General features: G+C 46.0%; 2 protein-coding genes and 1 long non-coding RNA gene across 5 annotated transcripts; all 3 read left to right on the top strand.

Annotated features, from left to right (window-relative positions):
* On the top strand, window positions 457-24939 carry LOC110394273 (cystine/glutamate transporter-like). 3 transcript variants are annotated; one of them, XM_021388077.1, is made up of 16 exons: window positions 457-1038; window positions 2584-2754; window positions 4377-7791; window positions 8744-8848; window positions 10706-10978; window positions 12263-12389; window positions 13113-13228; window positions 13448-13573; window positions 15703-15802; window positions 15885-15929; window positions 16127-16250; window positions 17014-17117; window positions 18913-19009; window positions 19791-19940; window positions 22482-22656; window positions 23363-24939. In XM_021388077.1, exons 5-16 carry the CDS (start codon window positions 10783-10785, stop codon window positions 23425-23427), a joined length of 1425 nt encoding a protein of 474 aa, XP_021243752.1. In that variant the 5' UTR covers window positions 457-1038; window positions 2584-2754; window positions 4377-7791; window positions 8744-8848; window positions 10706-10782; the 3' UTR covers window positions 23428-24939. The 3 variants fall into 3 exon arrangements, with proteins under 3 accessions (XP_021243752.1, XP_021243741.1, XP_021243747.1); XM_021388066.1 differs by lacking the exons at window positions 457-1038; window positions 2584-2754; window positions 4377-7791 and adding an exon at window positions 7804-8106; XM_021388072.1 differs by lacking the exons at window positions 457-1038; window positions 2584-2754; window positions 4377-7791 and adding an exon at window positions 7804-8237.
* Window positions 26746-35848, top strand: LOC110394293 (poly [ADP-ribose] polymerase 12-like). The gene is made up of 8 exons (XM_021388082.1): window positions 26746-27016; window positions 29068-29203; window positions 29663-29783; window positions 30827-30917; window positions 32121-32196; window positions 32901-33031; window positions 34718-34869; window positions 35493-35848. Exons 2-8 carry the CDS (start codon window positions 29144-29146, stop codon window positions 35771-35773), a joined length of 912 nt encoding a protein of 303 aa, XP_021243757.1. The 5' UTR covers window positions 26746-27016; window positions 29068-29143; the 3' UTR covers window positions 35774-35848.
* Window positions 45312-54985, top strand: LOC110392470. Its single transcript, XR_002434402.1, has 5 exons — window positions 45312-45393; window positions 47714-47862; window positions 48219-48485; window positions 53749-53879; window positions 54821-54985. It is a non-coding gene; the product is annotated as an uncharacterized LOC110392470 (long non-coding RNA).

Raw genomic sequence — 55151 nt, 5'->3', positions numbered from 1 at the left:
TGGCCATAGGGCATGCTGCACCTGCAGAGCTTTCCATCGTGCTGAGCTTCTTCTTCTCTTGTTTCGGGTACTTTAGTACTGAAGATGTGCCTCAATCTGACCACTCTGAAAGTTGTAATCTCTTTAGGAAAGAAAATGAATCAGCTGCAATCGGACTTCTTTCTGGCTTGTCCTGTTTAAACAAACATACTGTGGGGGCTATGCTATGGGTGCTTAACCCACTGCTCATTTGTTCCTGAGAACTTCTGCCAAGACTTCCAGTGAGGAACCTGGCATGTTGTTGGTTTTGCTCCCACCCCATCTATAATACACAATTATCCCCCAAACCGCAGCCCAGAAGAGACGTGCTGTTGCTCTCTGCCACAAATAATGCCTTGCTTCAGGCAACGAAAGGAGCTGACTGCACCCCCAGATCTCCTGCTTGGTAGTCTGGCTGCTGGCTCCAGCTGCTGCAGTTCTAGGAAAGAGGCCGCAGCTATTGACCCCGAGCTGTTATTTGCCTATTGAAATACAGGGAACTGGGGGCTGGGCGTGGGGAGCCGCAGCTTGCTGCCTTTCCCCCCTCTCCATCCATCCCTGGGAGAATTTTGCCCATGCCAGCAGTGACTTCTGGGTAGCATGGGCTCTTTTTTCTGTCAGAAAACCCAACTAGATGTTGGGCAGATCGCAAGGGAAACACTGTCTGCCTCATTATGGAGCTGCAATCTGTTCCTTCTCCACCCCTCCCCCCGCCTATATTCTTCTCCGGGGAATTACCGTTCCTTTTCAATCTGATGGTTTAATCTCTCACAGCTCTGTCTGTGCCCCCTCATTTCCCTTTCCAGAGCCGCTGCTCTTGCTTTTCCCTCTCCTTGCAGCTGGCATGAGGCACTTCCATGGCACTGTGCTCAGAGATGTATTTGCCCACCTCAGGCCCACTGCTGCTGGAGGAGAGGAGAGGCCTTACCAACACATGGGAGATGCAAATGCTGCCACAAGGCTGCACACCTCCTTCCCTTCCGTGGTGCTCTGTGAAGCTGGAGCCCATGGCTTGGACAGGTACACTCTTTGCTGGGTAAAAAACTGGCTGGAGGGCTGGGCACAGAGAGTGGTGGTGAATAGAATTAAATCCAGCTGGAAACCAGTCATAAGTAGTGTTCCGCAGGGGTCGGTACTGGGGCCCGTCCTGTTCAGTATCTTTATTGATGACATGGATAAAGGATTTGAGTGCACCCTCAGTAAGTTTGCAGAAGACACCAAGCTGGCAGGAAGTGTCGATCTGCCTGGGGGTAGCAAGGCCCTACAGAGGGATCTGGACAGGCTGGATCTCTGGGTTGAAGCCAATGGGATGAGGTTCAACAAGACCGAGTGCCGGGTCCTGCACTTCAGTCAGAACAGCCCCAGGCAACGCTGTGGGCTTGGGGCAGAGTGGCTGGCAAGCAGCATGGAGGAAAGTGATCTGGGCATGTTAGCTGACAGCCGGCTGAACATGAGCCAGCAATGTGCCCAGGTGGCCAAGAAGGCCAATGGCATCCTGGCTTGTATCAAAAATAGTGTTGCCAGCTGGGAGGTGATTGTCCCCCTGTACTCAGCACTGGTGAGGCTGCACCTCAAGTAATGTGTTCAGTTTTGGGCCCCTCACTACAGGAAAGACACTGAGGCCCTGGAGTATGTCCAGAAATGGGCAATGTCTGGAGCACAAGTCTTATGGGGAGCGGCTGAGGGAACTAGGGCTGTTCAGTCTGGAGAAGAGGAGGCTCAGGGGTGACCTCATTGCTTTCTACAACAACCTGAAAGGAGGTTGCGGCGAAGTGGGGGTTGGCCTCTTCTGCCATGTAACAGCAGTAGGACAAGAGGTAATGGCCTCAAGCTGCACCAGGGGAGGTTCAGGTTGGATATTAGGAAATATTTCTTCTCAGAAAGAGTGGTGCTGCACTGGTACAGGCTGCCCAGGGAGGTGGAGTCACCATCCTTGGAGGTGTTCAAGAACCGTGTGGATGTGGCACTGAGGGACATGGTCAGTGGGCATGGTGGGAATTGGCTGGTGGTTGGACTAGGTGATCTTAGAGGTCTTTTCTAAGCTTAATGATTGTGTGATTACAAAACCCAAAGCAGCATAAGCTCTCCTTGTAGGAAGATAATGCACTAAGCCTGTGGGTGCCGGCTCTGGATTTTTAGAAGACAACAGAGCCTGGGGACCATGTCTGTGTCTGCCCATGGGCCTGTGCAAGACAACATTTCACAGCTAAGCAGAGGGATGCTTTAACCCTGAGCTTTGGTAAGCGCAGAGTCCCAGTCTGTGGCTGGAGGCCTCGTGTCCCTAAAGCCCATCTGTGCGTGGCAGGGTGGCCCAGGGGGTTCACCAACGTTGTGACAGGGAGTGAGGGCTTGGCCCTGGCAGCTCAGCCTCTCCCTTTGGAAGTGTTTTTCTGCCTCTAGAAACAGCGCTCAGCTGGTGCAGATCGTGCTGGTTCCAGTGACATGTGGAGACTGTTGTGTGCTTACATCAAGCACAGCATGCTAGTTTATTTTCTTTGTACTTAGCTGTTTTGCAATGCCTTCGCAATTCAATTGCTAATATTTTTCACAATTACATTTGAGCAGATGCATCAGTATGGAATTCATACAGAGGCCCGGAGTTTTGCAACACTCTCCCGCATGCAGGACCCCTCTGGGAAACCACCCGCACTGCAGGGAGGATCCTGCCGGCACCACTGGCAATGCCAGGGCAGCCATCTGCTGGAGGCAAGAACCCTCCTCTGCCACCCCTCCCAGGTGAGCTCTGATCTCCTTCTTCTCTCCCTCCTGTAAAGAGGGCTGGGGGTGTTTTGGTCAGTATGGTTTTGAGGCACCCAGGAGAGATGCTGACCTCAGGTCTTCTATGTTCAGCGGAATCACAGCAGCATCCCTTCCTTTGGGCAGCAGGCACTCAGAGCCTTGCTGGGCTGTGCTGACCCAGTGTTCAGTGTTGTGCACAAAGGAAATATCCTCCTGAGCCTCCCCACCGTGCTCAGATCTGCTCCTGAAGCAGGAGATGTAGTGATCTTGACTTCAACATGGATGATTACAATTGTAGTTCCTGCCCCTCCAGTGATGCAGGTCTTTATTCAACCTGACTGGGGTCTGTAACCTCTGCTGGCTGCAAGTGCTTTCAGCCACCGGGCCTGCGTGCTGTGTGAAGTGCTGTTTGTTTTTCCTTCTATTCCTGCTAATGTTACCTGCAGTGGATGATGCAACCATGCTGACAACCTGCTGTGGATGATGCAATCAGGCTGACAAGCAGAGATCACAGAGAGGTTCTAAGTCCAGGATGGAAAAAGGAGGGAAAACATAGAACAACAACAAAACTGAATAGTGCACCCTAAAAACAGAGTTTCTGAGGCAGAAGCTTGTTTGGATATGGAGCTCAGGGGAATAGGCAGGGGGGCACCAGAGATAGGCTACCCGTGCTCCCCATGCTGGGGAACATCCACTTGGCACCTTTCTCTAGGCTGTAGCTCTCTGTGCTTCAGCCGTATCAGCCCATGGTTCTGCTGAGTCCAAGGGCTACAGGGAAATGTGGAGGAGTGAGTTTCTGGGGCTGGTTTGACAAGGAATGGCAAGAAGCAACACCAAAGACAAGTATATCTGTGCAGGAAGATGTGAAGCTGGGCTGCTGCTGGTGCCAGTAGCGGCAGATTGATGTGGCTGTGGATGATGGGTGGCTTGGGAGGTTCAGAGTGGACACTGGGAGAGGCTTATTCCAGGAAGGTGGTGCAGCACTGCACCTGGAACAATCAGGGACTCTCCATCCTTGGGGTTTTTTTAAACCCAGCTAGAGAAATCCATGGCTGATCTGAGTTAGAGCTGGCAACAGCCTGTGCCATGGGGCACGGGACCAGTGGTATTCAGAGATCTGTTCCAGCTGACACTTCTGTGACTGTACTTACATTAAAACTGAATAAACATGGCCAGATGTTGACTTAACCTTCCCAGTGAGCATGTTGATCTGGTTTTATTGACATGCTTCTTCCTAGAATCTGACTCTCGCTAAAAATGAGCGAAAATGGGAGATGTCCTACATGTTACCTGGAAAGGCACGAGTTGGGTTTTTGGTTCCATCACTCAGGCTGTGGGAAAGCTGGCAAAGGCAGCGCACTCATTCCTAAGATGACACTGTGCAAAATACCACCCCTTACCAAGCTCTGTAGGTGCAATTACTGGGATAAGGTTTTCCAGAGAACGAAGTTTCCTTGCAGTCATTATCTGAATGGCTCTTCAGCACGTGTGTCTGGTGTGCCTTTGCACTTCAGCGTCTGCTTTAGCAGGCTACGGTTAGTGAATGCTCAGGGAGTCTGGTGCCAGATGTTCATTCCCTAAACCATGAGATGTAATAACACATTTCTGCTTCTCTGCAGGCACAAAGCAGGACCTCTGTGTGCGCAGCCTGGGAGACTCCTTCCAGACCTGGGGTTAAAACTCTGCCTGAGCTGCTTCCTGCTGTTCTCCTGTCCCTTCTGGTAACCACCACCCTTAACAAATTCTCTCCCACCCCTTGCTCCCTGTTACCTGGGATGGACCGTCAGAAACTAAAGATGTGCATTCCTGTGTTGTTTTGTGGGGGATGAGGTAGTGTTTCTGATCGGAGAAACCCTTCTCATGCTCCTCCCCTCCATCAGAGGCACAGGGAATGGTGAGCAATTAATCTGAAACTCTGAGCAGTAAAACGCAAATCTCCATAGCTTGAGAAATTCTGGATGAAAGCCAGAAAACTTTAACAAGGAAACATGTTCCCTCCAGCGTAATTGTGTGTTTGGCTTCTATTTTAATAAATGAGCAACAGCTGAACAGAGGCCAAAAGGAGAGTCCCCCCATCCTGAGGTATGTTCGATGCAGAGTCTGGGCTATGCATGCTTCAGGTACTGCAGTGGGACACTTAGCACAAAATACTGAGGATTAACCGTCAGTTAGACAGCTACATCAAAGGTGAATAGCAATCATGAGTGAGTGGATAATGCCAGTGTGAAGGGTTTTCTTCTTTTTATGTTTAAATTTTCTTTTGAATTCCCTCAAGACAGGAAGAGAAAAAAGAAAGCCAGGCGCTGTGATAGAGCCTTAGGGGGGCTGGAGGCCTGGGGTGATAAATCAGCAGCGTTTCAGTGAGATTAAGGGGGAACCTAGCATAATATATGAGGCAATATGGAAAGAGGCATTTTATTGCAGTCAGTCCTGGAAGGATTCCGTTCCAGATGGTTGAAGTGGGGTTAGGTCAGTAACCTCCGTCAGATGGGGCTTGCCGTCCAACAACGTGCAGCATAGCAGGAGCAGGGGAAGGTTTCCTCTGCACTAACAAAACATCTTGTCTGGGGAGAGCTGTCTCCATGGGTGGATAAAACAGCTTGCATTAGTAGGGAATGTCCTCTTTGTACAGATGGCAATGAGTGGGGCCACTTTGGCATTTCCTAAGATGTGTCCTGTTCTTGCAGAACATTTCTACGAAGATTTTGTGGTTGGTTTGTCATCCAAAAGCAGATGCAGTGGATGATGGGGCTGTTGTCCTAGCACTGATGGGGATGTTGGCCTTGATCAACTGGCCCCCTGTAGCAGCTCCACACACCAAAATCCTGGGCTGGGCAGCAGCCATAGAATAGGATCATAGACTCATTAAGATTAGAGGAGACCACAAAGATCATCTAGTCCAACCATCAACCCATCACCACCATGCCCACCAAACCATGTCCCTCAGTGCCAGTCAGCACCTCTAACCCTGATGGGGACCTGTTTCCCCAGGGAACAGCCTGCAGCTTGTTTCTGGCAAATCACTGAGCGGTAGTAGGAAGCAAGAGCTTTTATAGCTCCCAGCTAGGGCAAGAGGTAAAACAAAGACTTGGTTAATGGAGGAATTTCTCCTTCAAGAGCTAGGGCTAGCTCCATGTCAAAGGCAGAACAGAACTCAGACCACAGCACTGATGAAGCACAACAAATCATCAGGAAGAGCAGGAATATTGCTTTATTTCAGGATTTTATTATTATTATTTTGAACGATTAAAAGGAATTCTCATTTTGGGAAGAATTGGCCGTACTTTGCTACGGCATTAGACTTTTCTGTTGGATCTCTTCTACTAGATAGAAAAGTTCAGATTTATTTTTGTTTGTGTTCTGTCTTATGCAGCTAAGAAAACAATTTCAAATAGGACAAATTGTCTTGTTCCAGGGAGGAGGTCTGATCTGGAGAGTGAAAACAGCTTGCTACTTGGAGTGCAGTCTGCAAAAGAACAAAGCTCTAAGGACCGTTCCCTATGCTGTGCCCCACAAGAGAGGTTATTGAGCCAAGACGCTGGCCTCACAAAGCATCCTGCTATGCTAGACAGTTTCCATGTGAAATACTTTTTTTTTTCCTGTGCCTCAGAGCCTGGTTTTCTGGGTGCTGGTCCTTTGGGAAAGATGGGAAGTGAGACAAGTGCCTGGGGTGTTTGCTTCTCCTATTTGCAACGGGGATTGTGTTCGTTCTTTTCACAGGGATGCTGGTACATCCTTCTGATAGTCTTTAATAGCTGCTGCTGTGGCATAAGAGTAGAGCCTGTTTTAATCAGGTGCATGTCAGTCCTGTATTTATGTTTTGCATATGTCACAGGTGACATGAAAGGAAGAAATCCTCATGAGCCAACGTTCCTGCGTGACTTTCATGGAAAATGAGTTCTGGCTGCACAGAAGCGTGTTTCTCGTGGCAGCTGAATGAAAAGTTACACTCAGATGCTCAGAAAAGTGGGATGACATCATGTAATCTGTACATCTTGTGAAGATAAATCAATGCTGCTATTTATTAAAATATATGCACTTGCAATGACTTCTTTGGCAGACTGACTGTAATAAATAATTTTAAACTAAGTGCAGGTCAAAAATTCTGGTAGGAAGGAGCTCCAAAACAACACAAACGTTGCTGCTTGAAAACCAGGCTCAGTTGGTCCAATTTCTAGCAAAAGAGTGGAAGTGTGGATTCAGCATTTTTAGGTTCTCAATTAAAAGATGATCATCGCATCAGCAGTGTGTCAGACTCATCGGTCTGTTTTCCAGAAAATGTCACTCTTGTCGAAAGGATGGCAGGGAGCCCCTAAATAATATGACAGAGGTGGTGTGACCCAGGCCAAGAACCATTTTCCTGTTGAAGCTTAACAAAATATTTTTAAGAAAGAAGCGTGAGGACATTGCAGTCTTCTTGGAGATAACTCTCAAGACTAAATTTGTGAAACTCTGTATGAAGAGGAGGCATTGGAAATGATCCTTATGTGTACACCTATAGCAATCCCCCTGGATTTATTACTACAGCTCAGGCTGCAAGAATGACTTGATTTATTAACTGCTGTCCCTTTGGATTTCTAATCCAGGGTGGTAGAACAGCTGTAGAAAGCTGAAAAGAAATGGAGGCGCACATCTTGTCTTTTCAGCCAGTTTCTTGTGTTCATTATGGTCTATAAACAAGCATCTCTCAGGTCTCCTAAATAGATTTTCTGATCGTGTTCCCAGAACAGACCACCACCAGCCTCATTAAAGCTTATTTGTGCTACTTTCATGCATGAATAAAAAAAACTCCCGCTCACTGCTGATTTTATTTAGTTAGATCCTGTGCCTTGTGGCAGACACTGAATTGGAGTGACATTTGTTGGCTCAAAAAAACCAGTGGGACCGCGGCGAACAGTTTGACACCTCCATCGTTCGTGATGTGAAAAGGAAGGGGTTAACCTGTTCTTGGCTGTATTGTATTGATTGAGGCCCACGCAAAGAAAATACAGCTGTAAACAGTTAGGAGTATTCCCTGGTAGGGGCGTTTTTTTGGTAAGTCATTGAACTGGGACTTTGGAGGTATGCTCTGTTGTTTCCCAGGGATGCCACCCGCTTCCTGCGTGATAGGAGAGGAGGGAGGTCACTGCTTGCTCTAGGTCCCAGCTGGGGATGGTGCTTTCTCTCTCTGACTTTTCTCGCTTGCTTGTTTGTGTGGATGGCTTTCCAGCAGAGTGACATCTCTCTGTGTGCTCATGGCGATGGGTCCTTCTTTCGGCTGGGGCCTCTAGGCACCGCTCCAGATAGCAAACACGGCTTCCCCTTCACGTTGGTCTCCTTCATCTCCATCCAGGCTGCAATGTCTGCAAGGTAAGATTAATGGCTTGGAAAGAGAAAGACCGATAAAAACGAAGAACAGCGGAGCAAACATGCAGCAGGTGGGAAGCTGTGAGATGGGGCTGTTTTCCTCCAGTCCCTCTGGCTGCTGATCTCCAGCAAAGGTATTTTTGCACAAGAAGGATGTGAGCCTGTATTTTAAGTCAAAGGGTGAACAAAAAGCAGCTTTGTGCGTTACTTTGGGCTAAGTGCATTGTGAATATTCTTAAGCATCGCAACCAGGATTAACATCTCTGCATGCTAATGTGCCTGGAATTCAGTGAGAAGCAGAGCAGGAGCACGGGCTCCCTGGGCACACTGCTAGGTGTCTCTTTGAACCGCTGTTAAATAGCTTTCTATTACTCTTGCTTCCTTTCCCCCCTCCTCCCCCCTTTTTTTTTCTTTCCTTCAACAGCTTCTCGAAGAAATCCCAATAGATTCCACCTTTCTGAAATTTACTGTGCTGTTTTATCTCCAAATACCCCCACGTGGCAATAGTATGTATATAATGAAAATCTCCATGTGGACGGAAGTATGGAGTTTGTTACTGACAGTGGATCATTAACCTGGTGTGCAAATTTGACTTGATCTCTCCTTTTTTTTATCCTCCCCCCTCTCTGTGGAATTTCAGAGCCCGTGAGGAGCTGCTGCCTTTTGCTGCCCCGGAATCCCAGCAAGGAATGGGAATCTGACGGATTGCAAAAGATCCTGCTTGGTTTAACCCCCAGCCAACCAGATAAGTGCCCTTTTAATTTTCTCACAGTTGTGCTTTAGCCATATCTGTGCACAAAACATCTCTCTTCACTCTGATTTCAATTCGCCCTTACAAATGAATGCTCTGCACTTCTCTCTTCCGCTCAGAAATCCCAATTGCCAACAGCGGTGTTCGGTGTGTGCTATTAATTGCCAGGAGCTGCTGCAGCTCGGGGTTCAGGGAGCTGTAGTCGGTGCCAGCCCCAGCCTCGGGCAGCCCCGTAATGTTGTGGGCAGCAGTTCCATGGTGCTGCTGCTGCAAACCATCAGCCCGTGCAGTCCTCTGGGGCTCATTAGGGGCTTAATAACCAGACTTGGCTGGCTTGATAGGGAAGATGCTCATGCAGGCTTGGCGTGATCTCAGAGAAAGCAGCTAAAGCCACTGGAAGGAGAGGGCTTTGTGCATGTGCCGTTCATCTGTGTGATAGGGGAGAAGTGATAGCCCCACTCCTTCTAGCCGGGAGATGAGCAAGGATGTGGGGCAGAAGCCCTCAGTTACACTGGGATTGTATGGGGTGTGCAGAGTGGTGTGGGTGAGCAGCAGCAGGAAATAGCCCCTCAGAACTGCAGGAACAGAGAATGCAGTCTGTCAGGAAAATAACTTTGGGCTTTTAGACGTGCTTCTGTATGTGACTGCTGCCTGCTCACAAACACACCAATATGATTATTAAATAAGTTAAGAAATCGAGAAGATGCAGTTCTCTTGTACAGTCTCTCTTTGCAATAGCACACAGTCATGAGGCTGGGACAAAAGTTTGCCGTACCTGTGACTGACAGCGTTAGGATAAAAAAAACACAGAGGCAGAGCGTGTCAGTGTGGAGTGGATGAGTGGCAGGCAGGAAAAAAGACCCAAATCACCCCACGTCTGTTTTGTCTGCTCTAGCAGGGTTGATTAGCATCGTAAAAAGCCCACCTTGCTGTTAGGGTAACTACAAACATGTTTGCTACAGCAAATTAGGCTGTGCTACCTGATGCGAATTTGCCTTACCTACTACCTAAGTGGATGGAGAGTTTCCTGGTGAAGGCATCAGCTCAGAACTGAGGGAAAGCGGAGAACAATTCCCCACCACAAACTGACCCTGAGCACAGCCTGTGGCCTCTGTGTCCTGTCAATGACTGCCTGGAAATGAGGCTCGTAACACTGCTGTCCTGGCAGCCAAGGGCCACCGAGTCACGAGGGGGACAAGGGCTGGAGTGGTGGAGTGGGAGTTCACCGCAGCATGAGAGCTAGATGGAGGTCAGCCTACTTGATCCCCAGAGTGTCTGAAGTTCTCTCTGTTCATGGAAAAGCTTCTTGTTCGTGCTGTTGTTAACCAGAAAGGTTTTCATAATAATGGTACAAAAAGCATCTCTGGTATCAGTGACTGACTGTCCTCTGTCTTACAATTGACAGCAGTAGTTATCCTTGGCTCTTCAGTGATCTGATAATAAAAGGACTTGACATTATATTAAGAAACGCTGTTGAAACAAAGCCTTTGTGGTAAAGATGCAGTTAGGGTTTTTTCATTCATTAAGTATGGATAGGAAATTGAAACAAATCATTCGTGTACCTCAATTAACAGGGCTGTTTGCTCCACTGAAAAAGAAGTAATAATATAAAAAAGTAACATCAGTTGCTTTCAAGGTCTTGATTACTAAGTCTATGTCTTGAAATGTCCTTTCTGCCGCCGTGCCGGTATCGATGCTCATCCAAATTTGGCCCCATTAAGTTAACCTGCAGTTTGTTTACTGGGTGGATCTCGAGGCACAGGAGGACTCCACAGATCTTGACAGATTGCTGCAAAAAAATCTTGTCCTGAGCAGTAGACTCCCAGGTCCCAAACTCTTTCCTTGTCTTACAGGTGAACCTTGAAGACGGCTGAGACGCTCCGTATCTCCTAAATGCATGCCCTTCCCCTGGGGTTAGAAGAGCAGCCATGGGGAAAGACAAGAAAAAAGAGGAGGCTGTCTTTCTGAGGAAAAAGATAACTTTGCTGAGGGCTTTCTCGCTTCTCATCGGCAGCATGGTTGGCAGCGGCATCTTCATCTCCCCCAAAGGAGTGCTGAAAAACTCCGGCACTGTGGGGTTCTCCCTGGTGGTGTGGTTTGCCTGTGGGCTCCTCTCCATGTTTGGTGAGTGGGAAGCTGGGTCAGCCTTTGCTTGAGCACCTGGCAGGTGAGGGGAGCCAACAAAACTGGAAGTGTGAAAAGTTAGGAGTAAAATAGAGCGACATTTCCCTGTTCTGAATGCCACAGAAGTAAAGGCTTGATAAGGCTGGGGGTCACCAGCACCTTTGCTGGGGCAGGTGGATATCTGTCTGTCCAAAATGTTTTGGGTGTGCCAGGTGCTACCTCAGAGCCAGGAGATGGAGCAGATATCAGTGCTTTCTGTTTGCTCTGATGTTGGCTTTTCATGTTGGTCTTGTCTCACAGAGAATTGACTTTTTGGTGACATTTTAATTTCATTTCCTCTGAAATAATGTAACTCTTACAGTTACCATGCAAAAAAGCCATGGCTTTCAGTTTTCTTCATTAACTGTATGCAAGCACCTTCTCAGCAGTCCTCCCAATATGCTGCTGGGAGAAGTGCAATATCTCACAGCTCTAGGGAGAAAGCTGATATTTATTTCAATGAGGAACTTAGAGTTCTTCCTCTTTCACCACTTGAAAAAACAAAAACAAAAGAAGAAAGGAGAAATACTCCATGTGGGCAAAACACCTTGGAATCAGACATTTCTAAATGTGGCATTCATAAATCAAGATGTTCAATTATTGATCTGGGAGTGACTGTGGTTCTTGCTCTTTGCTGTGCCTACCAGTATTTCAAGTTGCATGTGCTGCTGAGCATAAGTTGCCTTTACTGCATACGTGGGATACAGCTTGTGTGTGGTTGACTGGGGAAAGATCTATTTTTGCCTGAAGAAAAATCACAGATTCTCTTTTAACTGAGCCGAACAGAAAGCGATCAGGTATGCACTGGTCACATAGCTCAACCCCTGCATGAGGAGGCATCATTCGCTCTTCTCTTCTGGCCTGGCTGCCTCTTTGTCAAGTTGTTGTATTTAGTAGCTACATTTGTTGTTTTGTTCTTCAACTTCAGCAAAACAGTGTCAAAAGAGGTCTCTCCTAGTTCAGTGCAGTGGCTCTTTCTCACACCTTTCCACATGACTTCACTGGACAAAATGTATCATTAACCAAAAAGCAGAAAATTGCCTTCCTTCTGACAGAAGAGTGAACTTTCTTCTAAACACCATAACACACAAAAATATGGAAAGGAATGGTTCTGCTAAAAACTGTTTTTCTTTCTCTGCTTCACTACTTATTTTAAGCAGACTCCTTCAAGCCCTGAAAGTCATAGAGAAAAGAGGAAATCCAAAGGATGATTTACTCAGCTCATTTATACTCTAACTTTGCCAGGTGCCTTGTGTTACGCAGAGCTTGGAACAAGGATCACCAAGTCTGGAGGACATTACATCTATATTTTGGAGACCCTGGGGCCTCTGCCAAGTTTCTTGTTTCTTTGGGCAGAGTTTTTTGCTATCAGGTAAGAGATTTTGTTTGTTTGACTTTTGCTGGGTGCTCTGCAGTTTGCTGCTGTGTTTTTTTTTGTTTTGGTGTTTAGTTATGGTGCCAGGTAACAGTCTAAGCAGTTTGTAAATGAAACAGGAAAAAAAACCTGGATAAATTTCAAGGACTGTCAGTGATAAAAGGAAGAAGACAGAGCGAGCAAATAGTTGCATGTGTTCATTGTGATCTGCGCTTGAGGAATCTCTTTCTTCTCCCCTGGCAGCTGGTATCCTTCAAGAGCTGTGGTGTTTTTTGGCAACTGAGAGCAAATGACAAGTTAGTTTCTGATTTTCTGCTTCCATCGTGAAGCTTCTCACATTCTTCTGCGGAAAAAAACCCACTTTCTGGCTTAGTCCCAAGTTAAATAATAAGTTAGAAACTTGTAAATTACTTTTTTTTTTTCCACCTGAAAAAGCAAATCCTCCCCTCCCAACGGCCTGTCCTCCATGTGTGCTGAGATGAAGCAGGACACATGAACCGCGCAGCATTGCCGTGTGTGATTAATCTCAACTTTTGTTTTTGAGTTAAGTATTAATCTTCTTGCATCATGTGCCTCTTCACCTATTTACTGAGAAAACCTGTGAAAAAGATGCCAGGATCCGTGTGGCTAACCGTTGTGAGGAAGCTTTGCTCCCTCTGTCCCGCCATGTTGCGGCTATCCACAAAGAAAAGTGTGACCCTGCCTGGTTTCCCTCCCCAGGCCCGCCAACAGTGCTGTGGTCTCTCTGGCATTCGGCCGCTACCTGCTGGAGCCGTTTTTTGCCCCCTGTGCAGCCCCCGTCCCTGCCGTGAAGCTCGTCTCTCTCATGGGCTACTGTAAGTACGACCCTCCATGCCACATCTCGGGGCCTCCGTGCCCCAGGGTGCCCACGGGCTGTTATCTTCTGGGATCGGGGCCCTAGACCTGAAGGCATCCTGTCTGCTGCTCTTGCTCTGAACACCCTCTCTGGGAGGATGCACTCTCGTCCCCGCCACCCTCAAGGCATTTCTTCCTGCGTGTGTCGAGTGTGGGCTGCAGCATGGTCTCCTCTCCAGATGCAGTCCTCACCCTCAATTCCTGGAGTGTCACCTGGAGCGCACGGCTGCAGACAGCCCTCTCTGTCGTCAAGCTGCTGGCCCTCGCGCTCATCATCGTGCCGGGGATGATGCTGCTGGCCCAGGGTAGGTGGTAGCTGGATGTACCCAGCTCAGGGCTGAGTGTGGGGTAGGTGGCTTCAAGCTGTGTCATGTTCGTGGGGCTGGTGTTCCTGGCTCAGCCTTCTCCACAGCTTTTTGGGAATTAGTGGGGCTGTGTGAAGTGGGGTGACAGAGGCACGCTCCTCTGCTGACCCCTTCCTTTGAGGTACCCGCTGTCAGTGTGGCTCAAAGCCCTTCCAAAGCAGTGCAGATGCCATGGATGTCAGGGACATGTGACAGCATCCCCTGGTGTCCTGAGCCTGTCACAGCCCTGCAAGGAGTTACCAGCCCCCAGCTGAGCCCTGGTAACTGCATCTCTATCCTCCCTGTGGCTTCAGCTGATGCTTTTTTACCCCCTAATGGAAATAGGCAGTAATGTAGTGAACTTACAATGGACTCATGCAGGATCTCATGCTCATATCCAGAGGAAAAAAAATAAAAGATAAAACCTACCAGTGATATCTTCTGGGATTGATACAAGAGTACTGGCTTTAATCCAAGCCTCAGTTTATAGAAAAGCCCATGGCATTCACACTCAGGGGATGAAGGCTGCTCTGTCTTCACGCTATTTCCTTCCTCTGCTGAGGAAACAACAAAGGCAGGAGGATCAACATTCATGTTTCTTTCTGATGTCTGGAGCTGGCTCCTTTGAATGCGCAAAAACCCCCTCAGGCAGGCAGCACTTCTGAACTGAAGGACTGCCCTGCAGCTAGAAATTCGGAGCTGTTATTGTTAGGGATGCCTTCAAATGGCAATCTGGAGCCCTGGCACCGGTCTTCCAGCGAGGAGGATAAGTGCCAGTGACATCTGGAGAGAGAATCCACCGAGAGACCCCGGGATGACAGGTTGTGTTTAATGCGACTCATGGGGGACTCTAAATCACTCATTAATACATTGCAGACAATAAATCCTTTTTATGTGCCATCACTTATAAGCAGTCGCTTTAGTGTATAAAAAGACTACCCCAATAGGCCCATTCCATTTTCTAGTTTAGTTTTCTTCAAATCCGTCTTTTTTCTCAACTTCATTTTTGTGCCTGTTTTTAAATGAATCTGCCTTGCTCCCCAGCCTCTCCCTGCTCCCTGTGGTTACAGTCTTCTCCTTCCCCCTGCCACTTTCCCTTTCCCTTGCCTGGCATTTGTTTCAAAGCCTTGCTGGACCGCTGCTCCACAGCCCATGCCCAACTGAGGTGCCTCATTGGGAGAAACGACCACACAAACTCTGTGCCTCTTTCTTTTAAAGACATTTTGAAATGGAAACCCAAATACAAATGTGGAACCCAAACTTTGGGCCACTTGGATTTGAAAATGTTGGAAATACAACTCCTTTTGACTGTGCTCTTGTTGCTCTTCCTTCAGATAAGAGGCTGCTTCGTGTTCCTGCCTGCCTCTCCTTGTTTCTCTGAGATCTGATAAAATATGCCCCATAACCAAAATCCTGACTTTGATCTCTATGTTTTCTTTCCTTTTTGAAGAAGAATTGCTTTGTAAAACTGACCATTTCTCTTCTACTTCTCGGTGCTGGCCCAGATTTATTTCAAGCAGAGCACTCTTAGGAAAACTGGAGGAGCTGGTAAAATGCACTTTGATCCAAGCACCTCTACTTTTTATTACTGCGTTTGTTTTGCCCCCTGTGTCCCCACTTCCCCTCCCGCAGGGCCGTTCCCACGCCGGTAGCCCCTCCACCCGGTTCCCATGCTCTGCACAGCAAGGGGCCGGGGGAGCTGCATTAGCTGCCTTGCTGGCTGCACAACATCAAACAGAGCCAGCATCCGGCTGTGGGCAGACAGGGAGAGGGGTCAGCCCGGGGAACTGGAATTGGGCTGTAAGAAAGGACAGGAGAACTCAGGTCTTCTCCTCTCCTTGATCTCCCATTTCCAGGCAGTGCCTTTCCTGACATTTCTTTTGTAGCTGGATAGGAGATGATAGATTTGTTCTGTCACTGTCTATGTAGCTCACATGCCAACACAGCACTGCAAATTAAAGCAGTGCAACAAATCTGAATACTTGGCTCTTGAGAAGTCACAAACACTTCTCCCAGGTTTGGGCAGGTGGTACACAGCCCACGGGACGGATGTCTATCTCTGACGCATCCGTTGTTTGTCTCCTCTGTAGGCCACACCAAAAACTTCCAGGATGCTTTTGACAGGCAGTCGCTGGTTCCAGACAAGCTGCCCTTGGCTTTTTATGCAGGCATGTTCGCGTATTCAGGCTGGTAGGTGTGATGGGAGGGCAACTCACTGACTGCGCGTCGCAGTCCGAGAGCTGCTTCAAAGCCTCTCCTTGTGTCTGCACAGGTTCCAGACCAGCTTTGTGCGTGAGGAGGTGGTCAGACCCGAACGGTAAGGCTGGAGAAGCAGACGGCTTTTTTGCCTCAGCCCTGAGCTTCCACGTCTTCCCCAAACACTAGCAAACAGAACAGGAGGAAATAAGTCTGTGGGTTCACCTAACCAACAGCAGCTGTAGTCTGCAGTAATGTGATGAAACACGAAGAGATAACAGCTTTTTCACTGCGTGTCTCTCTTCCCCTTTCTTATAGAAACATCCCCCTGGCAGTCATTGTGTCTGTGATCACTGTCATTGTGGGGTATATGCTCACCAACATCTCCTATTACACTGCCCTGGGAACACAAGATGTTCTGGCTTCTCCAGCTGTCGCTGTGGTGAGTTGTCACCCTACTGACAGCTGTCTTTAGTGTGGTCTGCTTATACTGGAGGGGGTGGTCTTGACAAGGGTTCAGGCAATAGTTTTCCTCATAAAAGGCTTTTTTCTTTTTTTGCTTTGTTGTTTCTCTGGACTATTGGACAACATTAACTTCTTGTATTTCCTAAAAGATAATGAAAAAGATCCTGCAGATAAAAAAAGGGCTGGAGGGCTGGATTACCTCTCTTAGGAAGAAAGGTTGAGGGAGCTGGGCTTGTTCAGCCTGGAGAGCAGAAAGCTCCAGGACACCTCACTGAGGCCTTCTAGTACTTGAAAGGAGCTTATAAGCAGGAGAGGGGCTGACTTCTTACATAGTCTAATAATGATAGGACAAGGGAGGATGGCTTTAAACTGAAAGAGGGGAGATTTATGTTAGATGTTAGGAAAAAATTCTTTACTCAGAGGGCGGAGAGGCACTGGCACAGGCTGCCCAGAGAAGCTGTGGGTGCTCCATCCCTCAAGGTGTCCAAGGCCAGGTTGGATGGGGCCCTGGGCAGCCTGAGCTGGTGGGCAGCAGCTGTGCCCATGGCACAGGGGGAAGGGACTGTATGGGCTTTAAGGTCCCTTCCAACCTAAGCCATTCTATGAAGAGACAACAGTAGAAAAGGCAAGATTTCTGAGTTGTATTTTACTCCTTCATTGGAGGAAGCTTTTTCTTCTTGAATCTGATGTTATCTAGAGATCACTACGTGTTCCTGCAGTCACATTTGCTCTTCTTCCAGAGTTTTGTGCAGCAAGCGTGCACAAACCTTATCTCAGTGGTCCCTGTCCTTGTTGCGCTGTCCTGCTTTGGCACCATGAATGGAGGAATCCTCACATTTTCAAGGTCAGATCCCTCAAAATGTATTGCATTTTGCCCAGAGGGAAGCACCAATAACCTGTGCACTTGACAGTCATTTGGATAGCATTTTGTGGGAAAATCAATGCCTTTGACTCCCAGTACAGAAGCTGCAGGACACTGCTGTCTGTCTAAAGGTATCCTCCTCCCTTTCCTGGCCAGGTTAAAAATCTCTCTCTGGCTGGCGAGAAAACCAAGATTTATACCTGCACCGTCAGTTTATAATCCAAATATAAAGTAAAATATCAACGTTTTTGGCGAACTACAAACTTTATTGACATGGCGGCTGCTCAGTGAAGTGGAGCCATTGTCTGCTGGCTTCACCTGCCTTTGCTGCAGGGCATGAGTCCCTGTGTTATGAGGACCTCTGGCTAAAACAAGTGCTCTCTGGAGGACTTTGCTTTGAGTTTGGTGAAACATTATCAGTGCCAGGTCATTCCCAAAGCAATAGCTGAGGCTCAACAAGCCTTGTTGGAACAATAATAAGAACTTTGTTCCATGGAAAAGTTATCTTGCCAACTCCACTGGCGACTATACTGTGTCCTTGGGGGGGGCCTTGAAATTGGAGAGGAGGGCAGAGCTCATGGAAATGCGCGTCCTCCTGGTCCTGAGGAGCTGAGCAAACTCTCTGGAGCCAGCTCCATTTCACAGCTTTGATTGCAAAAGGAAAGATCGTTTGATATGAAAGGGATGTTTCAAAGGGCAAGAGCTAATGAGTTATTTGATCTGCTACCCTCAAGTCCTGCATTAAATGTGGTGGGGAGAATCCCCCCGCTTAACTTCCCTAGCTAGCAATTTTCTTTGAGGACGGGAAGTCCCTGGAGAGCACAGAGGTTCTACATGTCTCTGTCATCCTTCTCTCTCCCCCTTCCTGGCGTCATTAACATAATCACTGCAGAAGGGCCATATAAACAGTGATGGGGCCTCCCTGGCTGCTGGCCAGCCACACCCCAGCAAAACCACAGAGACAGCAATAAAACCAGTTACACACTCGTGCCCCAGCTGCTTTGGGCTCTGCTCCAGCCCAGCTGATGCTCTGGCATGGTGTGTTTGTGGATATTAAGTTTATAAAATTGGATGCAATGCCTTCTCCTTAATTACCCTTTCACGATTCAGAGGAGGAATGGAGGCTCTCTGCTGTTGTTTTGTAGCTGGCCCCGTGTGTAGCTGTCATCTCTGTAATACACAAAACTACTTTCCAACAACTGGCAAGAGAATTCCTCTGCTCTTTGAGGAAATTGTGCTTTATTTATATCTCTGTATAGTTTATGTATATCTCTGTGTAGTTTTTATATTTATAGACAGAGACATATATATTATCCCTGGTGCGTAGCTGCTGCTGTGGCACAGCCTAGCAGGCTTTCCTTGATCTTAAGCCCAGTCTCCTGTTGGGATGGGCATCGGGACTGACAACTCCTCTTCATGAACTCACTAACCTCTCTTCGAAAGCCTTGAGGTTTGTGATCCTTCACTTCCTACTGGCTTGTTTCTGCTTCCAAGCTCAATTCATTCATGTTCATGCTGCGCTCAACTAAAGGTCACTACTAACTAGTTACCCACGGGGACTCTACCAGTGGTGGACTCTTCACCATGCCGAGATAACTGGTCCTTAAAGAAATCTTTGGAGATTTTTTTTTCCAAATCCACTAAAAAGTGATGCTAAACTCATAACTGTGTCCTTAAATAGCAGACCTATGCTGATGGGATCAGTCCAGCTACTGATTTTTTCATTTCTAGTGCAGATGTGGGATGCTGATGCAAAGAGCTCCCTGTCTTTTCCTAGGACACTGTTTGTGGCCTCCAGAGAAGGGCAGTGGCCTCCTCTCTTCTCCATGATCCACATTCGAAGACATACACCCCTTCCTGCTGTCATGCTAATGGTAAGGAGATCTGCCTATGTGACACTCCCTCTTCTTGCATTCTTGGCTTTCTTGTTTTACGTAGCAATCTGCAGAGCCTGGAGAAGCTGAGAAGTTTTAAAGGGTGTTGAGACACTGTCAGCTTGCAAAAAAAGACAAGTCCCCTTGTGCCAGTAGTAGAATTCAAACCCACTGTCTCAGAATTCCCACCTTGTTGCCTTGAACGTATTCTTTCAACGTACTGTCCCTACCATCTGCTGTAGTTGCTGCTTGATATTTCCTATGGTATTCTCTGCCAACCTTCGGCTACTTGAAAAACTGGAATTCCTAGGTTCAGTGGAAATGCAGGAAATGCACATTTGTGGAGAGGCTCTCAGATTTGGGTTGTTCCTCCCTCCCCTTCATCTTTTTTTCCCAGCAGTGGTCCATCATAACACTACTACAGTGCCTCTTGCATCTCGGTTGACCTGCTAAAAGCTTAGCAAATACTTCACCACGTGTAGGCTTTGTACCACCAGTGTAAGCTTTTGGGTCATGCATTTTTTAATTGCCCTGCCTAGGACATAGAGCATCAACGATGCTGTTGGTCTCCATCCTTTCCATGGTATCGTAATTTTGTACGCCAGCGCTCTTCAGTCTGTGAGAGTGCTTTGTGATGTGTTTGCGACCTCTGAAATGCTGGGTCTGTGAAGTAGCTACCTGTGATTGCAGGGGGGCTGGGGGAAATGATCCATATTACCCTTCCCTCTCTGAGGACCACAGCAAGGTTTGATTGACTGTATTTCATCTTTACAATGCTCAGTTCCCTTTGGTTACTGCCATGGTGTGTATTGGAGATATCTACCATCTACTGAACTTCTTCAGCTTTTCCCGATGGCTCTTCATAGGATTAGCCACCCTTGGGCTCATTGTCCATCGCTACCGTCACCCGGAACTGCAAAGCCCATTCAAGGTAATCCATGGCTTGTATCTAACAGCCTGTCATTTTTCTCTCTCTTTATGTATCCTTTTCAAAGAATTGGAGCATTATGTGTCTGTGATTGCCTTTAGGCTCTGAGAGCTCTAAATCCCTATTTCTCTGTAAGGCATGTGGGGAAATCCCAAGGTTGACTGATGTGCCTGAACAACCAGATGTGGTAAATTCTATTAAAACCAGTTCTACGTGGGGTCACCAGTTGCAGCTGAAGAGTGGCAGGTCGCTCCAGGGGACAAGGTATCAGGCCGGGAACTGCAGAAAGCATTTTTCATGCTCTCCCCTCTGAGGCTGTAGGGGGGTACCTTTGCCTGGACATGATGTCAGTATCAGGTATGTCTTAGCCCCAGCGAGGAGCAGAAGGGTGTCATGGGGAAAAGAGCATTGCCAGGCAGAACCTGGGAGCAAACCTTGCTTATGGGAAATCATCTCCTGGCACAAAAGTATCATAGTGTTAAACAGCTTGAGCGCAGCTTGCTGAGCCCCCTGCCACACACAACCTCCATGGGATGTTGACTGAACTACAAGTACAGGCAGCCTGAGGGGTTTGAGGAGCTGCCTCATGCATGGTGCATCCATGTGCAGAGCTCCAGCATGTTTGGAATGCATGGGACCTGTGACCATAAGCAATGAAAAGCTTTAAAAGTGGACAGTGGAAAGCGAGGAGACAAGGGAGTTCTGTTCTTGACTCTTCAAGGGGAAGCTGGAGGACGTCCTGTCCCCTTTCTCCATTCCTGGACCTCTTTGCTGACGCTGGGGTCCTGCTCGTGGGGAGTGCTCAGTCCCCAAAGCTGGCATGGCTTTTAGAGCCCCTGCTTGAGGCACCTCTCCCACTGTCAGATCATCTGCAGGCGGCATTTGGCTGGGGCTGTGCACAATGTGTTCCCCTCTCCAGTCACGCCTGCATGCTGCCTCCAGCCAGTTCCTGCGGAGGAGAGGAGACCTCTGAGGCCACAGGCACTGGGCAGCTGATCAGCCAGAAACTCAGGGGAAAGAAGAACTTTCCGCCACTCCCAGGCTTCCTCCCCGAGCTGAGTGAGGCCTGATGCAGAATTTGGGGTAATTTTTCTTCTTGGTGTTTGCTGGAGACAGCATATTTAGCAGAGACCTTGAGGCTTCCCAGCTTGCTGGCTGGCTGGCTCACGCAGTCACCCAGACTCCGATTTTTAATAAGTTTGATTTTTTTCTTTTAAACTAGTATTCTTGGGACAAACGTATTGCTGAGCAGCACTGGTAACATTTTCACTTTCTGAGAATCTGTTTGAGATAGAGATTTAGGTTTTTAATAATTCCTCAGAACAGGAGTGAGGAAAATGATGGCATTTTGGTCAGCTTTGGTGGTCTCTTCCCCTCTCTCCCCGTTTTTTAGACCCATCTCAAACCTGAAGTACGGTTATCTGCAAGAGCGAGGAACAGTGCGAACGCGATGTGTGCGTGTGCTGCTCTCCAGTGGTCAGAAATATTTCCTCCTTCCAACAGCAGTTTGCTTACAGAGAACAAATAATAAGATAAATATGAGACTGTGCTGGTACTTTTCTCCTGTAACATTTTTAGTCGAAAATGGTAAGAAAACACCAGCAAGAGGAGAGAGCAGTCCCCTCACACATCTCTCAGACAGATGTGCTGCGTGAATATGTGCACGTAGGAGACACTGGCAAAGGATGCTCTGGCTGGAAAGGCAGTGAGAGCATGCAAGTTTGGTGGCTGGACAGCTGCCATCACTAGAGCAACTGATCTCCCCCAGCTCGGTATGGTCAGCATCCAAAATATGATCTCCGTTACCAGAAAAGAGACCCTCACCCTAGGTGAGGTCAGCAGCTCCTTCACTCTATCAGCTGTGGTGAGGAGTAATTTGGCTGAGGTCGGATCTAAAGAAGAAGCCTTTTATTCCAGCTTTTTATTTATTACGGTCTTCAGCTTTACCCTCCAAATAACACAGATGAATTGACTCACCCAAAAGAATGAGGCTGAAGTGCTGAGTGCTGTTTTGGTCTTTCAGCAGTGTCACTGAAAACCGCATTCTTGGCGCAGGTGCTGCAGAGCTGGTGTCTGGTTTATCCTGTTTTGGTTGCCGTAGGTCTCAGGCAGGCTGGAGGCAGCTCAATGTGAGTCACGAGCGTTATGACCAAAGATTGGCTTGTTTCAAAGGGATTTTGCTCTTGGCTTCAGATTTTCCACCAGGAGTTGCCACAGGTGACAAGTTTAGGGATGTGTGTGCACATGCACACATGCTGTACATAGAGTGAGCTGCTGCAGTTGACTTCTCCCCAGCACGGCATCTGGTTGCAAGCGAGGTGAGCTTTCTGTTTGTGCACATGGAGGGAGGCATGCACCTTGCAGGGCACTCTGGGTTCCAAGGGTGGCATGAGAACATTTTTGTTCTCTGCATCCTACTTGTTCACAATGGATTGTACGGAAATAGTGTGCAGGACAGATTTTTCTCCTCTTCTTTAAAATGGATATGTGACTGTAGCTTGTGCTGGCAAGTGTGACCAGTTTTGCCTGTGCTCTTTTCCCCAGGTCCCCCTGTTTGTTCCAGTCTCATTTACCATCATCTGCCTCTTCACAGTGGCAATGTCTATCTACTCAGACCCTGTAAACATTAGCATTGGATGCACCATGGTTTTAAGTGGCTTTCCAGTCTACTACCTCGTAATCCATAGGAAAATGTCAAACCGCTGCCACAGACTGCTCTGTAAGTATACTCTTGGGTTTCAGTGTTCTGGACCTAAGCACGCTCAGGGGTAGGGTAGTTGCCTGTGAATGTACTAATAATCCAGCCTAATCTTTTTAGAAAATATAGGGTTGAGATCTACAAACGGGAGGAACCAAGCAGATTGCTTCCACTGTCGTATCTTCATCGTATCTGAGGGATCAGTATTTCTGTCAAATCTGGATGAAACTGAACAAAAAATCAAAAGCTGATATGGAGAGAGTGAGGGGCAGGCACTGTAACCCCACGCACAAACATTTCCTGAACGACTGGGGAAGGGGAGTGGTAGGAAAAGATGGTACAGGCTGCTTGGTGGAGGAGCCACATGTTTAACAGTATGGGTTTGGGTGTAGATGTGGGTGTGTAAATGAAGTACATCTCCTCCCCATGCAATGCATGGCACAGGTTTACCTTAGGTGTAGCTCTGGTGGCAGTACAGTAATTTATTCTGAAACAAGAGCCAAACTTCTAATTTCAATTATGAATCTTGAATTCTTTTGATTTGATGTTGGGCTGAGATGTATTGGTAACCAGTGAACACAAAAAAGCATACAGCAAGAAAGAAAACAGATACAGTGATCTGCTAACATAAAATGCTCCATCCATCCTGTGCCAATGTTCTGATTTTCAACCGTAGTGTAGGATATTGTCCAGATTAAACTTTCTTTGTTTTTTTTTCCCCCTCCAGATTATCTTACACACAAACTGCAGCTACTGCTGGAAGTAGTCCAACAAGAAATCAAGACATACTGAGGAAACAATCAGAACTTACAGGAGAAGATACAGTCTACTTGCTACACGTCTGATGCCTTTGATCCTTCCAAACACAAGCCATGCTCTTATTCTTTTAATCACTGCAAATGAGGATGAGCCCGAGCCAAAACCTTGCTGCAAGCAGCCCTAAGCTTGCCAACTGGGGTCTGGATGAGCGTGTCACAGCTGCTTCTACCCTTTTCTTTTTTAGCGGAACCATCTACTTCTCTGAAATAAGCTTTCTTTGCCTGCAGAGTGTCTTTGAAACAAAGATCCAGATTTTGCAGCTCAGCCCAGTCCTCAGCAAATTACATATTATTTTTTTAATTTCCTAACTTGGCAAATAGAGGAAGGTAGCCTGCAGCAGGACTAGAATCTGGCTACATGGAAGTCAAAAACAGGATTCAAATTGAAGTCAAGGTCAGTCTGGATGGGGCTCTGAGCAACCTGATCGCATGTAGGTGTCCCTGTTCACTGCAGAGGAGTTTGGCTAGACGGCCTTTAAGGGTCCCCTCCAACACAAACCACTCCATGGTTCAGTGATTCTAAGAAATATGTAGCAGCCATGTGAAATGATGCTGTGGAGAAACTACAGAGGGAAATGGACAGGGATTGTAAACCGAGGATGAAGTACATGGAGAGGAAAGCAGGAGATGGCGGGGATAAAACTTCATTCACCAGGAAGCAAAGATTTGGGTTAGTGAGAAGATATTTGAAAATCGTTTGAAATTCAAATCACAAACAAAGAAAACACAGAATGTTTTGTTTTTCTTATTGTATAAGCAAAATAACTGTATTTTGCTTTGAAATAATGCTTCAATTTTGAATTTTATTTCTTTGAAATGATGTTTCAAAATGTACTGACACAGTAAAATATATATATATGTTAAAAAAAATAGCTAAATACCCTGAAGAAGAGGTCAGAATAGGTTCCGATTCTATCCCCGGGTCCCCACCGCACCTGGTACCACCAGTGAAGCTGGAAATTCAGATTTTGTCCCAGCAGCAGTGAAATACGATTCTCCTTTTGTTAGATAAGAGCAGTAATGAGTCGTGGGCAGATTCCTTATGAAGTGTACCTTTTGGTGCTGTAGGAAGACATGAAAGACTTCAGGTCTGAGCTCTAACTTTAAATCTACAGTCAAAAGACTTGCTGAATCAATACAGAAATGCTCATTTGAACTGCTGACATCAGAAAGGTTTCTGTTGCTGGATTACTTCGGTTTGCATTATTAATGTTGCAAAGTTAAAAAGATAAAAGAGCAATTAGCTATTTCCAATCACTTAAGTGTTAATCTTTACCTAAAAGATCAGAAGCAGCATACTGAGCCTCGTCTGATGGCACTGGAGAGAGGAAGGGCAGCATCTGAAGCATTTGTAATCCTGTATATCAAGCATTTGTGTACTTAGAGTAAAGCCAAAGTAGCATTTATAAACAGTATAGTCTACTGAAACATGTAAAATGCACAGACAAGGACTGGAAATAAATAAAGGCTTTGTTTTTTTCTTCTCCCCTTCTTCTCCCCTTCTTCTCCCCTTCTTCTCCCCTTCTTCTCCCCTTCTTCTCCCCTTCTTCTCCCCTTCTTCTCCCCTTCTTCTCCCCTTCTTCCCTCCTTCTTTCCTCCTTCTTTCCTTCTTTTTCCATTAAATTTTTTTTTTCTTTTTCTTTTTTTCCCCTTTTTCTTTTTTCTTCTCCAAAGCAACTTACAATTATTATTCTTGTTAAGACAATTTCCTGTTATTGTGTGAAATGGAGCTGAGAGAGCAACACCATGGTTACGGGGCTCATCCTCCCCCTCTGAAAAGTTAATGTACAACAGGAAATACTGGGGAAACCATCGCAGCTGGGGACAAAGGTGCTGCCTTCAGGTGGCAGTGTGGTTTGCAGTGAGATTTGGGGTTTTTTCTGCATCACGAGGTGCTGTCAGTCTGTTCTCATGCTGTAAACTTGCACTGTAGCATCAGTACTCACACACCAAACCTTGGAGTGATCTGAAACTGCGACAGAGCTGCTCTGTGTCTGCAGATACATACTTAGAAAGGGTGAAACTGCTTGTTTGTGTTGTGATCCTGGAAATGCAGACGGTTCTGGTGTCACTATTGCAGTGACAGCAGAAATCAGAGGTTCAACAGCCTCACAGCCATCACTGCAATTAAAAGTGATAAAAAGGAAAAAATACGATGGCAGAATGTAACAGTTTACAGTGAATTAAAAGTCTGCAGCTTGCGGCACATTGTTTGTTTTAGGGAGGATGCTGTCCCCAGAAAGCTATGTAAACATTTTGTACCAAGCCAGAATGTTTTTCCTAAACCTGGTATCTCTGCCTGCTGAAACTCTTGGCTTCGGTTCAGAGGAGCATTTTAGCAGAGGATTCCCATATGCAGAAACGAACCTGCAGGATCTGAGCCGATAAATCTCAGCAGTCAAAGAGAGCATAAAAGTTGCGCAACTATGGAGATGAGAGGCAGATACGATATGGGAGGTCAGAAGGCAGTCAGAAAGGGCTGGCTGGGGAAGAAGCAAGGTTCAACTTCACACTCGCAGCTTTGTTTCTTTTTTTATCCTGTGTTTATCAAGAGCAGTCAGGGTGCAGCCTTTCCAGAAACTAGAACTGAGCTTTCTGCGGTTCTGCCACTGCCGATCTGGTCTGACCAGATCATCAGAGGATAAAACTGTTCTGGGCAATTCAACTGAACATAATTTGCGTAACTAAAACAAACCTACTCAGATGCAAGTGTTTTATGTGGTTAGTACTGCTTGACATATCATCAAGCTTCATACTTCAGAGCTCTCCTGGGAAACACTGTCAGTCTTCTGCAGGGCTGGAAATCGGATAGGAAATCTCATCCTGCTCTGATTTCAGCAGGGAAAAGCAGAGAGCAGCTCAGGTTTGAAGGTAAAGGAGTAAAAAGGAGAGCAGGGAGCTCAGTGCGGGCTGATTCAGCCCTGCACTGCAGAGCCCCGTGCTTGCTCTGCACTGTCGTGGGTCCGTCTGTGCAACACTGCCCACTGCATTAACCAGCCCAGGTGCGTGCTGAGGGGTGCACCCGCTTCGTGCTTTGAGATGGGGGTTTCTCTTTGCAAGGCAATGGCAGATTTGGGCTTTCAAAGAATGATGAGCAGTAGAAGCTGGATGGCAGGAGAAGATCTGAAGCATTCCTGGCCACATGAGGGACGGGAGGAAAAGGTACAAGTCAGGTGCTGGTGCCCAGTGTCGAAAGTTAAGCAACAAGGACAAGCTATGCTGGCTCGCAGGGATGTTGATTTTACTGGTACGCCTGCCAGAACCATTAGCTCCGCCTGGCCGTTCTGCTCATGCCTGGCAGATGCGCGTGCGTATGGCGCAATAACCAGAAGGAAACGCTGCTCAGCTCCACTCCTTATGGGCCCGTGGCTAGTGGGAAGGCACCCCTGACGTCCAGCAGCGGGGCTCTAGACGGCCACTCGTATTTTATTTCCAAAGGTCTTACTGCGTGCCAGGGCCCTCTCCTACGTGGAACTAGGGTTCAGAGGGCTGTGGTGACGCGCAGGCACGTGACTGACACCCGTCCACTGCAGGAGGTGGCTGCGCAGCCCGCTGGCAGCACTGTGAGTAGGGGACCCTGGGGAGGCAGCACGCGTGGGGCTCTGACACCTCTCCTGGGGCGCAGCTAAGCTGGGGAGGGAGGCGGAGGAAGTTGGGGATTTCACAGTTCATGGGTTTTGCTTTTGGCTCTGCTGAAAGGACACCTGCTTGCTGTTAGTCAGGCCATAAACCATGGTTGTCCTTGTTAATTCCTCCACTCTGAAGGCGGAGGCAATGTGCAAGGCGGTGTGAGGTTGCTTTTTATCTGAGCAGGCTGTTACTGCACGGAAGTGAGGGCAAATTTATGGGGTATCTGTTACACGAGAGCGGATAGTGACATCTTCGACAAAAGGTGAAGGACGCTATGTGTCCTGACAGTGAAATATGTCTGTTTGCTGTATTAAGAGCTTCATTTCTTTCTCCTTGGGTTTAGCTGTTGAGTGGAAAAAAACCGTCAGGGAGCACTGAGCGTTGGGAAATGAAAGTGAAAGCAAGGCTGAAACATGTTGTTTTGGAGAGCGGGTGGTGTTAGAGCAGAGCAGGGGTCCCGGATCTGCACAGGGGTAGCAGTGGTCTGTGGAGCAGGGGGAGAGGGAACAGGGATGAGGGGGAGCAGGGGGAAGAGCTGCTGGAAACTTCATCTGATTCTTCCCAGCCTCCTTGCCCATTTTCCTCTGTTCCTTCTTCACCCCCTCCAAATCCCACACTCTATCCAAGAACTCACAGTTCTCCTGCCACGGCAGCAGCATACCGCTGCGCAGAGAGGAAAGAAGGGGCAAAGGCATCCAAAAAAAGCTCCTGGGAGTGTTGGATCTCATGAACGTCCTGCAGTGGGGTTTGAAAGAACATGAACTGGGAGCGTTTTTCTAGGAAAAGCCTGGCTAGTGTTACTCTGTATAAAGAGCAAAACAGTCTGAAGACAGCAGTGGAACAAGCTAAGGCTGGGAAGGGGACCCATGTCCTTCCTTGCTCTTTGTTCTGGCAGGCCACGGGGCTGCCAGGCCTTTGTTCGTGGGCCTTTGTACTGCAACCAACCCTAGAAGGGAACTCCTTGTTTGTTTTCCCCTGATTAGCCTGCTTTGAATACCCCTGATCCAGGCCAAAGCATGAAGGGTGTCAGAGCCAGATGAATGATCGTTTCCCGTTTCCCCTTGCACACCCTGTTCAAATTCCTTCGGTTGCTGTCTCCATGACAGACCCTTGCAAACTCCATAGCAGGCAGGTGGGCAGCTCTCGGCTGCATTTGTGTGCCCTGCGATGAGGTAATGCTGCAGGGGCAGTGAAGTGACAAGGTGCATAGAAAAATGCTAGCTAGGCTGCGATCTAAAGCTGAGACAACCAAAGGAGGAGGAAGGAGAGCAGCAAGCAAAAGGAAATCTGCGTTGAAATTGTTGGTGGCCACCTGTCCTGTCCTCGGAGTCAGCACATTGTAGGATGGAGCAAGGGGAGGGCACTTTGAATTGACTTGGGTAAATTCTAGGAAGAAATTCTTCACTCAGAGGATAGTGGAGCACTGACACAGGCTGCCCAGAGAAACTGTGAATGTCCCATCCCTAGAGGTGTACGAGGCCAGGTTGGATGGGGCCATGGGGCCAAGTTGTGCCCTGTAGTGGTTGGAGCAAACTGTGTATGGCATGGGGGAGCCTGGCCTCTCCTCACTGGGGTCCCTGTCCTCATGCAGCCCCTTTTCTTTCCTCTTCAGTGAAGGAGGAATGGTGTTGCTGGTGCTTTCTGAAGGCAGTGGGATTTCTGCTTAAAAACCATGTCTTGCTGTTGTTATCCAGGTGGTTCCACTGACTTTCATCTAACAAGCTGAGTTCACTGCATCAGTTTTGTTTTCTCCCAATATGCATTTTAGAGAAAAAATGGTGACCCAAGCCGCAGAACTCAGGGCTGTTCCTCTGACATGTGTCATATCAAACTAATATATTAACATCAGTTCCTTGGTTCTGCACTTCCCAGCCCAAGATGTTTCCTCTTTTGAGATGCCATTAGACTTCTGAGATCACTAGGGATACTGTATAGGTTGACAGCTTTGGGGAAGACTGACTCTGGATTTCTCTTTCTCTGCTAGGGGTGAGGACGCAGCCAGGCACTGACCAGTTCTTCTGTGCTTGTGGTGCCTTCAGACCCTTCCGTGCACCCTCAAAATGGCGTATGCCTGGTATTGGCTTGATGACTCTGGTCAGTGGATTGAGTATGGGAAAAAGGTGAGATCCATGGTTTGATGCTGAAAGCTCCCGCTCAGCTTTGGAGTGTTGCTTAGGACATGTTGTTCTGCAGCTGATGTGTTTTACGTGTCCTGCTGGTGCCCTTGCAATGCTGCTCTGATGCCCAGGTGGATTTGTCTTACTAAGTGTCCATTAACGCAGCACTGATTCTCTGTGCAAGCTTCCAAAGGGCTGCCTTTGGAAATGGGTGCATTTTCCAGAGACGACACAGGCTGAAGCTGACCACACAAGTTAAACACTTTTGTTGCTGTTGCTACAAGCAGCTGTTCTCTGTGACGTACCCTGCTTCCCCAAAGAACAAAATGCTGGAAGCCTTAGAGACTAGTTCCACATAGCATCCCATCACAGGGGCCTGAGGAAACACTGGTATGTTGCCACAGTGCCACTTACACCGTAGGCTTGTTTCTAACATGTATAATTTTCTTGTTCTATCTGTAGCACCCGATTCACCCCCATGCCACAGTAAATTCTGCAAATCTGGAGAAGGCATTTCTAGCTGACCCGAGAGGCACTCTGCTATTTGAGGCTGGTTTCCAGATATACGAATTAAATTTCCAAGGTAAAGTATTTATTTGCTTAATGTTCAGTACGCAGCGTAACTGACTCTAAGGTAGCCTTTTTCATTCTAAGAATTGTCAACCTATATCTGGATTTCTCTGAACATGTCTTTTTCTTCCCATCAGTTTTCTCCACGCAGAACTTGAACATTATGTACTTTTCTCTGAAGTTCTGAGATACTCCGGTTAAAGTTCTAGACTTTTGCATCTATAGCCAATGCTGTATATTGAGAACAAGATCTGAAAAAAAAATACTTCATGGTATTTGACTTATGCATTTGGGTTTATATAACTGAAGAGGAAACGAGAAAGGAAAAAAAAAAAAGCTCTGAAAAGTCAAATGGTGAAGCAAGATCTGGTAGACATCTTACAAGCTAGTTATGAGGAGAGAAAACACACAGTGCAGCAAAGGAAAATTATGGGCTAACTACAGGGTGAGAGAATGGGAAAATAAGAAATGCTTATCTGTTTCTAATTTATTTGCATTTTTTTAACCATTTTAAGGTTTCTGTTAGCTTTTGAAAATTGAAATCTGTTTCCTGGCATGAATAGAAAGTGTGGCGTTTAAAGGAGGAAACAATGGATGGTTAGCAATGTCACACTGCATGTGCTCTGTGATATTGTTACAGGACAAAAAAGAGAAGACAGACTTTCCTCGTAGCCCCAAGTAACAATCCTGTACTGCCAGGAAAGTTAGACTTAGGGACTCCATCATATTGAAAACCCTTCCCTGCTGCAGGCCAGACATCAGATGTGGTTTTCTCTGGCTGGCAGCCTGGATGTGAGTACATCTGCAGGTGCAGTACTTAGTGGTTGCCTTTGAGCTTCACAGCCTGTGCTAGCAGGTTGTTGACCCTGGTGATCTCCAAGCATAAGCTGCCCAAGTGGGAATGGTCTCAAACTATGAAAGCAGGGGTTGGGGTGGACGTGACAGCAAGAACATCACCCTGCAGCATACTGGGCTACCTGCCTTTTAAATTTTTTCTAAGTGCATTCCCCGGGTAATAAATTGCATAATATTGAGTCACTGTGTTTTTCCTTCAAGACATGGTCCAAAGAAATTTGAACTATGCAACTCAAAGAAAAGTTATACGGCAGCCAAAACATCTGTACTCTCAATGTGAGCAAGACAAAAGGTACTATGCGTTCAATATTTAATAATGTCTCTAGATGATGGCACCTTTCTACTAAGAAATTCCTCTTTCCTCTCTAGAATTCAATTTTAGATTTCTTAAATTCATTTTTAGAAACCTCTTGCTGACTGGTTTAACAGAAAATTTTGCTGTGACATTATTTGTAAATTATGCAATACTTCTGTGAAGTGTGCTTGAGGGATGTTTGGTGGCAGTCCTGGCAGCCACTGGAGACTGGAGACCTCTAGGGTAGATTTGTTCCTTCTGTGAGAGCAAGATCATATAGGGCTGACACAGCTGTGCCAGGAATTTTTATTCCTTGATTTATAGCCCAACAATGCTAAACCATACACAGGACAGGAACAGGGGAGTGCCAGTCCCAAGACTGCGGAGCAGATAGATGCCATTTCCTGGAAAGCCAAAATATTAAGTAAAACAGAAGCAAATTCCTGTAAATGAAGTGACCTGGCTGCAATCATTTTTTAGTTTGTATTTTTAAAGAAGTTCGGTTTGACAGCATTTGGGCACGTCTGCTTTAAAAGTTAGTTGCGCTACCGCTCTATTTCAAAAAGAGCCATCTCAACTTCAGAAACTTACAAGCAGGCAATGCATATGAAACCAAGGGTTCAATTTAAGGTCTAGATCAACCAAAGGTTGGCTGATTTCAAAACAAAGCAAACTGAAACTCCTGAATCGATGGTAACTCTCCTATCGCCTTGGGCAAAACATTCATGCCAGGTGGATGACTGAGGACTTGTGTTGGAAGTCATTAAGGACTAACTAATGCAGCAGCGCACGGGGACATTGCTGTCCACCCATGTCCTCCTGCTAGGCTGGTCCTGGAGACAGGGAAGGCGGGCTGCCTGTCTGGCTGGTGGCTTAGAGATGAGTAGGCTTGTGGAGGGAGTGGGCTCTCGCCCCAGCTCCCTAGAAGTTCAAGCAGCACATGGAGACCAAAGTAGACTCTATTGACTGAAGGTCTTCTACCGATGCCTGCCAAGAAATTCATTAATGTCTCTAGGATGTGTATGGAAATTTAAATTGGAAAAAGAAGTAACTGTTTTTCGGAAGGTTAAAAAAAAAAATTAACAAAAGAAAAAAAATCCAGAGATGCCTGAAAGCTGCTGTAGAGCTGGATGAATTCTCCAGAAAGGGGATTTGGTGAAAAGTGTCAAAGATTGACTTGGTCTTTCTTCTTTTCCACAGCCTGTATATGGAGCCATTGCATTCACTTTATCCTCCAGAATGGGACCAATCGGCATTGCCTGAAACTGGGTACAAGGTACATGTTTTCACACCTCCAGCGGAGTGGGTGAATTGTGTCCTGCACTAATTTTTCTAAGCAGTATGCTGTATAAAACATGATCCTTAGCTTCAAAGAGCAAGGGGCTTGAGGTAGTCAGAGGAGCTTTTAAATATGTCTCATAAAATATGTAGCTATGAAGTGAAACAAGACTGACAGTGTCACATTCTGAATAGACCTGCGTCTCCTGGGAGGCTCTCTGAGATACCCCAGGTACACCATGAAAGTTAAGGGGGACTGTTTTGACCATTACTAATCTAATCTGCATTTTAAAGGGGATTTGTAGTATTTTCTTGGTCTATTTGAAGCAAAGCGTTATTTGCTGCGGTAAAACTAGAGCTTGGGCCTGTAAGGAAGTATCTAGAAGGACCTCAGGTATCAAATTAAGGTGAAGCTGATATTCACTCTTCTCCACCTTGAACACTGCTGTGCATTTGAGCTCCAGGTTATTTTGAAGTAGAAATAATCTAGATCCATAAGAAGTGTGTACACAGAGGGAAGCTTCTGTTAGATTAGGGTAAATGAGAATGATTAGAGAATGGTTAATTGGAAAGACAGGAGAAGCTAATTATTTTAAGGGTAGGGTTTTCCCTTTAATGCGAATAAGCTTATAAGTCCTTTGGAAGGACTGGGAGTCGTTACTATCAGAAACACCTTATTTTTGGTCTTTTAAAATTTTTCAGTTGGTAGATGTTGGTAACACTTCCAGTGAATATAAAAAAATTGAGAGTCTGTTTCAGAAGACGATGAAAGATTACAGCATCTGCCGGCTGCAGAGGATCCAGAACCCAACACTTTGGCAAATCTTTCAGTGGTTTGTTTCTATTTTATTTCATGATTCCGATGGTAGCAGAGTGTGGGTGTTTCCTGATCTGTTGTCCTCCACAGTCTGTGATAGGAATTGCCAAAGGCAGTAGCCCAACAGAGGTTAGCTGGCCACGTTTCTGTGCGCACAGATCCAGCTGGTAGTGAGTTTCACAATGTGCACGTATGCACAAACACACGCATACACACAAAATGGGCTTTTATATATAAACATATAGTTGACCAAAAAATCAACACGGACAGCACAGCACTCATGCAATGACAAATAGTACCAACAGCCTCATCCTGTTCCCTTCGCTGGCTGATCAGGATGAAAGCCTGTTGACACACACTTGTATGTGTCTCTTCAGGAGTTGAACTTAAACACAGCCTGAACATATGCTGGCCCTGGGATCCTCCCATCTCCAGTTGCTTTCTGCACAGACATATACATGTACAAATGGATCTCTCAGTTGACCCCTATACTTTGTGGTGCCATCAGGTAGCTGTCCTGAACCTTGTGGTTCCTGTGGTAGGCAAGTTAGAAACGGTTCTCTCTAGCATCTGGCCCAGAGATATGACTGCTCTGACACCCGTGTCCCACGTCACTCACTCTCCTCACTGGCTGTCCAGCTTGACACTCACTAGTGATCATGCACAGGCATGCATAACCTTCCTTGCTTCAATTGCTGTTACCCTGAGGCTCCAGTCCAATTGCTGCATTGAGATCCCCCATATGCACTCCTGCACACAGGCTGCAGAGTTCATCACCCAGCATATGAGCTAGAAATGGAGTCTAATGAAGAGATAGGTCAGACTGCATGGATCAGGCACAGGGCATGTCTAGACAAGCCTACAGACCAGTCAGTCACCAGTTTACATATGATAAAAGGCCTTCTTTATCTCCTTTCCCATCTGTCTTCCCATGTGTGTAATCCCCAAATGCTCTTCCCCCGCGTCCCACAGTGAGTCTCATACCCATATAGGGGGTACCCACCTCAGTCCATGAGCCATGCCCCAGAGCCTTTCCATTGCCTGTGGCACTAGATGCTCCCTTGGCCCCTGAGGGCCCCTTGAGAGGGGCTGGGGCTTCTTGCTGTGTGAGCAGGTTATTGAGATTCTCTCACCTGTCACTGCCTCCACACTCCTGTGTGTGTGTGTAAACCAGACTCTTACCACATAGCCCAACAGGTTGTACATGTGGATCTTGCTAATGTTATTCAAAAAGAAATTTATTTCCTTCACTATGACCGAGTTGTGGAATCTCAAATTTATTCTTCTCATGGGATTTAAAAAAAAAAAAAGATTTTTGTTTATGTGATAAAGCTAGAGGTAGAGATTATACAGTTTTTACTGTGGCTTCATACTGTTCATTTCATAACCATACTTATCCATTCAGGGTTATACAACCTGGGAACTGGGAACAATTCCCTCTTGAGAGATGTTTGTCTCTTTACTCTCTAATGTGATATGTGAAGCAGTAAGCAACACGATTCATGATAATGTGAGAACTTTTTGTTTTGTTGTAAGGAGCCAACTGTGCTGCAAAATACCAACAGAAGGGCACAGCAGGCAGTATCCCCACTGAGACTGGTTTGTGTCACTCTTCCTCCACAACCCTGAAGTAGGAGGAGTTGAGTTGGGAAGTTGTCCTCGTTTGAATCAGCGCAACACATCATTCATTTTTTGTCACTAGGCAGAAGGAGCAGATGAAGAAGCTCCAGAAATCAAATTGGGTGGATGAGCGGCTTCTGTTCCACGGGACAAATCCATCTCATGTGCCAGCCATCTGTGAGCAGAATTTCGACTGGAGGATCTGTGGCACTCATGGGACAATGTTTGGAAAAGGTACAAGCACATGGGCTGGACTTGCATCAGAACTCTTAGGGTGTTTCTAGAACTTAGGGAAGAACTCAGCACAAGCTGTGTTTCCTACTCATCCTATTTCCTTAGACCTTCTGTTATTAGTGAAGCAGCATAAAGCAGGGGTGAGAGCAGCCAGGTCAACCCATGTGGTCCTACCATGGTCCCAGCCCCAGCTGTGGCAGGGACTCCATAGGAATGGCAGGCCTGGTGGGAGGGAGTTCATGGCAATAGCATGATGGGCTGCACACATGGCCAGAGTCTGTGTGAGATGACTGCCCCTGATGCCTGCACACCTGCTCTTCGTGCATCTGTTCATGTCTGCATCACTGCAAGCAGTGTCAGCAGCCATCAGGAGGGGTGAAAAACATTCCTCTTTGCCTCAGGTATTTGCTGTTTAGCAGAGCTTTTAGACAGGTGGAACAGAGGTTGGTGGAGAAATATGGCTAGCATCTGTCTGCTTTAAGAAAAGCCCACATGAAAACATTTGGCAAGGATATGTTCAGAGCTATTTGGGGCTGTTGGATCACTGGCTGCCAAAGAGCTGATAGCAGATGTTTGTTCCTTGGTTGATGTATTCTCTTACCTGTGGCTTTTCCTGGTCCTAGGAAGCTACTTCGCCAGAGATGCCAGTTATTCTCATGAGTACTGTTCCTCTACGTCCTGCCACTACAGCATGTTTGTAGCTCAGGTTCTGGTTGGAAAATTTGTTCGGGGGAACTCTGAATACCTTCGTCCTCCACCCACACCAAACAATCGCAACAGACTTTATGACAGCTGTGTGGATGACCCGCAAAACCCTTCCATCTTTGTCATCTTTGAGAAGCTCCAGATTTACCCTGCCTACATCTTGGAGTACAGAAGTAGTTCTCTGTGTGTGATCCTTTAATGAATGGCAGAATATTCTTTGTATTTACACTGAACCACTTTAATAAATCGTTTTTTCTGTGCTTTTACAGTTTTAGAACTTGCTAATGCCAAAGTTTCCTTTGAGATACAAAAGAACATTTTGAATTGCAGCAAAACAGTATCAGTCTCCCAGGGGTCTTGGGGGCATAGTTTTTGTTGCAGGACCTATTCTTATGGCAACAGAAGGTGCTAAATTTCCGCCTTATCTCTTGCCTGGGATGGGGTCATACATACATACTCTAATGCAGTGATGTGTTCTGACACTGGAAGCAGCACTGCTGTGTGTATGATTAACTTTGCTTTGTTTCCTGATCAAGTCACTTCTGGCAGTTCTCACTCTGTTCTTCCACATTCAGTCTGCCCATCCTGCTGGGGATGCCATACCTTGAGTGTCCTCGTCCGGTCCCCATGGAAAGACTCCCTGCCTCATCGCAGAGTTTCCATGGATTTAGGCCATGAGAACCAGGGAGTATGGCAGCTACTGGAGTCAAATCACCACCGTGCCATGACATTCACAGTGAGGAAGTTTGTGGTGAGCTGAATAATGCTGTGTGGTAGTGTCCCACTGGGGCTGCAGAGCAATGCTTGCAGCAATGACCAGTGAGGCAAAAGGGCTTTGCCAGCGGTGGCTGCTGGCACAGCTACCAGCCACCCTCTTCTGTCTGGGAAGACATTTGCAATTGGAGAAAATAGGCTTGCGCAAACCATCTTCTCCTTTTCCTCCCTGCCATGACAGAAGAAACCATCCAGCATGGGAGAAATCTGACTCCAGCAAGGTGGGCTTCAGGGGTGATTACCAGCCTCCTTGGGGGTTAGGAGTAGGCAAGTCCGTGATGAGGAGCAGGCCAGTCACTGAAGAAAGACGTCTTGGTCTGAAGAAGAGGAAACGGCAAGGAGGAGAGGATGCATGCAAACATGCAGAGAGGAGTTTGGAAGAAAAGGGGTTTTCTTAATAAGTAAAAACTATTTATCACTGCAGGGGAGTTTGCATAGCATCTAGGAATTAAGTGCTTGGAATTACACTCAGAAGATCAAGCAAAGGTCTGGTGGGTGCAGCTGTTCAGTGGACTTTGAGGTGTGACTGCTGCTTTTAACTCTGCATGGGCTGGGCTAACAGATCTGAAGCTGAAGCGCTCTTTGAGGAGCCCACACTATTTCAGGATCATTGGGTGCAACCCTCAGTTTACATTGTTCCTAGGAGCAGTTCCATCTCCAGGTGTGGTTTGTTGCTCTTTTCCCTGTGCCAGTGGTGGTGACTACTAGGGTGAGCAGGGTCAAATGCAGTGCATTCACCTACTTGAAAACTGACTTAACCAAAAAAACCCACTTGAAATAAACAGTTGCAAAATATCAGCAAGAACATTTCCCGACTTAGGTTGTGCCAGGACTGATGAAGAAGAGGTGAAGCTGTGCTATTGATTGGCAAAGGATGATACTGAACCTAGAGCCCAGGCAGGGCTTTGTATGGTAAAAGATTTGGGAATACCTGAGTCAGTAAGGTGTTGTCAGCTGAAACCACTATTAAAAATGAAAAGCAACTCAATCTGCAAATACTTCTTCATGGGGGTTTTTCCTTGATATTACAAATCTGCTAGAACTTCTTGCAGATCTGAAATTCCTGCTGCCTCTGGAGCACCTGCATACCTCCCGAGTTCTGCAGCTGCGAACAAAAGCATTCCTCAGCACCCTCAGCAGGTAAGAAATGCTTGCAGATAGGCAGCAACATGTACAGTTGTCGGCAGGCACTAAACATGGATCTGACAGGCTTGTAGGCTTTTCTTTTTTCCCCTGGAGGGGGGGAAAAAAAAGCATGAGAATTTCTCTATTTTGCTGAGAGCAGGTTAAATGACTTCTGACTCAGACGCATGTGAGTGATGTGAGTGGCAACTTCGGAGTTATTGAGATGGTAGAGAAGGTCTGACTGGGAAACATAATGAGTAGCCAGGCTGCTTTCTGTGCCAGCTGGGTTGGTGCAGAGCGGGAAGGTGTCAAAGGGAGCTTCTCCATGGTTTGTGGGAGCTCATTCTGTTGATGGGTATGGAGGAAAGCTGCTCTCAGCATGAGATTAAATAATTGGTTGGGATCTCGACTAATTACTTCTCTATGTTTCCAAAACATTGCCTGTTTGCAGGGTGCTGTGGGAGCACTTTACCTGTGGATGATGGAGAGGTTTACGGAGCATGGCAGCTGCATGAAAGGGAGAGGGCTCTGCTGAGAGGTCAGCCCATTTCATCAGGAGTCTCCAAACAGGAGCTTTTGGTTTGTTTTAGGGAAAAATAAATAAATAAATCCAAACATGCACTCACAAAACTTATCTTCTACTTGTGAACAAGAGGAAGGAAGCAGAGAAAAGCAAACTGGAAGAGCAGAGCTGCTCCTTGAGCAGGTGGCACTGGCTGTAAAGGAGGATTCTCTGGGGCCAGGGCTGAGTCAGCGTCCTGCAGGACGGTCTGCTGATTCCTCCACCAGGAATGGGGCAAATGGAGACAGTTCTGAGAGGAAAGGTTGGTTTTGGCCCACGTGGCTTCCCTAGGAAATCTGTTGGATCCATCTGGGAGCGGGATAGCTCAACGTGGCCTGGGCTCCATCAGGAAGGGCTGCAGGTGGTGAGCTGCAGCCACAGCTCCTTCCTCTGTCTCCGTGGGGGCACCCCATTCTCTTCCTCTGTACTTGATCTCTTGGAGATCTATCTCTGTGAGTACTGGCAGCTCCTTCAGTTATTCCTTTAACAATTGCCTCGCAGGAACCAGCAACAAGAAGAATCAATTGTTTTACACCCATATAAATAACACACTTCTTCTACATACAGAGATATACCTACTTTTCTCTGCCTGCAAAGATGTTAGCTCAAGTGGTTATTTCATTGCTGTTTATTTCTAATTGATTTCCTGGTGGTGGTGCTCTAAGGCCTTCACAGTGTCCCTGGTTTTAACATTGTTGGTTACATATTTATGCACCTGTTCCAGGCTTTCTATTAAATGACACCTCAGCAAGTTTTCAGGCTTTATTTTAATTTAGTGATGCCAAGTTTCACTTTCCAGCATTTTTTAAGAATTCTTTTAACAGTTTCGAGAGGATTTATTACACGGTGATTAAACTATAGAAACCTAGTGCTTGATTGAACATGCTGAACAGCATGTTGTTTTCCAAAGCACTTATACTCCTAAAAATCAATCCGAGCCCCATAACCTGGTACTACCTCTGTATGGGGGCCAGGTGGAGAAAACACAGATATTGTTCTTGGCATGACATGCTCAACGATTGCGTTATTTAACAAGGCTCTTTCTGGACTGAGGGAATAGCAGTCCAGAATTGATGTGTGGTTGAGGTAACGATGTGAGACTGAGGGTTTGTAGGACTGCAGGAGGCATTATCAGCTGGAATAAGACTTTCAGAGCTCAGGGAATAACTTCTAATTGCTCCTGTTCTTTTGCAGTCCTGCTTTTTTTGATGAAGTCTGTTGTCTGATGTATTGAGCCCTAGACACAGTTTCCATTCAAACTATCTTTCCAAAATTACTTTTACATCTAGCTTACAAATACGCGCACTAGAGAAGGCTGACCTGGATCATATCCATCTGTTCTTAATAAGCTTTGATTTTCATTCCAGATGCTTTACTGCAGCGTCAAAGGACCCATTAATCAGTGTGCCAGGGCTCAACCTGTAAATACTTGGCAAGTTTCTGCATACGATATTCTAACCACTGGAGGAAGCTATGTCTTTACTCATTCCCGAAGAGAAGTATTATTTCACTGTGTTTTCTCTGAATCATTTTTCTTGGGATGTATCTTCAGCTCTGGACTCCTTTAAATTCTTTTTCAAAATTCCTTTCCCTTCACTAAGTCCAAAGGAGATGTTAGAAGTCACGTTGGTCTCTGTTTTCTTTAACATTTTGTGCACTCTTTCATTCTTGCTTCCTGTAAATTATAGAGTCATAGAATGGCTTGGGTTGGAAGGGACCTTAAAGACCATCTAGTTCCAACCCTCTGCCACGGGCAGGGCTGCCACCCAGAAGTTCAGGCTGCCCAGGGTCCTGTCCAACCTGGCCCTGAGTGCCTCCAGGGATGGGGCATCCACAGCACCTTCGGGCAGCCTGTGCCAGTGCCTCACCCCTAGGATGGGTGATCTTTATTATTTTGTCAATGACCTAGATAGTGGGATCGAGGGCACCCTCAGAAAGTTTGTAGATGACCCCAAGCTGAGTGTTGCAGTTGGCACAACAGAAGGAAGAGATGCCATCCAGAGGAACATGGACAAGCTTGAAAAGTGGGCCAATGTGAACACAATGAGGTTCACAAGGCCAAGGGCAAGGTATTGCACTCGGGTCAGAGCAATCCCAGATGTAAGTACAAACTGGGAGGAGAACTCATTGAGAGCAGCCTTGTGGAGAAGGACTTGTGGGTTCTGATGGACAAAAAGCCTGACGTGAACCAGCAGTGTGCACCTGCAGCCTGGAAAGCCACCTGAATCCTGGGCTGAATCAAAAGAGGGGTGGCCAGCAGGGCGACAGGCATTACTTATTTGACTGAAAGTTCCCACATCTATCTCGATGGCTTGAAAAAATATCCCCATTTTTGGGGGACTTTGCACTGAGCAAAAAAAATAACAGAATTCTGTAATGACACTAACTGTGAATTTATGGTGATTGTGAAGCTGCTGCTTATCAGAGAATGGCTTGGATTGGAAGAGACCTCAAAGATCATCTAGTTCCAACCCCTCTACTGCAGGCAGGGTTGCCAACTACTAGATCAGGCACTAGATCAGGTTGAAAGGCCCTTCTAGAAAGTGTTTTTCGGGAAACATCTCCTTTCAGTGGGCAACAGAAGGGACATGGATTTGTAAATGAGCTATTCCCACATTTGCAGAGGTCTTGCAGATGAACGCTGGGAGAATCAGAAATATTTACTTCTACAGTTGAAACATTGATAAGAACCAGATAATACTATTGCCAACTACCTGGCGTCAGGCATCTGTTCATATATGAGGGGACAGCATGCACAGAGCAGAAAATGGCATGTTTGGGTTCTAGCATGGCACTGTCAAAGAAGAAAAACAAAAAACTTTTTGGACTTGTTCTCTTCTGTGAGGATTTGGAAACCAGACTATTTTCTCGGCAATGAAGTGATGACAACAGTCCAGGAATTCCTGCTGAGTCTGGATTTCTCCCTCAAGACTTCTTTTAAGCAACTTGCCAGAAGCTGATCCTTTCCTTATCCCTTTTTTTTCTTTCTTTTTCTTTTTTTTTGAATCAATTCTGCACTTTTGTTCATTGACTCAGTAGCATGGAGACCTGCTGGTTGGTTCTGGCTGGCTGATTCTCTACAGTGGACCAGGTATGGGAAGCAGGTAAACTCCATGGCAGCCCTGACATCCAGCTCGAAGTCCTAGCCCCTAGCAGAGGAAAAAGTGCTTTGACTACCAAATACTTCATTTCTGATTCTATGCTGAAAATTTACAAAGACTTTTTTAAAGCATTCAAAGCAAAAGAATTAGGATGATAGTTTCAAACCAAAACCTAGGTCATAGTGCATGCCGCACCAGCAGCAAAGGAAGAGTTGTGAAAGAAGAAGAGCTAGGAAGGAGACCTGGATCTGCTGAGGATGTTGTGAGAGGAGAGCTGCATGAGAGATTCTTGTGGTTCTCTATTGCTCTAGGGTGGCTGTTCAACTATGGGGTGGTGTTTGAAGAGAAGACCTAATCATGAATAGGCACCATTCGAAGCACACACATCTGTACTGAGGAGTGGGATTGCAACAGTTCAAAACTTGCTGTCTGATGGGATCAAAAGAGGAGCCATCACAGGTGGCCAAGAGGACATGTCCAGTGCACCACAAGAGGTGCAGCATTACAGAAAATGGCCCCACGTTGTGGGGGTAATACAGTGAAAAAGCCCTGGATAAGACACTGTATGGCTGTGTCAGTAATTTTTTTGTATGGATGGTATGCCTTTCTGCATGGGAATAGCTGAACAGGGACATGCCAATGTGTCCTGGCCTGGCTCCAGTCTCCAGCAGCAGTTGGTGCTGGATCCCTGGAAAAGAGGAATAGGTAGTGACACTTCCCTTGTTACTCGTGGTGTGCAGCTCAGGGACTTCCTAACCCCCAGATAACACCTTTGAATTTAATGGCCCTTGACAGTTTTCTTTTCTCCTGTAAGTTTGTTCAGCTTTTCTTGAACCGCTGCAAACCTCAAGCACCTGCGTCATGTTGCAGCATGAGTAGAGTGGTAGTGTTTATTGAATAACTGCGTCCAGCAACCAGCTTCAGAGCTGGGGTGAGCCTCTGCACCGGAGAACAATTAACCCACAGCCGCCCTCGCCTGCAGCGCCCCTCGGTCTGTGTGAGGAAACCGCCCCTCAGCAGCGCCCCTGGGAGGGCGGCCCCATCGCGGGTCCCTAGGTGGCGGTGCCCGCCCGCGCTCGGCGGCAGCACCGGGCTCTGAGGGGCCGGGGAGGGCGGGAAGCTGCCAGAAGCTGCTCTGCCTCCTTCGTGGTTTCATCTGCCGCCTTTGTGGCCCGCGGTTGTCTCTGTGTATGTAAACAATCCAGGATGCATTCTTCCTTCAGTCATTATTCTGTCGGTTTTTAAATCCATATAAACTTTTGGTATCCTCGACGTCTTGTGGCAAATATTCCTAGCTGAACTGTAAGCCACTTGAAGAGGGATCTCCTTTTCCTTGCTTTGAACTCATTACTTGCTGGCTTTATTTAATAAATGTGGCTCAGCTATTCTCCTGGTGCTTTGTCAATCACCTCACACATTCCCGTCAGTGTTGTTGATTTTCCTCAATGCTCTGCAGAAACCTGGCTCTGAACGCAGGCTGCCCTTACAGGTGGCTGAAAACCTAACTCGAAAGCCCTGAGTATGTGAGAAGGGTCTGCTTTCTGCATACTTGGGCTTAAAAAAAAAAAAAAAGAAAGCAAGTGAAAACCGCCTGCTTTTCCCATCAAGGTCTCTGGGAAGCACCCCCTCCCATAAGCTTTCCGGGAAATAACTCAGGAACCTGGGATTGCACCTTCTTCCAGGGAGCTGCTGTGCCCTCACCTCAAGGCAGAGGAGGGAGTGGAGGTGTCAGGAACGAGGCAGGCAGCACCGCACCACGGCACTGCGGGCAAGTGATGGGCACAGATAGCTAGGGTGCACTGCAGGCACCTGGGGAGGTGAGGACACAGGGTGGAGAGGGACAGGAGATATCCCTTCCAGAATGCAGGGTGCAGTGGATGAAGAGAGACTCTGTGGGGACACAGCAATGGGTCTGTGATCCGACAGATTTGTGTCACTTGCTCTTCCTCTTGACTTGCACAGATCCTAAATCCAGGTTGGCTAAGCGTGCCGCAGCACTGTGGCCCCAAACCCACTGCTAGAAAATATCCCTCTCTGCAGCATCCAGGCCGGGGTGCTGCCTCTACAGCTTCTGCAGATGTAGAGCAGGGCTTTCAAACTCACCAGGCCCGTTTGAATTTCAGCATGGTTCACAGAAATGAGAGATTTCAAAGGTAAAAGATCTGTGTGCTTAACTCTTGACATACTTAGAGTGGGTCCAACTCTCATGCAGCTTCTTTTCCAAAATGTCATTGTAGTACTTTGGTGCTTGAGTGCAAGAGCAATGAGGGCACATTTCATGGAGCTCTAAGCAGACGCTCAGTGCAGTAAGAAGGGGAAACTGAACATAAAACAGAAAATTGAAGTGGGTTTGGATAATAATTGAAACTGAAGGTGGCTCTGGTTTAAACTGAACCATTTTAGAGTAACCTCTCTGTACTCTATACTGTGTTCAGGTTGCAAATACAGAAGGTTTTTTAATGTATTTACAATCAAGGAATAAGGGGGTGAAATAAAGATGTAAGCACAGCCAGGGCTTTTCCAATTAGAAAAAAAACAACAACAAAGCAACACAAACTTTTGTACTCACTGTCTTGGGGAGAAAAACAGAGAAGAGGAAAGTTCAGGGGCACCACAACTTAAGCTGATTGTGCATTGTATGTGAGTTCCTGTAGCGTATGTATGTATGGAGGCTCGATGGGAGGCAGTGCATTGCCCTAGTGGAAAGCAGAAATGATGAAGGTGGGTTAAGCTGAGCCCAGATCCCCAGAGGACAACTGAAGCCCTTTTTGTGGTTAAGATTGTGATGTAAATGCAATGAAGAGCATGATGTATATTGCCCGACTTTAACCACATTGAGTGAGGCACAGTCAAAAAGATCTCCACAAACTTCCCAAAACTTGGACAGGCAACGCTTAAGTACCTTTGAGTATTTCCCCTTGCTGTTACAGGAGGTTGGAGAGGACTGGGACCCTTCCTTCAACACCACAAGATAACCCAGATTAGTAACCCCCAGGTCTCAGTGCGTTTGGAGACAGACCCTATGTGAAGGGAAGGAAAGGTGAAATTGGCTGATGACAATAATCAACTACTTAGCCAGTTGATACAATGTGAAACTTCTGTGCAGATACCTTCTGAGTGACAGCGAAATTCCTGAAGCAGAAATGACAGGGAGCAGAGCAGGGGCTTGATCTGGGGGAGTGTGAGCAAGGCTAATTCTGCATTGCACAGTGACGTGGGCTCTCCTGGGCAGTGTTCCCAGATGGCAAAGGTCTTCTCTCTCATTCTTTGTGTGTTTGTCTTCTTTTTCAAGAAATTGTCCAGAGAAATCTGAATAATCACACTGAGATAAAAATCTACAGAGGTGTGAGGGCTGCAGCCAGTGACAGCGAGAACCAGGACAAGGCAAGGCATGCAATGTTAGCTTGTTATTTTCCTGCCCATGGAAGACAATATGCGCTCATTGAGTCCTCTCCTGCTTCAGGATGGCTCATTTATTCACTAATGCAGCCCAGGTGTGGGTAGGTTGGGTGATGGATTTAGCAGTGCTGACTGGTGAAGAAAGGCACGTTGCAAGGAGAACACACCAAGGAGAAATCCTAGTGGCCTGGAGACTGCAAGGCAGCTTTCCATTTTCTGCTGATGTGAAGTTATGTCGATGTTGAATGAAATCTGATGGAATCAGAAAAACCTTACCATAATGGTGTTTCTAGGGTGGTTTTCTACATTGTTCTGTCAAGGCCGATGCTGGTGACTGAAATAGAGCATTCCACTCAAGCATGCATAGCTGTGTAGCTTGGGGAAAACACACTTTTGGTCTGCCAGGCTGATAGTGAACTGGGAAGCTCAGGGAAGATGTGTTCAATTTTGGGCCCTTCACTACATGAAGGACATTGAGTTGCTTGAATGTGTGCAGAGAAGACCAGTGAAGCTGGTGAAGGGACTAGAAAATGAGTTATGAGGAGTGGTCAGGAAACTGGGAATCTTCTTCTTTCTGTAGCGCATCACTATAGCATATATGAAGCATATATGAAATGTCTCTACTTGTAGCTTATTTTAGTAAGGAAGAAGGGTTGCTGTAAATTAAAGAGATACTTTTTTTCTGAGGTATCCTGAAAGATAGTTTACAACTCATGACCAGGAAACTGTTTCATAGAAGTCCCTTAAGTCTGGTAATCTTTTTTAAACTTGTTTTAAACAGGCAATCAGATGTTGCAGACACACGTCATGTTTCCTTCAGACTGAGATCGTTCAGTGCTGCCTGAAATAGGATATGAGGTATATAACTTTTCACATCTGTTCACTCCTTTGGGAAAACTAATAGTTTTCTTGTGCTTGTGTTGAGCAAATCTAAAAGACATGCCCAAGTCCAGGTGCTGGTTTTGTTAGTTTTCAGCCTGCAAATGTGTCACTTCAAAATGTATGGTGACAAGAGGGACAAGGAAGGCAGTGCAGCAGATTTTCCCAGAGGACATAGGTTTCATTAAGGCTGTCCATTCATTGTAGGTCAGTGCACAGAAATGTTGCTTTATCCATTGTGCTTTTGCCTAGATGACAGCTGATGGTGTGCAGTTTGAGCTTCAGTGCTCCCTATTCACGGAGCTGTTTCTCCTTTAAAACTCAGTCATGCTCTAGAATTTCAAGTCAAAGCATGCTCTTTAAGAGGATCGTCAACTCATTTAGTATTGCTGTGATGAGATTTAGGTCTTGTGCATTTTTGAAACATCAGGCATTTATTTATGATTGTAATTAAAGCTGCTTTGATGGCTCACTACAGTAACGTTAGGGCTCTTCTGTACATAGGAATTAGTGCACAAGCAACTTAAGTGTGCAGTTGCTATTGAAGAACCACTTCACGTTCACTTTCCCACCTGGGCACCTATTCTGAACCTCCCAGTGTTTTTGCACAGCTTCGCTTCAGCTTGTTTAGGACTGCGGATGCTCTCTGGCAGAATAAACATGCTCTACAGAGAGCAGTAACTCCTTTGTATTACAGACAAGTCTTCAAAGTCGGAGTTTAGAGCACAGTGGGACAGGAGTGAGAGTGAGGGAAGGATTTTAAGTAAGAGAACGCTCCAGAAAATCCCAGCCTGCAATTTCACCTGTGTTGGGTTGTGGCTGGGTCCTCTGGGAGAGGTTAGAGAGGTGTAGCTGAAAGAGTTGTAACACGTTGGTCTCTGTTGCCTTAACATTTTTCAGCTGGTAGAAGTGAGCCATGCTGATGGCAAATACAGGGAAATCAAGGACTTATTTCAGCAGACAGTAAAAATTATTGCATCCTCAGACTGTAGAGGATTCAGAATGTCAGAGATCTGAACTGTTGTGTGTATGGGAATATTCCTTGTGAGTGAACTGCTCCCATTCTCTGTTTTATGATGGAGAAATAACCCAATACACAAATGGGGAGGGAGGGTGTCAAAAAGCTTGAGGTCCTGTGGAGTTAGACTTCTTAGAATTTATATGATTTTTTAAATTATTATCTGAAAAACCAAGCAATTTAAAATTGTTTAATTATTGAGATGGCTTTCCTAAATCTGGATTCTAGATTTGGGGTTCATACAAATCTTGTTTTGTGAGCTATTTTGAAGCCATTCCATTCTATTACCTTTCTTAGGTAAAAATGATCGGAGGCATTATAATCTCAGGTTGTACATAACCTCACTATTGGGAGAACAACATGGGGAAATGTTTTCTTTACTGTTTAGCTTCTCACAATGACAATGTTCACATTCAAAATGGAGAAGGCCAATTTTTTACTTTCATGCAAAATCTGAGAGGTTGACTGAACACAGCCAGAGGAGTGGGTGGACTGTTTCCCCAGGATATGGGGGACCTACACTTAATCCTAAACTTGAACTGAACCTGAGACTCCCTGTTTTGGATACCTGCCCTTATCATTTCACAAATGGAGCATGAAATAGGGCCACTGGGGCTTTGGTATGGTAACCAGAGATGCCAATCTGAGACTGGGGTCTTCCAATGATAAGCAGCACTAAAACTGGATGTTCTTGCAAAAAAGAGGTGATTCCAGTTGGCACTAGCATTTCTCACCAGTTTAGCAAAAACATCTAGTCAGAACTCTGATGGAGTGAACTCTTTGTTCTGTAGATGTAATATTTCCTTGTGGTAAACATCGCTGTGACTGAACAGAGCCCGTGAAAGTAGCAGCTGGGTTTAATTTAATGGGCAGTGAGGGGATGGGCATAATTGGCTGAATGAATTTTACCCCTCTGATAGAGAGAGGAACTGAAAATTTTTCAGTGTAACTGAAGTGCCCCTTTCCCTCCCCAGTCCGCATACCCTCTTCTTTTTTAACAGAGCCTTGCAAAAGCAGTGCCGAACAGACACTGCTGTGAGCATTTGTCTTCCCTGCCTTCCCTTGGTATACTGAAAAGCATCATCCACTTTGATTTCAGGTGAAAGGCTTTGCCATGTGTTTCATCAAGCAGTGGAGGACAGGTCATATAGATATACATTTTTTTTTTGTTCCGTCCTCCATATTATTTGAATTTGGGCAGTAAAGGCAGCAGGCCAATAAAAACGAGGTACTTGTGCATGGCATATACATATGCTGAACATATGATATGTTTTTCTGTAGGCAAAAAAGCATATGAAAAAAGAAGCCTGAGACAGGGGTGGATGAGTGGCTCCTGTTTCATGGGATGAGTCCATCCCACGTGACAGACATCTGCATGCAGAATTTCAACTGGAGGATTTGTGGCATTCATGAGACAATGTATGGCAAAGGTACAAGCACATGGGCTGGACTTGCATCAAAACTCTTGGAGTGTTTCTAGAGCTCAAGGAAGAGCACAGCACAAGCTGCACTTCCTACTGTGTGGGCCTGATCCTATTTCCTTAGACCTTTTGTAACCAGTGAAGCAGCAAAATGCAGCAGTCAAAGCTGCCAGATCAGCCTTGTCTATTGATGCTTTAAAATAAACCAATGTGGAAACACCTGGCAAGGATGTGTGTAGAGCTACCTGGGGCAGATGAAAGAGAACAAGGCACTTGTTGAATTGCTGACTGCCAGAGTACCGACAACAGATGTTTGTTCCTTTGGTTTAAGCATTTTCTAATCTATGGCTTTCTCTGATCCCTAGGAAGATGCTTTGCCAGAGATGCCAGTGACTCTCATGAATACTGCTCGTACATGCTACCATGCCATGTTCATAGCTTAAACTCTTGTTAGAGACTTTGCCTGGGGAAAAGTCTACCTTGCCTTCCACCCAAACCTGGGATTTCAAACAAACTTCCGAACAGCTGTGTAGCTGATCAAAAAAACCCCTCTGTCATCTTCAAGAAGCACCAGATTTACCCTGCCTGTATCTTGGAGTATACATGCCCACCCAGTAAGGATCCCGCGAGAGGTAACAATAGCCTATACCTTGTCTAAAAATGACACTTGAACCTCATTTTTTTTTTTTTTAACTCTGTGTTGCATGTAGGTATCTGGCAGCTGACTTTCAGCTACACTGCAGTTTTCTTTCAAGTTGCAAGAGTGAAACTATAATGGTGGTAACTTTTGGAAAGGCTGGGTCCTCTTTGGTTGTTGTTATCCCTCTGAACAGTCTGGTGGCAGTTAAATTGTAGTAAATAATATAATCATGACAATGTGATGATGATTTGGATGTAAATGTGATGTAGATTTAAGTGTGCATAATGATTAATTTACAGAACTAATTGCTTCCACGTATAATATAGTACATAACTGGATATTGTTTAGGACATGCTTGGGGAAATGAATACAGAAAATGGGGGAAATGGAGTATTAAAAAGCATGTTTGAGGAGTGACTCTTTGGAGTTGTTTTTCCACGGAGTGAAGATCATCAGCATCATGTCAGTGTAGGAAAAGTAGACAATGGGCTCTGAACTGTTTTTGTCCTGTGGTTTGGCTGCTTTGAGTTTTGTGGCAAGAAAAGGCCTTTAGATCAGATCCTAAAGGATAGTTACATCATGTTTCCTAATTTCTCTACTGGTCCCATTTGGTTATCTTGCACTAAGAGTCAGAAGGGCCCCAATTCAAACAGAAGAAAAATGTCCTGGGTAACAGCAAAGCACGTGTTTCATTGGTCTTCCTCAGCTTGCCTTGACCATTGCTAAAGCTGGAGTAGGCAACGTGCTGAACAGCTAGCGAAGGGACGTGTCTTTATGTAACACCTTTCAGAGAATGGATAGCTGCTAGAGGCTATACTGAAGTTCAGTCGGACCACAAATCAAAACAACAGTAATTTCATGCTCCCCTAGAAAGAGCTAAGTTGTTATTTTGAGCTGTTTGTGCCCTCCCGGATGCAAGCTGGGCTGGTCTCTCTCTGAGGGGATTATGCAACCTCCCAAAACTTGGAGGAGGCCTCTAAAAGGTTTCATGGTTTCACTCCAGAATGTCATAGCGGATTTCTACCATCTGTTTCCACATAGGTGTACAGGAGCATGCTGTGTGCCTGGCCCTCGTGCTGATGGCAGCACCTTTGGTTGTTAAGTATGGGCTGGGAGGAGGTGGAGTGGTGATGCTGTTTCAGGCAGCTGCTGCTCGGTTTTTGCTCTTGGTGAGGGAAGAGCAGGCTCTCGCTTGCTCACATGAAGACTGATCTTTCCCAGACCAGCTGGAAGCAGCCCCCTTGAGCTCTGATCTGGTGTCAGCCCTTTCTCTCAGATGTTCTTGGTGGGCCTCTGTGGGACGGGATGAGGGTCCCACAGCAGGCCTGTAAGGAGGCTGAGGGTACAGGGTGTTGAGGGTGCTTTGGATGATCTCCTCTTGTAGGAATTCTGTCTTCTGTACTTGCCCAGAACTGCATTTGGGGCCACAATGTTGGAAATGCCTGAGAGCTGGTGGTGGCATCCCAGCCGTCCATGGGGAGATATCGTGAGGAGGATTCCCACAGCTTCTGTCAGTGGGAAATCCCTCCCTGGGGGCTGTGGCAAATCAGTGGGAACCCCATAACGAGCACTGGGGATGCGGTTTGCTTTGTTTCCCAATCAAGTCACTGTCAGCACTTGTCACTCCATTCTTCCACATTGAGTCTGCCCATCCCACTGGTGACGCCATACCTTGAACGTTGTCCTGTCACCACGGGGAAACTTCCTGCACTGCTGCAGAGCTTCGCTGGGTTTAGGCTGGGAGAACCAGGGGTATGGCAGCTGCCGGAGCCAGATTGCCACTGTGCCATGACATTCCCAGAGAGGAAGTCTGCAGTAAGCTGAATAATGAGGTGTGGTAGTGTCCCACTGGGGCTGCAGAGCAGGGCTTGCTACCGTGACTGGTGTGGCAAAGGAACTTTGCACAGCCATCCCCTTCCTACCCTGCTGACTGAAATTGGTGGTGGCTGTTTGGGGTTGTGTTTTGCTGCCTGGCACTTCTCCAGGTGACTGGTAAGTGCCCAGTGATGTGTGTTCTCACTGGGATGGACAGGGATTGTTCTGACATCCCAGCTTGCAGCTTACATCTGTAGGAAATCCCATAAGTAAATTAACTTCTAGAGTGAGCTGCTGCATTTGTTTGATTTCCACTTTCTCATCCTTTTGTGAGAAATTGGAGGATTTTACCAAAAACTGAAGATTTTCATAAGCAGACTAGTAATCTCATCAGGAGCTTCATGAACTCAGTGGATGTGGATATAGTTAGTTGTGGATAAGCGCAGGTCAACAAAACCAGAAGGTTAAAGATGCATTGAAAGGGGTGACACATCCAGTTAGCGCTCAGACTTTTCTTTTAACTCTCTCTCTCTCTTTCTCAAATCCAGATCTGTTCTGGCTCCCTCAAACCACTAGTACTGCTAGGTGTCATTGGAATTCACTGGGATGCATATGCTTTTTGCTGAGTGTCTATCAAATCTCACATTCCTTAACCCTGGAGCATTCCTGTCTGGTTAGTGAAATCTATCTGAATTAATTCTACTGATAAGACTGGAGTATGAATTTCCCCTCTGCGTAACAATCTGAGGGTCTCATTTTATTGAATCACAAGTTTGACTCAGGAGTGGAGGTGTACGTGTGTGGGGGTGTCTGAGATGGACTCTTGCCATCACTGGGCACAAATATTTCCTCATTATAGAGGAATACCCCTAAGGGTTTCAAATGAACTGCTTCCTGTCTCCAACTACACACAGACATAGGGCTCTGCCACTATGCATTTTGCAGAAACCACATTTCCAATTCTCTGTTTAAAAAAGACAAGCACATCAACTGGTTTATAACAGAGCAAACACTGTTTGTTAAATCATATGCAGGTAAACAGCTCATTTCCTTCCTGCTGTATTGTTAAACCTCAGAACTCAAAATCCAGTCATCTTATTTCACATTTTTTGGAGGTTGGAGGCTGATGGCTATTCTTTAATTTCAAAAAAAGCTATTGCTTAGAGCATTTTATGTTTTTGAATGCTTGCGGACTTCTTTGCTAACAAATGCCGGTAAACTGAACGTAATGTATTTTCTTGCTGTTTGCAGTGCATCTTCCTCAGCTGTCCATCAAGCTTTCATGTCAGGGATGCCACGAAATGAAAGCACTCTGCCCCTTTGGATAGTAAAGTCCAAAGGGAAAATCACCCTAAAACACTGCTATAAATTAATTCTTATATTTTGATTCTGTTATCATATGATAAAGGACAGGCTGCTGTCCATTGAGATGCAGTAGGAAATGAAGGAGATGATGGACATTGAGCTGTACAGAGGAATTCCTACTGGCCGTAGTCAGCACAGCTGGCTATGGTGTATTTACTGGAAGAGGTTTTGGTGTCTGCCAAGTAGATGAAGTTGATGTCTAGGCATCCAGAAAGCCCCGTGTGGCTTAAACTGAATACTTATTTACTCACCCCACAAATAAACAAACAGTATCCCTATGTACAGGGAGAAGAGTCTGATAACTGTAGCTATTTTCACTGTATGAGGTTGTAGCTCTTATGGGAAGTAATGGCTTTTGATTCCTGCAAGTCTAGATAAGAGTTCATAGGAAGTGCTTCAATATAGTATTGGTAATTATAGTCTGTTCTGACAGTAGGAAGCAATGGCTAGTTAATATTGAATCAAAAGATGGTTGTGGAAGGACTGCTGACAATCATGTAGTGTTCTCATGCATCAGCATCTGTTTTCTTTGCTTGGGCCAAGCCTTCCCTTTTCTGTATTAACTCTTGGGTTGAGGCAGTCCAAGTGAATTGCATAAAACTTTGTCCAGTGAGTCTTCTAACACGATTACTTAACAGTGGTTAACAATAGCATTAGTATATTTTTCCTTAAAAATCATCATATTCCAGTATGGTAGGAAGATTTTCCCTCTAAGCAAAAAGTATTTGAAGGAAATGCTGTTGAGATATGTTAAGAGTTAACTACTATGTCAGTGTGGAGGACAGGGTGACAGATGGAGGAGAACCGAGTTTCTTTGAGTTAAATCACAGACGTTGTATGGAAAGGGGGAGCAGGAGTATTTAAGGAAGGATGAGAATGAGAGTTTGTTTGGTTTTGAGTTAGAAACCAGAGGAAGAACTGAGCCTGAGGGCAAGTCGAGGGCTGTAGTTCTGCACAGGTAGTCATCCAGGATGTCATACCATAGTAAGGCAGGCAATATCCCTTAAGGCTGCAGCGTGCTTACACCAGTTATGCAGCCAACGTTTTTCTCCTCATCAGTGACTCACAAAATTAGCTTCTTGTCTGTGCTGTTTTCCCCTTGCAGAATTGTATGACTTTCTGCAGAGTGCTGCAGCTCCTGTAGGTGAGATGCCAGTCAGTCTGTCTGTCTACAGGTATTCAGTGGTTTGAAAAGGAAAGAAGAACTGCTTTGAATCTAAGTATTAAACAGTAGTTCTAGCTTTATAACTGCTTCTGGGATATCAGACAGCTTGATTGCAGTTGCATCCCTTCATTGCCATTGCTTTCCTGTCTTTGGCCTCAAAATAGCAGAGGTTAGTGCCTACCCAGAGCTGTGGGCACCCACTGCCTTACAGCCAGCAGCTCAGATTACGCCTGTCTCCTCAGAAACTGCTAAAGCTACCAAATGCAATGCTTTCAGCCTACTTCTGGCCACGGGAAGAATTTTCCAAGGTCCACAGACCATCAGAGGCCCCTGTAATCCCAAAGAGCTGGCACTTCTTTTGGAAGCTGGTATGCAAAATGTTGACCTTTAACACAGAAAACAGCTATGTCATTTAGGACCTCCATAACGAAAGCCACTTAAAACATCCCAGCTAGAAAACCTATTGATGTGATAACTAGGAAAGACCTCTGTCAATACCTGAATATAAATTGCAGTCTATTCAGCCCCAAGTTCACAGTTGAGAAAAATGCGACTCAAGAGCCCTCGGCTAGTGGACAGAAAGTAAACACTGCTAGAATGAGGGGAGCCAGGTTGGGTTCCAAGATATGGCAACAAATGGTTCAGTTGGATGGACCTCCCCATCCGTGGGGCAGCAGGAAACTCTACCACCTTAGAGCTGGCTAGTGGCAGTGGAACTCTGGCCGAGGGCGTAGATAGCAAGAGAGCAGGAGCCACAAGCCACCCAGGCTGCCATCTGGGTAAATGAAGGCTGTTGTAAAATGCACAGACAACCCAACAAAAACTGTTTCCCGGTCTTATTAGTAAAGGATACTTAAGCATAAAATCTCAGATGGCCTGATTCTGAATGTTAAACAGATGTTTCTTGTAGGGAAAAGTCTGTGAGAGAGTGATTGCTAGCGTTTACGGACCATAGGACAAGAGGTTCTTCACCTGCTGCCACCAGCAGTCCTAGTTGGGAGTGTGCCACAAGGCTGAAGTTGTAGCGTCACTACTCTGACAGTGAGTATAGCTTGGGAGTTCAAAATAAAGCAATTAAAATTCCCTTTGAAATATTTGTGAAAAGAGTGAAGGTACTTGAGGAACCAGAAAGCAAGGCAGAATGAGGAAGAAAACCAGTAGTCTTCCCATGGTTTTCAGGGTAAACTTTTCAGTCTTCAGATCACCTTCATTTATTTTGTATAAAATGGTTCAATCGCAAATCAAGATAATTAACAGTTCCCTAATTATCTGTTATAGTCAAGTGGGAACCAGAGCAAAGTAAAGGTAATTTAATACTACTCCTTTCTAATTTTATGAAGACTGATTATCAAATACTCCGTTGCTTAAAATAGAATTGCAACTCCAGTTGAACTCAGAGCAAATTAACTGTTCAGAGCGAAATTAAGCTTCACCAACAGTCTTGTACTTTATATTAAAGCATAATTCAAATCTATGGCATTATACAGAAGGGAGCAACATTAAATCCCCTTAACCCTCTGTCCCCTCAAAATCACTCGCTGATTAGAAAACTGACTCAAATGTTGTTGTTTTTATGTTCCACCGAAAGCTGACTCAGATGAAATTTTGAAATGACAAAACCTTTGCCAGGATGCTGTTGACATGAGTTACAATTAGAACAATTAGCTGTAGTTAGTGCATTATTTAACCTTTCATTTACTGGTACTAAAATGTAGGTGTTGAGATGGCCCTTATAGCACCAGTATGAAATATTCTTTGAAGAAAAAGGCTGGATCTGGAAAAATTGAAATTTACAGAAGAAAATTTTAGATTTTCAGCAACTTCTTCCCTCCCTCCCCAGTTTTCAAGAAACAAGAAATCCAATGTTTAAAAGCCAGAAGTGAAAAGAAAAAAAAAATTACTGTCTCCAGAAATCAGAAACCATAAACACTTAGCTGCATTGTGCCTTGAAACTTAATGTTCTCATCTGATCTCCTTCAAAGGTTCTTGAAGACAACAGGTACAGGAGTGTGAGCTGGACTCTGAAGACCGAGGTAAATCAGGCACATCAATTATTCTGTCATTTTGGTGCTTTTGGCTGTTCTACACAGATTTGCTTTGCTGTCAAATGAGTATCCCTCAAGTGGATATATTATAATATGAGAAAAACCCACCGTCTGTTTGCCAGTAGGTGCAGCGATTATATAGACAAAAGCACCTCAGAAAAATTAAACAAGAAAATCTAAATGTCAGTATTTAGACTCTGGATAATGAAACTCCTTCAAACACATCAGAGTATGCTAGATACTCCTCTGATACCTCAAATTCACCCAA

This window comes from Numida meleagris, chromosome 1, assembly GCF_002078875.1.
Source record: "Numida meleagris isolate 19003 breed g44 Domestic line chromosome 1, NumMel1.0, whole genome shotgun sequence".
Taxonomy (NCBI): domain Eukaryota; kingdom Metazoa; phylum Chordata; class Aves; order Galliformes; family Numididae; genus Numida; species Numida meleagris.
The sequence above is the reverse complement of the archived record's forward strand: the minus strand, read 5'-3'. Positions and strand labels throughout refer to the sequence as shown.

Coding starts and splice junctions, on each gene's coding strand:
- LOC110394293 (XM_021388082.1), top strand. CDS start 29,144: ATGGCGTATGCCTGGTATTGGCTTGATGACTCTGGTCAGTGGATTGAG. Junction 30,918..32,120: donor CAATGTGAGCAAGACAAAAG/GTACTATGCGTT, acceptor TCTTTTCCACAG/CCTGTATATGGAGCCATTGC. Junction 33,032..34,717: donor CTTTGGCAAATCTTTCAGTG/GTTTGTTTCTAT, acceptor TTTTGTCACTAG/GCAGAAGGAGCAGATGAAGA.
- LOC110394273 (XM_021388077.1), top strand. CDS start 10,783: ATGGGGAAAGACAAGAAAAAAGAGGAGGCTGTCTTTCTGAGGAAAAAG. Junction 12,390..13,112: donor GCAGAGTTTTTTGCTATCAG/GTAAGAGATTTT, acceptor TTCCCTCCCCAG/GCCCGCCAACAGTGCTGTGG. Junction 17,118..18,912: donor GGAATCCTCACATTTTCAAG/GTCAGATCCCTC, acceptor GTCTTTTCCTAG/GACACTGTTTGTGGCCTCCA.